The following is a 72,089-nucleotide window of genomic DNA, read 5'->3' as shown; positions in this document are numbered from 1 at the left end:
GATCTCACTTTCCAAACCTTGCGAGTTGAATGTGAACCGTTTCTTATGCAGGCCACTGGTCAGCTATCCATGGCCCGATCCTGATTGGATTTGGATGGTTGGAAGTTTGATAGTATGATAATGGACGGTGCAGATCTACAAGACAGTTTCATGCCACTTCAATCAAAAAGCTAAGGACACAAATGGATATAATCTGAAGTTCTATTTAGTATCGTTCGTTCCCTGATTGATAAATGATTAGCCTGGTGAGGTTTGCTTAGCTCATGTGCATCTCTACACTTGAAAGTTCAGAACATCCATGCATCATGTGGGCCTCACTTTCATGAAGCAGGATGCTAGTGGTGCTGTGGACGTTGAATGCTAGCAGCTGGAGTTTCGTAGGATATTCCATATTTTAGATCGTCCATTGTATTTGTAGACAACTTGGTAAGTTGTCGAGTGGTCATTTTCATGATGGGCCCACCCTACGTCTAGGGTGTCGGCAAAGGTGGACCATAACTCTTACTCTGCAAGTCCTTGGACAGAATATCAGATGTAGATTAACCCACGTTGTAAAAAAAATATTGATTAAAAAAATTTAAAATTATATACATACATAAGAAAAGAATTTCGTTTGAAAAAAACTTGCATTTTTTGAACACCCGTGCACAGGCTCGGTCATGGGCTCAGTGCAAGGCCATGGGCATGTGAGGCAGTGTCGCTGTAGAGGCTCTAGTGGCACACTTTGCACTTCACGCATGTGGTCTGCGTGAGACTAGTGTGGCTTTTATAGAGGCTGAAAACTAGCTGTTGGAGAGAGGTTTAACTGCACATGCAGCATAAAACTAGACCACTGCTAGTTATTCGACAAACATAACGGTCAGAACCTGCCAATAACAACTAATTTTTCACTAACCGTCATAAAACGATCATATTGAGTTATGACCTTAGACCAAAATGGTTAGCACCCCTAGCCTATATAAACAGTGCCTGGGTGGTTCATTGGACCTTAAGCAACAGCACGAACCACTCTCACATATAGCCCAAGAAGAAAAGCAAGATCAAGCTAGACACGTTTAATATGAACCATAGCTAGCAATCCTCGAGATACAGACCAAAGTAGTGGTCTGAACCATAACCAAAATTTCTAATCTTCTTTTTGTTACGGGATATTTTCTTTTATTTATCTGCCAGACAAAATTGTGTATACAAAGTTTCATTCGTGGTTTTTCGTGTTTGTTGAACACAGAATCATACACAAGCTCATTGATTCCTAAAAGTGATTTGCTTGCAACCTATCAGCATTCTTAATTACATTGAGGACAGTGTAATCACACGTACTTCAGCTTGTCCTTAATTTTTTGATTTTTTTAATAATTTTATAGAAATTATAAATCTATAATTAACATTAACAACCAAATGCAAGAGAATCCGTGGAAACCCGTCCAATGGGGTGGCCGGTGTGCCACTATTATATTGGAAGAGGGGAGTAGATTAGGTGCAGCCTCGCCCTCACCCAACATGGTGTGGCTTTTGTCGTGGGGTCCACCTTGATGTATGTTTTGTATATCTACTCTGTCCATCCACTTTTCTGGCTTATTTTAAGGCAGATCCAAATCTTTGGTGGGCCACATCATAGGAAACGGTGGTGATTGACCATTAAAAACTTAGTATGAGTCAAAAAGTTTCGGATTAAGATGATATTTGTTTTTTACCTTCATCCAGATTTTTCTGACCTTTTCAACAAGTTGGTTGGCAAATAAAAAATATAGTGGGTCTTCAACTTTTTAACGATGGGTGCTCAATCACCACTATTTGTTGTGGTATGGTCCACCTGAGATTTGATCCAGCGTGGATATACAATACATACATTAAGATAGACCCATGGTCAGTGTCATAGCATCATTATGATTATGTTGCAGCAGGTTTGTGTGATCTTATCAACAGGTTGATAAACATTATGATGGCCCCTAAGAAGTTTTTTAATGGTGGGCATTCATTCACCACTATTTCTCATGGTATGGTCCACTGAGATTTAGATCTTTATTTTTTATCATGCCCTAATTTAAGCTAGAAAAATGGATGGACAGTGGGGGTGCTTAATAAATAGATCAAGGTGTGCCCCACAGTCACGGCCGCACCTAATTCACTCCCTAGAAAGAGTGGATGGTTTAAAAACATTCAGTATTGGTTCTCTTTAACCATACATATAGTTCACTACAACAATTCAGTCTTTTCGTGACAAGGCAACTCGTCGCTAAAAATTCCAAACTCGTCGCTAAAAACTTTTAGTGACGAGTATTGCTCGTCGCCACGTTTGTTGCAAATACGGCGTCACTAATTCTATTTAGCGACAAAAACGGTAATTTGTCGTTAATAACTCAACTATTTGCGACGACCTAATAACTTGTCATAAAATACAGTTAATTAGTGACGAGTTGACACGTCGCCATTGCATATCGTAAAACGTCGCTAAATATAAGACTTGTTGCAAATAAAGACGTGTTGCGATGAGTCCTCGTCATCGCTAACAAAACTAAATTTGTTGCAAATAATAATTATTTGCGACGAATTAATATATTGCCGCTAAATAAAGCTTATTTGCGACGAGTTTACACATCGTCATTGTATATCGAAAAACGTCGCTAAAAATGAGACTCGTCGCGAATAAAGACATATTGCGTCAAGTCCTCGTTGTCCCTAACAAATCCAAATTTGTCACAAAAAGTTTTTTGCGGCGAGTGTTGCCTGTTGTCAATTTTGTTGCAAATAATAATTATTTGCGACGACTTAATACATCGTCACTAAATAAAGCTTATTTGCGATGAGTTGACATGTCGTCATTGTATATCGTAAAACATCGCTAAATATGAGACTCATCGTGAATAAAGACGTTTTGCGACGAGTCCTCGTCATCGCTAACAAATCCAAATTTTTCATAAAAAGTTTTTTGCAGCGAGTGTGGCTTATCGCCAATTTTGTTGCAAATAATAATTATTTATGACGACTTAATAAATCATCGCTAGATATAACTTATTTGTGACGATTTTATACGTCGTCATTGCATATCGTAACACTACTACTAGAAAAAAAGGGGCAAAGTGTAAGCCCCGTATCCTAGACCGCACCGTTCTTTAGACTTCCGCGGTCTTCCCGGTCGAATTTCGGCAACCTTCGACCCTTAACCGGTATTTGCGTGCGACCCTGATTCTCATGTCATCAACCCGAGTCGACTCAACCCAGGACTTGTACCTTAGCGACCGCGTCATCGCCGCGGTTTCGATGCCGCGACTCGCGGGCCGAGGCGATACCCTGGTTGGGAGATATGGGCCAGCGTTCGGTGCGAGGAAAACGCTACGCGTGCAAATCTCGAGAGAATCTCTACATGGTGTCACATCAATCAATCAACCTATCAATCCCATCATGTCAAGTACACATCACCTTTCACCATTTCCCAAGCAAGCCCCAAAAGTCAAAAAGTTTCTTACAACCCATGCTTTTCTTACAACTTTTGCCACAAAAGTCAAAAAGGAGCCTCTTACACCCATCACCACCACATCCATCACTCCATCACCCATCACTCCGTCTCTCTCTCCCCCTTTACAAGTCTCTCTCTCATTTTCAAACTCTCCCTAAGCAAAAAAAATTCCATACGTATGAACCTCTCCAAGCTTCCCAAGCATCAATAGTAGCCCACTCTCCTACCCCCTTCATCTCTCATCTCAACCATCCAAACCTCATTTCCTCCGTTGGAATCGAAGCCTAGGAGCTAAGGAAGCCAAGAGAGCAAGAAGATCAAGCGGTGGGTGCTTTGATAGGGTAGTTTTTGATGTTTTTAAGATGGGCCAAGTGAGGCCAACCGATCAATGGTTTGGATCTCACTTTGGACCCTAAGATGTGGCCGATGGCCCACTTGGATCATCATGATCATTCCATGATGGGGCCATTCTCCATGGACCCCATCATGATGTTTATTTTCCTTGCATACTTAGAGTCATCTAGACCGTCTAATCTAGTGGAGAAGGGATCTCCACCGTTGGATTTCAATTTTATGGGCCCACATGTAATGGCCCACTTGATTTATGTTGTAGATCATCGAAAGGAGGGCCCATAGTGCCGGGGTCCCTCCATCAAGCGTGTCCCACTCTCTATCTCTCTCTCTCTCCCTCTCTATTTTTTTATATGTGATGATAATGAGGTTGTGTGGCCCACTTGAATGGACCCCACCACAAGGTATGTATTACATCCAAACCATCTACAAGTGAGGCCCACTTTGTGTGTATCGTACCCACACCACCCATAAGTGGTGGCCCACATGAGCAGGCCCACCTTGCACGGCCAAACAGTCCAGCGTCCAGGGACGCTGGACCTTTTGTTGGAAAAACACAAATGTCAGCTTGGTTCTAAGCCAATGGAGGAGGCCCACTCATGTAGGCCCCACCTTGATGCATATATTCAATCCACGCTGTCCATTCCCCTCTCAACTTCATTTTAGGCGTTGAACCAAAAAATGGTGTCAACCCGAGGTCCTGGCGGGCCATACCATATCAAATGGTGGGTCTCACCATTAAAACCTTCCCTAATTATTTATACGCTGAAATATGCCCAATATTGGGCTTGTTTTACTTGTCTTGAGCCGTGGAGGCCATTGGATGGAGTGGATTATCTAGATGATGGACCCCACCTGTGAAAACCGCAAGAAAACAGAAAATCAAAAAAAAAATATCATAGCAGCTGCTGCTGCTGTGTCAGAATGGCAGTAGGCGCTGCCTGCGCACCAGCGCTCGGGGGGACGGGCTGACGTACAGCCACCCACGGCTGTAGCCGTGGGCCCCACCTTGATGTTTAGCTATCATCTAACCCGTTCATAGGGTGGGCCACTCCCTGACATGGGCCCACCCCAAAAATCAGCCTGATCCAAGACTCAGGTGGCCCACATCATAGGAAACAGTGTGAATTAAACTCTACCCTTGAATCTTTTTTTTGGGTCCACAGAAGTTTTGGATCAGGGTGAAATTTGTTTTCACCCTTCATCTAGGTCTACTTGACCTTATCAACGGGTTGGATGGGGTATAAACATTATGGTGGGCCCCACAGGGAGCCCACAGCCTTATGTGTTGTGCTGCCACCGTCTAGGCGGACGGTGGAGCCCACTGTGATATCAGTGCGGTGGAGTCCACTGTGATATTTGTGTGTGCCTGTGCGTGTGTGTGTGGGTGTGTACATGTGTGTGTGTGTATATATATATATACAAAAGATATTATATTATATATAATATGTATGATGTATATATAAATTATATATTATATTATATTATATATAATATGCTGGTGGTGGGAGGCCCATCTCAATTTACTTGTGGCCCATGGTTGAGGCCCACTTTGATATATATGTAAGGCCCATGGGTCGAGGCCCATTTAATGTATTGGGGCCTATGGGTCGAGGCCCATTTGATGTACATTTGAGGCCCCATTGGCGAGGCCCATTTGATACATTCTAAGGCCCATGAGATTAGGCCCATTTGATGCATTCTAAGGCCCACGGGTCATGGTCCATTGCAATGCACATAAGGCCCATTGGTGCGGCCCATTGATGTGGCCTACTTGATAAATATAAGGCCCATATGATATGGCCATTTGATGTATTTAAGGCCCAATGGGATGTACCTAAGGTCCATTGCAATGTACAATCCCAACATGGGTTATATAATGATGTTTATGTCGAGCTATGCCTTGGGAGCAATGGTGGTTTGACGTCCACATTACAAGTATAGTGTTGGTTAAATGTCCGCATTATGACTCACCCTAGGGCTCATTATAGGCCCATACGTGTTATGTGTAGGCCGTCTAGGCCCATCTTCGTTATGAACATCATACATCCCATATAATATGTTTAGTTCCATGATTCATGATCATATGCATCATACGTATGCTTGATATGAGAAATGACTGATCATAGCATATGCCTTCGGGCAGATTGTTTAGGGGCTCCCGGATAGGGGGTGTTGCCCTACATGAGGGCACGATACGCGCAGGACTGCTGCATGACTAGATAGTGTGATTCATGCATTCGCATTGTGTGATATGATACTGTACGCCCTAGCGACATCAGGGCCATAGCCTCCACAGGCGTATCGTGATTGGCAGGATTGGATACCGAAAATACTGTTCTACATGGGGTGCTATAGATATCCCTAGGTGAAAGTCCCTAAACCCTTATGGTACCAAGAGGTTGCTCCAACGTCTAGACCGAGTGGGTGCATGAGCGCCGAGTGCCGATTACCAAACGATTGCGCTTTTCACTGTTTCGTGGTCGGTTGGAAGGGGGTTCCACCTTACCCGCCCGAGAGTAGGGGGCAATGCTGGGCTGAGTCTGACCAACTCGAGTAATGGGTCCGCTATTGATGAGCCGAGCCCGATATTGGCAGGCGGATAATGAGGTCTTTTCCACTCACCTTATTGCGTGCGATGGGGCAGCAATCTGGCTTGGAGTGTACTAGACCCCAGTGATATCCCAGATTTTGAGCTGTATTGATGTGGACTTAGATGAGAATTTGTATGCTTGAGTTGCATTTCGCATTGCATGGCCTTGGTAGGGCCGACATCATTCGTGCTTTGCACTGCATGGCCTTGGTACGGCTATGGTATTCTTGGCTTTCATCAGCATGTGCCGCATTACTCTGATACTGCATAACTGCATTACCACCTTGAGCATACACTTTCACCACCCTTTAAGCTTTCTATAAGCTTATGCACGACCGTTGCATGCAGGTGACGTTGGATCGCAGCAGTGCTGAGACTTGGGCGCGTGGCAGATTATTTTGGAGTTTTTGTTCATCTTCATTATATTTCCCTTTATACTCATTGTACTTGTAAAGTTTTTTATCATAGTGAAAATGTGATGGAGTTTTTGGTTGTTGTTATGAGTTATGCCTTTGGTTATGCTTATTACGAATCAAACTGAAGTTAAAAATCCTCCTCGTAGCATCCCAAGATCGGAACCTGGCGAATGGGCGCTGGGAGCCGAGAATAAGGTTCTACGGAGGCTGTCGGCGCCGGATTCGACGATCGAAAATTTTGTGAGCCCGGTTTCCGAGTTTGGGGCGTGACACAAAGACTACGAATAAAAGTCGTAGCTAAAAGTCTATGGCTATGATTATCGTCCGTAGTAATTGGTAATGTAGCTATAGTGTCAAACCTATGGCTATAGATTTAATCTGTAGCCATAGAACCATTAGCTACGGATAAAATCCGTAGCTATACCATCCGTAACTACAAATCATATAGCTACGGATTATATTTGCAGCTAAAAGTCAAATGAGAGTCGTAGCAATAGGCTGTAGTAAGCTATAGCTACGGTTTCTAGATATAAGCTACGGTTAATAGCCGTAGCCACTGCCTTTAAAAAAATTAATAATAATGGTATTTCTTACCAGTAAATTCCCTAATAAAAATTATAATAATGGTCTCGTATCTGAATTTTAAATCTGCATATCTAAATTTAAAAAATCGAGAGAAACAGGAGTTTAAACCAATCTAAAAAGACTCTAACTTACATTTCTAAAAAGAAAAACAATATAGTTTCTTTCTTCATCTTCTCCTCATATTCATCGTCATTAAGCAAAACAATATAGTTTCTTTCTTCATCTTCTCCTTATATTCATCGTCATTAAGCAAAACAATATAGTTTCTTTCTTCATCTTCTCCTCATATTCATCGTCATTGAGCGCCGCATAATCATCCTGCCATAAAATTAAACCCTTTCATCAACATCTAGCCATCTCACAACAAATCCAACAACTATAAATTTTCAGACGTTACTCAAGATACGTGGAAAAAAGAATCTCATTCTATACAAACTGCAAATTTGGGGCAGATATGAAATGATATGCAGATTATGCTTTTCAACCTTCCCACTCTGAAAATAATATCCACAACACAAATGGAAATAGAACAGACAACTGTATTGGAATCATAAAGTTCAATCACACATACATAAAATGGCAAAAAGAAAAAGAGCAGAGATTGAACTAGAATCATAACCGTATCAATAAAATGGTAAAACAACATGAAAATGATCCGAAGTCCATAAATTCAAGCATGCCCACACGACCAAAAAAGGAGAATAAAAGGAGAGAGAGAGAGAGAGAGAGAGAGAGAGAGAGAGAGAGAGAATTAAGTCAAGAAATTCTATCATGCCTACATCATAAAAGTGGCAAAGAACCGGAAAAGTAAACTAACATTCTAAAATTCAATCCTAACAAATCTAACAAGCATTAAAACAGATGATGGATGACAAATCATTTCCAAGTACTTAGGAAGAGCTTTAATGCACATGCTAGATGAAGTGTGCCTTATGTAGAAATTTCCTCCACACTAACGCATGCACACAAGCACAAAAAAAATTCCTCCACATTAATGCATGCACACAAGCACATCCACCACCCACACACACCCACAAACACCACACCCACTGACGCATGCACACACGTGGCATACACATGTTTGTACCCCCACACACACATGTGCATGTGCATGCACGCATGTACGCAAGAAGAAATAGAAGGTGAAAATACAAGCACTGGTAAATTTTCATAAGCAACTTTCTTATAAACCTAACATTGGACAGAGTGAGCACCTTTTGAGAGCAAATATCAGGTGAGTCTCCTTGTTTAGGGATTTCTTCTTTAGTAAGAGTGCTTCCAATTTGGAACATACCTGAACTTCTGCAAGTGCTTGTTTTAGGGCCTAGAAATTCAAAATTAGATACAAAAATTAGAAAAACCAAAGAAATTTAAGAAAGATAGTCAAAGTCCACGTGAACGAGTACAAATATGCACCTACATATGAATTCTGAAAAGCTATTGCATATCACAGAAAAAAATAAAAAAATAAAAATAAATCCTAATGACAGAAAATCACCATGAAAAAATGAGCATCAAGCTCACCTCTAATGTAGCATGAGTTGTTTCCGCTGGTGTTATTTCTTCACCTTCAGTTGAAGGTACTCTTGGCGTTTTCATTCCTTCAAGCTGTTGCTGCAGAGCTGAGGCTTCAGTATCTATTCAGTGAAAAGTATGAAAGTTTTTCTCTTGCGTGAAATTGCACCTTGGAGTCTACCCACATGGATTGGAAGCTAGGCGGCGTCTGTCATGATGTTTGTGAGGAAGCCATCCCATACATCCATTTTGACACCACATTTAAGTCGTGAGAGAAAAAATAAGACATCCAAAACTCAAGTGGGCGACACTATAGGCACAGTAGGGAGGGAAATGCCTATATTTGAAATATCTAATTTTTAATTTTGAGTAACAACTAATTTTTCGGAGGAGATGAAGGCATCCAAACAGTATACAAAGGAACCAGAATTATTATGGAGCTATCATTCTTTTTTTCAAGTGGCATATGTGTCTACCAACCAGTTCTTAAGCTTGAGTAATAACAGGGTGTTTCTTTAGTTCTTTGGATGTCACATGTAAAATATATATATATATATATATATATATATATATATATATATATATATATATATATATATATTTATAAGACATTCTTATGTGTGACTGTCAAAATAGGAAGAGGGTATGGCTTGTGGAATGCACGTGAAGAGAGAGAGAGAGAGAGAGAGTCCCAAAATAGGAACATTAATGGGCAATACGTATCTACTGTTTATGGTGTTGTGGCCCACTTGCGTTTTAGGCATGCTTCATTTTGGTGTTGTGGCCTACTTGCATTTTAAACATGCTTCGTTTTGACTGATTTCCTCAGACGATCAGGCACAAAGATGGATGGATTGGACATTGCACTAACATTATGGTGGACCCCACATGCTTGGCCTGTATGGTGAGAGTTACACGCGGAGAAGAATCTCAGGCTACACACCAAATCAATTCAAAGAAAAGATTGCCCATGGTTGAAAGACAACACACGAAAAAAAATAAAATAAAAACTAAAGCTTGCATCTAATCATTTGACTAATTACAGAAGTAAAACAGTTGAAACGCCACTGACTGTTTATTAAGGCATTCTTGTAAGCTACTGCAATTAGTCAAGTGAGTCAAGAAAACTCAAGTCATGAGCTTTCCCAAATCCAAGTTCATTAGCACCCATATCTAAGATTGAGCGATCCTTCAGTATGCCATTCTACATTCAAGAACAATTTTCAGGTGACGTGTGAAAAACAGCAAAGAAACATTGCATGAGACACTTTTCAAGACTCGCAAGTAGCTAGAGACGTACACAGTGAACAAATGCTGGTACAAACATGCCTCCATATCCTATGTTCATGATCTAAGAAGATGCTCATGATCTAAGAAGCCTTGCTTCTTTAATAAGAAGAGACAATCTTATGCTTAGCAAAAAGAGAATTAAAAAGAAAAAGAACAGATAATCATTAATTAGAGGTTCATCAGATGTTCAACAACACTTCGTGTCGTCCGATTGTTAATTAGGAAGTTGATCGAGCTTTAAAGACACTTGCATGAATATAGAATCATGTTCTGCACTAAATTCACTTCCTAAAAGGAGTGAACGATTTAAAAACACTCATTATCACTTCTCTTCGAACATACATATGGTATAGTTTAAAGACATTCATCGGATACAGGGTCATGTTCTATTAATCAATCGAAGGAATATATCAGTGTAAGTGTCGATGCCGCTCAATCTGCAGAGCCATGCATATGGTCATCACCTTGTTGTTACATACACCAGACCATGTGGCCTTGTTTAGCGGGCTGATCATGTGTAGATGACTTGGTCCGTGGTGCGGCCGAGATTTTTACGTTGCGCTTATGGCCACACAATCCAGTCGGTCGTGCTGCACTTATGGCCAGACAATTCGGTGGGTGGAGCACGACGCCATGTTGCATGACATGTCACATTATTGCATGGTTGAAATAATGTAGTGATGAGGATTTGGGCACCCACATGTGGGCCCAGATGTCCTGCTTCGTCTTATGTCATGTTTTAACTTTGATGGTACGATTTTCTTGGAATTCAATGCTGCATTTTTTGGATTATCTAAAGAATAATTCTCCCAGCTATTTGATGGCCCACCAAATCAATGGTCCTGATATGTATTTGCTCTGCCTGTGGTGAATAAATGGGTATCTTTTGTTATGGGTCATGATGTATGCATGACATCCGACCCGACAGAAAATAAAATAAAATCAGATCTGTCCATGACCCCACTAGAATGGCCTGATTTTGGTATACCTTCATCCTGTTGGGATGTGTTACTTGAATGGATTGGATTGGTTAGCACTGTGGGCCCCATGTACAGTCAATGGTGGGCCTGAACTCTATTAACTGTTCCCTGGTGTGGCCCACCTGACTCATGGGTTGGCCTGATTTTTGGGCTCAGGGCCCAAGATGGAGGGATCATACGATGGATGGATTGTGTATCATGAACAGATCATGGTGGGGCCCACATGTTCTACACTACGTGTGGCAGAGGGGTACAAGATCCAAAAATGTTACCTTGGATGGGCCACATCTGTAAAATAGCTTGGAATAGATAAAACTAACCTTTGTATTGGACTTTTCTGTGAAGAAAGGGACCTGATATGTTTGACACCGTAAAGTAATTGGGGGTTTCAAAACCTCTCAAAGAGGGGGTTTGAAATCCAAGGTGAAAGCTTAGATTATATTTAAAATCCTTCTCAAAGTTGCATGTGTAAATATGTCTTTATACTATTAATTTATTGGGCACATGGCCACTGATGATATCCCAAAACAATTAAGATATCAATTGCATCACTATAATTATTTTAATTCAATAATTTGTGCCGCCCAAAACTTGTCCATGTAAATCAAAGGTTTAAAATCATTGGTTAGTCACTCAGATGTAATCATATACTGGTGGCCCATATGAGACTTGGAATTTCATCATTTTCGAGCAAAGTATATATTTCAACTAGCTTATTATAACCATGGTGTCAAACTCAAACATTACATACATACACTAATTAGATATATTAAAGTTGATTTAGTAATTAAATTCCAACTCCGGTGAATATTCTATGCATAGCTACTTTTGGATTACAAGGATTCTCAATCAAGGATACTAAACACAACAGGAGGATTTCAAATCCACACTCCTAGACAGGCTCCAATATTTTCTTTCTCCAAGCCATCTATTTCTTCCCTCAAATGTGCCCCAATCTTGTGGTTACAATTGTTGGACAAGTGTAATTTTTATTAATATTAATATTATTATTGTTGTTGTTGTTGGGTCAGGTCGAGTCGAGTTGGTGGTCAACCCTAGCTCAACCCAAAGTTCCTATACCTCAACCTTAACTCAATGTAACCCAATATTAGGTTGAGAATTCTCAACCCAAGCCCAACCCAAATGGATTTGATCGAGTAGGTCAGCTTGGTCTAGTGGATACATGCTAATATTTTCATTATTACAGTAGTTTATTATATTTCAACACATCTTCTTTTTTATACCTATAATTTTATTAATTATAAATGTAGTTATTGATTGTTGAAGAATTTCATTTTTTTCTAAACCAAACAAGTTGAAATACATGACAACTACTTCTCTAAAAGCCATGTTGTGTAGCACGCAATCTATATAGGAGAGAGAAATTTGGCATATCTTGTTAGCTTGAGTTATCAGAAATGACGTAAACCAATGAGACCCGACAGTATTAAAATTTTACGTGCCTTCAACATAGACAATCTGCACTCCGTAATAATTTATAAGTAAATTATATATTGATCAAGCTCAAGTTCAGTTGAGCACCCAAACCTTAACTTGAGCCTGACTCAAGTTTTATCGGATTGATGTCTGTATAGCTGAAGCCCTGAGACCAAACCCAATACATCCTGCTCAAGCCCAACCCAATGTCAGGTCAATGGGGTTGAACCCACCCGACTTTCAGCCCAAATTGGTTCAGATCCCATACACGTGTGCCAGTAGTCCCAAAAGGCAAGTCACTGACCGGTTAACCAAAAGAAAGCATCTAACACCATAGTGTAGCACGCCTCTACGTACTTGTGCGAACTGAGCTTTCTATCAGGTGGGCCAGATTGCTTATACCTTTTGGATGCGGATTGCATCTGGACGGTACTATGGGCCCCACCATAATGTATGTGTTTCATCCATGCCGTCCATCCATTTTTTTCAACTCATTTTAAGTTATGAGTCCAAAAACGAGGCAGATCCAAATCTCAGGTGGACCACACTACAAGGAAAAGGTGGTGATCGAACACATTCCATTAAAAACTCTCTGGGGCCCACAAAAGTGGTGATCGATCACCACTGTTTTCCTGTGGTGTGGTCCACCTGAAATTTGGATCTTCCTTATTTATGGTTTCGTGCCCTTAAATAATTATCCAAATTGGACGGACGGCATGAGTAAAACACATACATCATGGTGGGGCCCACAGAGCACCGTCCAGATGCAATCGACCTTAACTTCTTTGGCATGATTCCTTTGACGAGGCAACATCAAAGGACTATAGTGTGCGTTTCCCACCAACTACTCTAAATGGAAATTATATATTACATTGGTTGAACTGAAATGTGGTTGAGCGAGACTGTGAGTGGGCCACCAGCGTAGATCTACGTACCTATCAGATGGCCCCAGCCACTGCATTCCAGTTATAGGTTCTTTTGAACCGTTCACTTGATGTGTCCCAACTGGACATTTGTATGCTGTTTCCATGATACGTCCAGTTATTTGGATGGTCTGGATTGAATTAAACGCACTCCAAGATACCCACTATCTAGTAAATTGTTGGGAGGAAATATTTAATACTCTGGAAGAGTGTGATAGATGATAAGCAGGCACTTAAACATTACTTAGAAATTGCACAAGTGGCATACAAGTAATTCAAACCAAGCCGTCCAGAAAAAATGTTCCGTAGTATAGATATATCATATCTGACTATTAGATTGGTGGCAATTTATTAGACGGTTGGAAATGAAAACACCACTAATCAGAGGTTAGGATTGTTCCAAAAATCTGATTTTTGAACTTTATAACTTTAAGATTGGTGAGTTGTGAAATTTCATCAGTTAATATATGCCATGTGTACCATTTCTAGGTGCCTGTGTATCAAGTGTCATAGACATCCAGAGTACCGAGGAAATCCCCATGGTTGCTAACGCAGACTGTAGTGACAATAATAGCATAAGTGAAGGATCACGTGAAGAAACATTAATCGCTTCACACCGAATTTTCGGTGCAACCCATTATTATAAACCGTAGGATCAGGTGGTGGCCCACACGTGAAGATCACTTCCTTGTCGTGAATCATTGTTTGGATTCTCAAGTTATGTACGGATTCGTTGTCACCGATTATTAAAAGGGGCTGAGGGAAATGTCCTTTTTTTTTTTTTTGACCGTCCATCTGTATGCCTACCGATTAGAATCAATCAGGCAGTTGAATTTATGCCAAACCATATGTTTTTCACCGTGTTGTTTCCATGGGGGGAAACAGAGAATGGACGGTCCGGATCACCTGACCAAGGAATGTTGAAACAGAGTTTTGGGAGTATATCATGAGGAAAAAGGCCCACCACCTGCTTTTAAGTTTGGTAGGCCAACCAGATTGCTTCTCCGAAGCAGCTATTGGGTTGGTGGGCCCACCCACTAATGTCACACTTTCTAAGTTTGTGCATTTTACAATGTTCTGTCTAAAAATACATAATCATTTGGATACAAGTTGGGTTGGGTGGGGTCCATGGTTTGGGGATTCTAACCGTTGTTATGGTCCACGCACTAAAAAGGCCCAAGATTGGAAGAATCTCAACCCTTCAATAGATGGTCAACCAATAGGGGGTTCAGTGATAGAATGCAGCAACGGTTCAGATTCAACGAAGAAAAAATGGCTAAATATATTTACACAGAGTAATTGCTTTGCTTCCAATAGAAATGCGGTGCATGGGACTGAACGGAAGAGTAATGGACGGCTACTGAACCAGTCAGTAGCCAGACTTGCTACTGAAGTGACTTCACCAAGTTCTGTGGGTCCCACCATGATTTATTTTCTATATCCACACTGTCCATCAATTTGGGGAGACCATTTTATGGCATGAGCGAAATAATGAGACAGATCCAATGCTCAAGTGGACCCCACCACAGAAAACAGTGGGAATTGAAGGCCTACCATTAAAAACTTCTCGGGGGCTACAGAAGCTTTCGATCAATCTGATATTCGTTTCTTCCCTTATTCCATGTCTGTGTTAACTTATGAACAGGTTGGATCCCAAATAAACATCATGATGGGCCCTGGAAAGATTTCAACGGTGGATGTCACAGTACCCACTGTTTTCTGTGATGGGTGAGATTTTGATCTTCCTCATTCTTTGGATCATACCTAAAATTATCTCTCGAAATGGATGGACGGTGTAGATACAACAAATACATCATGGTGGGGCCCACAGAACTTGGTGACGTCACTTCACTCGCGAGTCTACTGGTTCAGTAGTTAATCCGCGTCCAGTAGTAAGTGAGTATGATGGTATTGCTCATCAGTCACACTCTGCTGACGCACAAGATACCATACACTCGCACCAAGGTGGAGTGATCCAAACCGTGATCTGATGGGCCCCATGGTAGATCTTGGACACTTCAAGAATCTTCCAAATTGGAAGATCCTGAGTTTCTAACATCTTCTTTTCTTCATTTTTTTTGTTAGCTTGTTGGTACACCCACTGTCAGTTCACACTTCACCGTTAGCCACCCCCACCTGGGAATCGATACCAAGACCTCGGTGTTGAAACGAGGTATCTTTCACTCAGTCTACCTCTTGAACTATGGATCAGGGTGTGAGTTTCTAACATCTTGAGCAATCGACAATAACGGATTATAACCCAGTGATCAACGGGTTAAGATGGGCATCTCCAATCCACTCCTTCCATCAGATATACGGTTTGGATAAGAGAATGATGAGTGCATGATGTACGGAATCCAATGCCGCTGCAATTTGACCCTGTGGTACATCTGCACCACCGAATCGATTCTTTTAAAAAGAGGAATGCTTTGATACTCTGAGGGAGTGTGACTGATGATACGCAGACAGTTGGAAGTTATTAAGAAATTGCAAGTATGTACTCTAATTATTTCAAAGTAAACCGTCTAAATTACGTATAGCAATTTAAATGTATGATTTAAAAAAATTACTCTTATTTGATTATCTAGAAATTAGATTTCTGTACATTTATTGGACGGTTAAGAATGAAAAACATCTGATACTCTTAATTTAGAAAACAAGTGTCCACGTCACATGCAGCAGGAGTATAAAATAACTTTCTAAATAGGGAGTTATTTGATACTCTATCGGGTAACGACGCTTGATACGCAGGCAGTTGGAAATGGTACAGGTGGCATATTTTAACGTAAAAAAAATAGCTAAAATTGTAGAATCCACTGTTTCTAATTTACAATCTAAAGTTCAGATTGATTGCACATTCCTGGCCTCTGATTTGTGGACACTTGTTATTTGAAATAAGGCCATTGGATTTTTTTTTCATTCTTAACCGTCCAATAAATGTCCATCAATCTAATGGTTACATCAACATATGAGAGTAATATTCTGTTCAGCGTTAATCTAAGATGCTAACCATAATTTGGACGGTTTAGATTGGATTACATATATGCCACGTATGCAATTTCTAAGTAATTTCCAACTGCCTTCGTATCATCATCTATCACGTTCTGTCAGAGTATCAAAGTATTTCTTTCTTAAAAATATCTGTATATTCGACTCTATCTTATTTAAAGTTTCATCCAACGCGCTTACGCACCGCGTGCATCTTAGCTTCCACGTTTCAATCACGAACAACCGCGTTTCTCCCCTCTAAAGCAACTCGCATGAGTAGTTTTCTCAATTCTCAAATAACATTTAGTGGGAGAATAGAGATCCGGTCCGTTCATCGTGATAGGCCCCTCTGTTTATGTAAGGTGACCCAAATACAGGCTGTTTCGTTTATCATGTAGGACACGTGGGATTATTTTTCTTATACATACATTTTTAATGGACGCGTGACATTATCTGATAACTGAACAGAGCAGATCTTTTGAGTTACAGTAGATAGATGATCGGACCCAATGATGGATGGTCTGGATCTAGGACACACGAAGAATATATATTACAAGTAGTTTCTAGAGCTCTACTCTCGCGAGTAGCCATCTCATTCACGCGTCGCACCTCAAGTGATTTTCCCAAACGGGAGCGGATCATGTGTTGCTCAGGTAACACCATAGCGGGTGTTTCACTGAACGTGGGGCCCACCTTGATGTATATATTGTATATCCACGCCGTCCGTCAGTTTTTTCAGCTCATTTTAGGACATATACCAAAAAATCAACCAGATCCAATTCACAAGTGGACCACACCACAGGAAAGATTTGTCATTGATTTCTCACCATTAAAAGCTCCTGACGACCCACCGGAATGTTGATTTGCCATCCAACCTGTTGATAAAGTCACACAGACTTTAATGAAGGGAAAACATAAATATCCGCTTTTTCCAAATTTTCTATGAACCACAGGAAGTTTTTAACTGCCATTGACCACTGTTTTCTGTGGTGTGGTCCATTTGATTTTTGGATCTGATTCATTTTTTGTACCATGACCTAAAAATGAATAAGAAAAACTGATAGACGGCGTAGATATATAACAAATACATCAAGATGGGCCCCACATTGAGGGAAACACCCACGATGGTGTTACCCGAGTAACACCTGATCCGCTCGGTGTCCCAATACGTCACGATTTGTTCGCACTGTAGCCGTTGAATCTAGGTGATCACGTTTCAACGAACCAAACAATTTATATAGTGGGCCTGAACGTGGATGGGAATAAGAATGTCATTTGGAATATTTCAGGACGTGGATTGCGTCCTATCCACCCGTATCTAGCCCCGAACGGGCAGTTCTGTGGGCGGGTCCAATGATGTATCTGTTAATCCACGCCGTTCATCCCATCTATTCAGATCATTTTAAGGTCTATGTACAAAAATAAAGAAGATCGAACGCTCAAGTGGATAAACAGATACATCACGGTGGGCCCACCCACATAACTGCCCGTTCGTAGCTAGAGACGAGCAGGGGTAGGACGCAATCCGCGTCCGATATTTCAACCCTTGGATCACTTTATTGCCGGCCTGCGCATCAAAACCTCGTGTGCCAGAGCATGGAAACCTTTTTCCTGTAGCAAGGGTCGGTACGTCCTTACGGACTCGCGCGAGTGAAATATAGAGAGGGCTCACGGACACGTGCGAGAGATCTAGACCACAGGTAGCCACCATGTGAGAAATAGACTAGTCCAGTTATCCAAGTGGGCCACATTTTCATGGTCAAGGACCAGATTAGTCTACAACACGTTTTTTTTGTTTTTTTTAATATACGCCACCTTGTTGTATTTGCAACATCCACTCCGTCTATCATGTTGTATACTGGATTCTAGCTTATGGGGCAAAAAATTAGCAAGAACACGACTAAGATGGGCCACACCACAGGGAACATTGGGGTATTGAATTCCAACCATAGGTTTGTTTCTGGGGCCACCATGATGTATATCTTTCATCAAAGCCGTTAATTGGGTGTAAATCATCAGGATGAAGTGAAGATACAAAAATTATCCTGATCCAAAACCAGGTGGGCCACACCACATGAACTTTGAAGTTTTGGTAGCACTTTTCCTTTGTTTCCGTCGGATCCTTGCTTACATAGAGGAATGATCTTTTGTATGTACGGTTCAAATAAGGTCTCTCACCTGATGGACGGACTGGATTTGCATATACAGCATGATGGGAAACACAGAGCTCGAGTGTTTTACACGCTGCATAGAACAGGTGTGGTAGACCATTCCGGTCCGATTTCAAAACATGACTCACATACCTACCTGACTGTTGTACCATCCTCCCCTTTAAGCCTGATGGGCCCCACCCACCTCTTGTAGGCGCAGATCTGGCACTCGTATTACACATCCACATCCACACGTGTGCTGCCTCTCCCCCATCTCTAGACCGTCCACATGAATTGCCAGAAGCGCCTGAACTTCACACACGCTTGCAACTACCTCAAGCCACAAAACAAAGAATACTTTATTCCCGCCCCACTCACGGGGAAACGGGTTGGCTACTCCCCCTGACCCCAGCCCCGTGGCTGGTGGTCGGTGCTCTTTGGGCCCCACCATGATGTATGTGTTTCATCCATTCCGTTCATCCATTTTTAAAGATAATTTTATGACTTGATTCCAAAAATTAGAGGTATATAAATCTAAGGTGCACCACACCACATGAAAACAATAGTAATTGGATATCCATCATTAAAATCCTCCTAAGGCCCCTTGTACTGTTTATTTGACATCCAATATGTTGATTAGGTCATACAGGCCCAGATGAAGGGGAAAAACAAAAATCAGCTTGATCCAAAACTTTTATAGCCCCAAAATGTTTTTTAATGGTCGACTCTCATTCAACACTGTTTGCTGTAATGTGGTCCACTTAAGATTGGGATATACCTCATTTTTGGTCTCATATCTTAAAATGATCTGTAAAAATAGATGTACGGCATGGATGAAAAAATACATCATGGCGGGCCCACGGAGCACCGACCATCAGCCATTGGCTGGTGTCAGGGGCAGTAGCCAATCCGTTTACCACTCACGGGCTCTCGAATCTAACCACGTGGCTCAATTACACCCGTTCATCAAGGCGCGTGGTATACGTGTACTTCCCAAAGCAAGTCGAGGACAGATGTGGTCGAAACTTACAACTCGTGAATCGAGGGCCCTTCAGGGGCCGACACGTGTGCAACGACACCCTGCCTCGATATTTTCCATGTTCGTCCAAATCCGTCCCCGTCGAAATGGCCCCTTTTAACGCCCAACCAACGGCTATTTTAGCTGACCAATCTCATCGCGACGCGTATCACCCAGGCATGGTCTATAAAATCTTGCTCCACCCACCACCAAAACCCAAGACAATTCCATTAACTGTTCTTCTCCTACAAGAGAGTTCTGGAGCTTTCTAGAATAAGAAAATTCCCACCTCTGCACGTTACATCTTCTTGGGGAGATTTTTTATTTTCTCGGATTTTTCTTCCTAATTCGCATTTGGGTTTCTCATAATCATCTCAAGAACGATGGGGAGAAGCTTCTTCGGCCTCAACAAGGCGAAGAAACCGTCGAAATACAGGAGCCGGAAATCCTCACTGGACTCCTCCGTCTCCTCCAGCAGCAGCGCCTCGGAATCGCCCGGTTCGCCACCGTCCGCTGTTGCCATCCGGATCCAAGACTCTAATGATCTGCGCCAGGTGTTCGACAAGTACGATGCGAATGGCGATGGCAAGATCTCATCGTCTGAGCTCCAGGCTATGCTCCGGTGTCTGGGAAGCCCAGGGACTGATGAAGAGGTCGAGTCAATGATGCAGGCGGCGGACCTGAACATGGACGGGTACATCAGCTTGGAAGAATTCATATCTGTGAACACAATGGAGACCGATTCGGCAAAGTGTATAGAAGACCTGAGGAATGCTTTTACCGTCTTCGACCGAGACAATAATGGGCTGATCTCTGCAGAAGAGCTCCACGGTGTTCTGCGCATGATGGGGGAGAAAGCGTCATTGTCTGACTGTAAGAGAATGATCAAAGGTGTCGATCGGAATGGCGACGGAGCTGTGAATTTTGAAGAGTTTATGCAGATGATGACAAAATCAGCCTAACTTCTTGTAAATAAGATCTTGACCAAGTTTGGGTAAACCAAACATATGGTTAAATTGATATATGAATGGCAATGTATTCTTTATGGTACATGTGATCTACGTTTCCTCCCTCTCTCTCTCTCTCTCTCTCAATTGAATCATATCCTGTTGAAGATCTAAACAAAATTACTCCAAATTCGATATACCATCTAAGAGGGAGTCTACATCCGGTGTTACTATGGCCCGCTTGTTGAGCTCCCCCAAGATGCAGCAATGCTTGTCTACGGGGTTGATCGCAGCGACATCTTGCGCAAACACACAATTTGAGCCTGGTGAAACCTGCATCCATGATTAAAAATAAAAAAATAAAATGTTTCCTGTAATTCAGAAGCAGAAGAAGAATTTCCAACCACAGATGCACTCAGTTTGCTTAGGGCGTGTTTGGGCGTTGGGATTGGAAGGGATTCGGTGGGATGGGATTCAAAAAACATAATTACCCTGTTGCCATGGGATAAGAATAATTCCATCCTTTGTTGGTAATCCGGTGGTACATTGAATGGATATACTAACCATCATACGAAGTTATTGAGAATAACACACATGTGTTATATCTAGACCGTTCATTTGTTTTGTAACCTCATTTTATAGCATGGGCCTAAAAATGAGGTAGATCCAAAACTTATATAGCCCCATTGAAGTTTTCAACGGTAAGTATTCAATCTCCGTTGCTTTCTATGGTGGGGTCCACTTGAGCTTTAGATTAACCTGATTTTTTGGCCCATGCTTTAAAATAATCTCAAAAAATGGGTGGACGGCGTGGATCTAACCTACACATCATAGTGGGACCTACACAACTTGCTAACATGGAGTGAAATTGGCATGGGACCCAATGCAATTCCATCGACAGCTTTTCCATCCTCCCCCCCCCCCTCCCCGCAAACATAGAGTGGAATTGGCACGGGACCAGATGCAATTCCATCCCACCTAATCTCTTCCAATCCCAGTGCCCAAACACGCCCTTAATGTGTGGGAAATCCATAGACAAGAAGGGCCCGTGGTTTTGGTGGGTACAGACAGGTGATCTGATGAGCCCTATCATGAACAGGGGATGCCTGAAAAAGAGACCTTTGATTGCATGCAAGAAGATGTTAAGGAGATTATAGCAAGGATCCACTAACAATCAACGGGTTGGGATAATCTATTCTCCGATATTTTCCTAGACCCACCATCCCCAATAGATCCCATTGGATCAACGGTTCGTGCCCACCTGAACCACCATGGCACCCACTTAATACAAAATCCAGTGGGGGAACCATATAATTCTTCTTTCTATATTGGGAATGAAACCAAGAGAAATACCCATGGCAAAGGTTGAAGGTGGACCCCTCCACCCTGGCAAAGGTGGACCAACCACTGAGAGACGGAATAAATGACAATTAACTTCGCCACCGTGGACCAATCTTGCAAGTGCAATGCACTTGTAACATGCCTAATGGCTGAGAATTATGGTTGGTACTGGACTGTAATAGTCTTCAACAGTTGCATCAAACACCCAAGCTCTTTGGGGTCCCCTGTTGTATGTGTGAAATCCACCATGTCCATCGGGTGATGAACATTATGTTCACCGTACATTCAAAAGATCAGGCCGATAAAAAAAATTAGATGAGACACAACAAGGAGAACAATGTAAAATTGCGGCTACATGTATTGTGGCCTGCCTTGATCTACTTTCATCCTCGTGAGTCACACATGATGAACAACAGGTTTGATGAAAGATACATCATGGTGGCCCCACATAAAAACCTATGGTTGGTGTCCCATCCGATTGTTACATGTTGTGTGTCCCACCTGAGTAGTGGATCTGCCTGATTATTGGTCCTAGAGCCTATCATTGAGTGTGCCTGATAAATGGAGTAGATTTCATGTATACAACTTGGCAGGCCCCAAAGAGCTTCAATGTTTGTACACACTGCATAAAGAAAGTGTTGTAGATGATTCCAGTTTGTTGGTATCAGATAATCTAGAGGGGAAAAAAGAAAAAAGAAAAAATAAAAAAAAATTGATGCCATGCCATGCCATATTATGCGTACCGCACAACCAGACATCAGCATGGAATTTGGATATTGATCCACATCATCCACATTTGGGGCCATACTGAGATGAGCCACATGAAAACATGACACCTTTCAGAAGATGGATGATGATATCTACGCCAAGCATCCATAGTTTGCAGTTGGGGTGATGTGTAATGATAGCCGAACCATGCATCCCTATGAAAATAAAATTTACTACTTATCTGAGACAAGGACATTGTTGTAGTGTACTCACATCGAAAAGGGTATCTCCGAGCTTCATTTTGACAGCGCCACTCTTGTACACAAGCATTTTCCCCATGAAGCCAGCCGGCAGCTCTTCCAATCTGCAGCCCTTCTCTGGAATGCCCCTTCTCCTAGATGGCTTCGAGCCATCGGCTGCCTCTTTTGTGGATGGCTCCAATCCATCAGTTTTCTCTTTCGTGGATGGCTCTGAGCCATCAGCTGTCTCTTTATCCTTTGCAGAAGCCGACCGCTTGACCAAAGGAAGAGAAGCCGGTAGCTGAAACAAGAGCATTTCTCCATTTTTTTCCTCCTGCCGGCACCCAAAAAATGTTAGAAAGGGCTTGGGCCTCTGCACCTTATATCACTAGCTAATCTTGCACTAGTCAGAAGACTAACCATCAGGCCGAGCTCTTCAGCTGGATTTATACGACTCTCGTCATGATCAGCATTTGCCGAAGCTTCCCCAAACTCTTGTTCATCAAGAATTTCTGTACAAAAGAAGATGGGGTTGTGTGACTTTGTGAGGAATACTCAAATTTCCCATCTAGTACTTGCTCGGCCAAACAAACTGCATGAGCAGGGCCCACCTTCTGGTGATCCCAATTGTTTTTAAGGGGTTGTTTGGCAGCATGTATTTGGATTTTCAAATTCCGGATTTTCAAACCTGGATTTTGCATTCTTTCAGTTGTGTTCAGCAACCTCAATCCTGTGGAATACAGTAATTATGTTTGGCAGCCTTTATTTTGAATTATGGGGGCCTCAAAAGAGAGGAGGAGAGAGCAGTGATGATAGTTGGAGAGGATTGAAATTTCAGGATTTTGCACCCCACGTTTTCTCTTGGATTTTGAAAGGGGCCCTCTTGAGGATTTTCAATCCAAGTTGGATTTGAAATCCAGGATTTTGGGATGCCAAACATGATTTAAATTGAAAGTCCTGGATTCCAATTCCTAACTGCCCAAAATCCATGTTGCCAAACAACCCCTAAGGTTGACCATATGGTGGATGGATGATGCCCCAAAATCTCGCCTGATCGGGCCCATTAAATGTGTATGATTTGCAGTGACCGTCCATTTTCACAGGATGGCCAGGACCATTGGGTAGGGAGACATCACTAGGTGCTCATCCTGCGTACAAGCTTACCTGGATCTCCTGAGTATGGCCTCCTCAGAGGAAGGAGTGAAGGATAGTAACTGTAGTAACGCTGCAGTAGCCAGGAACGTCGGAAAAGTGAGTATTTGTGAGGGAAATCCAGTAACAGTCAGAGCAAGAACAAGCGAGCAAGAGAGGTTGAGCTTACCCAGTGGTCAACATATTCTTTCTCCACTCTTGGGGCAGATGATTCGCCGCCACCATCTGCAGAAACTATATTTAGATCCCCAAGTATAGTGGCTGATGGGAAAAGAGCTAGCTGTGGAGAGTTTGAATTACAAATAGAGAAGAAAAGGTTCCAGTAACAGGACCTTGAGGTCCAGTTCCAACAGCAGTGCTGCTGCTCGTGGCCCTGGGGGCATTGCCAAATGACCTTGCATGAGATCTTGCAGCTGAGGGACCAAATGAAGGAACTTGTTCTACTGCCACTGCAAATCACAAAACCAAAATGCACAGAATCATGGTTCCCATGCCATATATGCTTGAACAGGGTTGTATGTATGACTGACAGTATGGGAATGAACCGGAGAAATCTTTTTTTTTTTTTGAGCAGTCAGATAATTGCTACAAGGTAGAAACCAATGGCAAGCCCACCCAGCTCTGCACATATATGACCGGTGGTCCACTGGGCCTTGTACTGATTTGTTTAAGCTTGCAGGTTGGGCTTGGGCCTGAATCCCAAGCGCAGTAATTAAATGAGCTAGCACCAAGTTCATTAACTTTTTGTTCTGAGTTCTTGTCAGGTCTGAGAAAGCCTACATTTTAGGTCCAGTCAATAAACATGCAGGGCCTGTGCCAGAATTCCATGCCTGATTATAAAGAACATGCTGGCCTGGTTCAAACCCAGCCCCTTTGCAACCCAGACTCCACATACACACAGTAAACTAATTCCAGTCACTGCTATGGACATGCTGAGGTTTCTATTTGGTAGTTTGTATTGAAATTATAAAATTGGTTAGCAATTAGGTGAGGCAATAAAATGATAATATATTGTATCAAGCATATTAGAGCTTTGCTAAGCGCACACGTGTGCAATAAGGCTCATGTACATGCTACATGTGTGCCAGCATGGCATGATGGGTCTAAGATCCAAACCATCCATCAGAAACTAACCACTATATTGATGCCCTATCCCAAGAATTAGGTTGATCCACTGATCAGGTGGGTGCAACAGTTCGCAAAACAAATGTACAGCTCTGAAGAACTTGGCTGAAGTTTTCTAATCTAACAACTTGTTTCCAATATTGGCGCAACATGTTGAGTGCACCAGATTTATTTTTCAGGAAAACATGATAGAGGTCGAACCAACCTGAGGATGATTGGATCTTGCATCTATGTGCCATGCTGGCAAATGCGGCGTGTTAGATTAGCTTCATTTCACACCTGTCCACTTAGCAAAGCTTTGCATATTGTAAATAGATCTTATAGCAACATGCTTTTATATCAATGCCTACTTCCCATACAGTATAGATATCAATCCCTACTTCCCATACAGTATAGATCAACTGCACCATACTATCCATGCCTGTGACACCGTACCCATCTCCATTGAATCAATAGAAGGTTTAAACACTCGAAAACTTAGACTTGAAGGTTTCTCTATATTAGTTGAGTTTCATTCTTTTTTTCTTTTTCTTTTATATTTTGTTTTGACTTAAAAGTAATATTTAATATTCAAAATATAATAAATATATAAATATTGTTGATTCTTGACAAGTTGAGCCAATTTTTATCAAGTTTCATTGAGTTTTTTACCGCATTTTGCCAAGCAGAGTTGAGTTTTTCTTTTCGAGTCCTGACCCAGCCATGACCAAATTGGGTTTTCCTCGAGTCTTGATGAAATCTGATCAAGTCGAGTTTTTTCAAGGATTTAAACTATGCTCCATGCTAGTTGCACAAAGTACTTGCAAACCTGATTTTCTGAGGAATTAAGAGACAAGTCAAGAACCCTAATCAAGAATGTTAGGATGCTGTTGGTCAAAGAATTGAGTAATTTAAGACCAGGGTGTTCCATCTCAATTATGTAAGCTATAGATGGTCACATTGAGACAGGAACAAATAGGAAATACGCCCTGGTTTCATTCCATTAGATGCTTCGATGACATGGCAGCGAGCAACTGATAGAAAGCAAGAAACACGAGCACTCTTCTCCTCATATTCCTTGCTTCAGTTGGTTTCAGTAGTTTGAGCATCAGCATACATAATACATTACACTAGGTAGGGTACGATAATCTATGCGAAGACTGGTAATAAAATGATAACAAAATTCGTTACAACAATCAATCCGATCTTTAGTTGCAGGATCCTTCGAACTAGGCACCACTCCTGCTACATATTGCACTTTCAGACTCACACCTCCCCTCCCACCTCCTACATATGTTACCTTGTTTGCATTTTGAAACAGAACCTTCCTTGCTCCCACATCCGAATATGTTGCCATTTCGCTTCATGCTTCGTGTAACTATAATCCTAAGGCTCTATCCTCAAAACCTAAACATCCTACAAAACCGTTCTGCCACCTTGATTCGAGTCCTTTTTGGTCTTCTTCTCATCCTCCTTTCAGGCCCTTCAACCCTCATCAGTGTTCCCCTCGCCTAATCCTTCTCTGGTCTTCATGACACATAACCGAATCTTCTCAATCCATTCTCAATTTTTTCTCTTATTGGGGCTACTCCTAAACTTCTTGGGATGCATTCCTTCTTAATCCTATGTTTCCTACACGTAATCAAGCCTTCTCAATCCACACCCCATTTTTCCAGTTAACATTGCATCTGCATGTTCCACAGAGGCTCCATTCTAGAGTTTCCACCTTATACACAGGGATATCTGTTCTAATGGGAAAAGAAGAAGAAGAAGAAGAAGAAAAATCAACAAAGCCTACGCTTCAATGGAAATTTAACAATTAAAAGATGTGTGAGCCTGGGATCGGCACGTGCAACATTGGCAACTCAAAAACTTCACCTATTTGATTAAAGGACACTTCATTTCGAGTTTGAAGTGTTAACACATTGGTAAAATAGTCGATTTGCCAGACTCATACTAACCAAGTTTCGCACACAAGTTTCCATGAGTCCAACACTGTACGTAACTAAGAGAAACTCACCAATTCTCTACTATTCTAATTACGAGTACTTTGCCCAAGTAAACATCAAGTGAAGCAGAACAACAGAAAAATCTTATCCAACCAGTAGAGACCTTTTAAAAATGAACAAAGAGGTTTGGCATAATATAACCTGGAAAAGGCTTACATTTCTTATCCACCTTTGGTCCGTTCCTCCCAAAATTTTCCTACGATAGGTCAACAACAGCACGAGTCCAGAACGCATAAGCAATATGAAAAAAAAAAAAAAAAAAAAAACAAATCAAAGTACCCTATCCACAATAAAGAAAAGCACAGCATATACCATCAAGAAAGTATAGGGTCTGCGAACCAGAGAGTCTACAGTATTCTCACATGAATGATTCTATACACATGGGACCATGATATGGTTATCCAGACAATTGAAATGATGGGCCCCCCAATCCCAGCCTTCCCATCTTCAAATTATTTTCTATTGAGTGTACGCTGTTGTTGTATTTGTAGGTAATAATCAAAGGGTTAGGATGTTCTAACCTGGGAGAAATTTGAGGAGTCGTATCCCCCATATACAGCGGGATCCATCATACCAAAGGTTTGGATCACCAATCACGGTTAGCAGACTATTACTATTACCCTACAATTCCTCAAAACCACAAGTACCTTGACACGCTTTAACAACTCCTCATTCACAGCATCGTCATCGTCAGGTGCCTCCCTGCAAATGGCAGAGAAAGTTCATCATCATCATCACCATCATCTAGGTTTTGTCCCAACTAATTGGGATCATCTAACAATCCTGTTCTGCCAATCCGAATTACCATAGAAGTTAACAAATTTTATTAAGAAATTGATGAGAAAGATGAAGAATTACTATTGAGAATGCAGCATAAGAAAAAAAAAAAGGAACTGCAATATAACACAATGATAGTACCTCTTGGGTTCAGGCCTCGGGAGTTTGCGAGGAGGAATTTTCGGCACAAATTTCATCTGCAGCAAACAAACCAGATTGTGGGAAGTCCACAGAGTAGTGGCAATATTCATTTTCATCTAAACCACATGACAAAAAAGCATGAAAATGAACCTTCTTTGGAGCGTCAGATGATTTGTCTGCCATCTGAAACACCCTTCTCAATTTAATGGGTAGAGTTGGAAGCTAAACCTACAATCAAAGGAATGGTCAGTTAACCATGAAAAACCCGTATGCGCACCTATGGAGATGCATCTAAAACAATCATTGGGCAGAATTGACCAACTCACCAAAAACCAATCTGACTGGTTTTCAGCAAGTGGGATTTTTTGCACCTATTTCGACGAGTGTGAAATCAAATGGGGTTTACAGGTAGAGCTGTGCACAAACCGAGTTAGCTAACTCGCTCAACTCGACTCGAAAAAGCTCAATTCGACTCGGTTCAAAACTGCGTTCGAGCGGAGTTGAGCTGATTTTTGGAGCTCGAAAAATTTTCAAGCCAAGTTCGAGCTTGTCCGAGCTCGAATCGACTTGGATCGAACCTCAACTCGAATCGAACTCGGATCGAACCAGTTCGGTGACTCAGTTATTTTGATATTGACGTTGCTCACCAAGTGTTTGATGAAATGACTCAACGAAGTGTTGTTTCGGGTGCATACATTCTCCGTGGGATCGGCTGGTGGCGAGGAAGGTATGGATACGAAACAAATCACTAACAAAAAAACAAAACTTTACATGATAAAACTAACTTTGTATTTTGATTTTGATGCTGCCTATCGAGTGTTTGATGAAACATCTGTAAACTGCTGCTGTTGTTTTGCATACTGTGAGAAATCAAAGGTGCACTCCATGTGTTTGAGAAAATGTCGCACAGGCTAGAACTCATCTCAAACTGGCCCGGGCTGCTGACCAAACCAAGTCGAGCTGGCCAGTCAGGCTCGAGGACCGAGCCGAGCCGAGTTCAAGCTGGGGTCAGCTACTGGCCAAGCCGAGTCGACCTGTGCCAAGCTCGATTCGGTTCGGCTCGTGTACAGCTCTATTTACAGGAGTGCATCCAGAACACACGATACAGACTGGAGCTTGGCCTGAAACAGTGTTTAGCGTCAAACACCCCTTTTAATGGTGTGTCCAACTGGGCCCTTGATGCATCCATTGATCCACATAAAACATGGCATAGATCAAGTTAGCTTAAAATAGATTTTCATTTCTCATATGCTACATAGAGACCTTAAACACCTGAGAAGATATAACCTGATCATTTATCAAGTCAGCATCAGATTTCAAAAAAAAAAAAAAAACTACATTAACTTGATTTTTCAGATCAAAGTAAATTATTAGCTACTTCGCAAATCATACCTGTACCTTAAGACGCTCTTCCTATCAAAATCTGCTCCCCATAAATAGCTGCCCTGACTTCACAGATTATAAGTGGCCTTGCAACTAATACTAAACCTCAAACAATTTATCGAATTGTACTCCGAAAGACAACGATTGTCAAACTCATAACCATACAGGCCTTTAACGTACTTGCTGCTCCACCATTCAATGACCTCTGTACATGTATTTTTTCCCCTTTGCGTGCTTGCATGTGGGAGTAAAGTGAGGGGAGGCTGTTTATGTTTTTCATTTGCTTGCATCTTTCATGCAAGCTGCCATTCCTATGTTAGTAAAGACGCTAAGAGGCCGTTTGGATGCCTGTAACTTCTGTAAAATCTAAGAAAGTTACAGGTGACTTTCTAACAGTTTGTGTTTGGGGGAGAAATGTTACAGGTAACAAAGTCTCAATCTGTAACGTTCTATCAAGTAAGATTGCAAGAAATGTAACAGAGGAATTAGGTGTTTTTCAAGTCACAGGTTACTTTCTTACAGGCAACGGCTATCCATTGCGAAGTTGGGAGACGGAGGTGGAAACGCAGCTGGCATTGAAAGTGCACCTACCTGCTCTGACCCAACGTCTCCTTCTCTCTCTCTCTCTCTCTCTCTCTCTCTCTCTCTCTCTCTCTGCGTCTCCTTCTCCCTCTCTCAGCGTCTCCTTCTCTCTCTCTCTCTGCCCCGGCAAGGTAAGCCCTAAACCTTATTTCTTTTTCTTTTTTCTTTTTTCCTTTTTTTTTTCTCTTTTGCGTGCGGAACGGGCGCAGTTTGGGGAAACGGATTGGCTACTCCCCCGCCACCAGCCAATGGCTGATGGTCGCTGCTCTGTGGGTCCCACCATGATGTATCTGTTTCATCCATGCCGTCCATATATTTTTATAGATCATTCTATCGTATGATACCAAAAATGAGGTATATCCAAATCTCAAAAGGACCACATTACAGGAAACAGTGTTGAATGAACTTCGACCATTATTAACTTTCTGGGGGTCATAAAAGGTTTGGATCAAGCTGATATTTGGGTTTTTTTTTTTTTTTCCCCTTCATCTGGGTCTGTATGACCTAATCAACAGATTGGATGTCAAATAAACAGTGAAGTGGGCCTTAGGAGGATTTTAATGGTGGATATCCCATTGCTATTGTTTTCCTATGGTGTAGTCCACTTGAGATTTATATCCATCTTACTTTTAAGATCAAGCCCCTAAAATGATATGTAAAAATGGATGAACGGAATGGATGAAACACATACATCATGGTGGGCCCACAGAGCACCGACCACAGCCACCGGGCTGGTGGGCAGCCAATCCGTTCTCGCTGTTTGGCCCCTAACTGCGGGGCCCACCGTGATGTACTGTCTTTACATCAACACCGTCCATCCGTATTGAAAGCTCATTTTAGCGCATGATCCAAAAAATAAAGCTGATCCAAATCTCAAGTGGGCCACGCCATAAGAAACAATCTTAATTAAATCCCTACCATTAAAAACTTCATGGGGTCCACTAGAATATTTATTTGCCATCCCACTTATAAATAGGGTAACAAAGACCTGGACGAAGAGACCACACAGATATCATATCGATACAAAAACTTTTATGGCCCACGGAAAGTTTTTAATGACCATTTAATATTGATTCTTATACTGCTGTCTACCTTGAATTTAAATATTCTTATTTTTTGGATCATCATGTCTTAAAATGAGCTTTGAGGATGAAATGACATTGATGTGAGGAAGATACATGACAATGGACTTCAGAGTATGGGATCCCACCCGCCTCCTTGGATCAACTCTAATTTAGCTAGTGATATTAGCCAATAGCTAGGCCGCTACAGGTTGGTGTTTGTGGTTCCCGCCATGTTGCATGTGTTTTATTTATGTTGTCCATCAATTTTTTTCATATCATTTCAGGACTTGATCCCAAAATGAGGATACTGAGGCAGATCTCAATCTTTGGTGGACCACACCATAGGATAACAGTAGTGATCAAATGTTCATGATTAAAAACCTCTTAGTGCCCATTATAATGTTTATTTGATGTCCTACCTGATGATTAGGTCATAAAGACTTGGATGAAGGGAAAAACAAATATTAGTTTAATTTTAAACTTATAGCCTCCAATAAGTTTTTAAGTTACATATAAGTGGGCTCACTTTTATATGTTTTTTAATATGCGGGCCTATTTTGAGGACTCATTTAATGATTAGTTTAGCTTAAAAATCGGTCAAACTATTAATCTAAATGGACTTAATAAAATTATATATTTTTATCCAAACATTTCTATGTGTCAATTTAATTTTTAAACAATTTCGTACTCCAGATTCAGGTTGGTGTAAATAGACATCATCTTACCTATAATTAACTTACAAGTTATCTAAACACATAAATTAAGTTATACCTGTAAGTAAGTTACAGCTTACACCCAAATAGGATTACCTATAATTTTATTTCACCTGTAAGTAGGTTACATGTAACTTTAAAAACTTACTGGCATACAAACGCACTCTAAGTGACTTATAGGCCAACATTCTAATTTTTCAAAAAGAATGGAAGAAGGGGAAACACACTTTTGTGCTTCCTTGAACTATGACCAATTGAGGGTACGTCCCACCAGATGGACAGTGCAAAGAGAGACATACATGGGTTTGAAGAATGAGAATTCAACAATTTCAAAATAAGGAGAAGGGTTTTTTTTGCAGGAAGAAGCGGGGATTTCTGACTCATTTTCCCGACTTCATTTGGATCTAATCTTCCCTACCAGAAGGAGTCGAAATATTAAGGATTTGATCTTCCTCCAAATAAATCTAAAGCCTTTCGTTCAAAGTTACCGCATTGGAAAGTTAGGTGGGGCCCACCAGAAAGCTAGAAAATCTGCACCATATCCTTTAAACTCTGTGGAGCCCACCATGATTTATGTATTTTATCCACCATGTCCATTCATTTTACTAGATAATTTTGGGGCTTTAGTACAAAAATGAAACACATCCAAAGCTCAAGTGCACAGTTGAATTGAACGTCTACCTATTGTACAAAATTTCTTAAAAGTAATAAAAGTTTTAGATTAAGTTGATATTTGTGTTTTCCCTTCATTCATGTCTACCTGATCTTATGAACAAGTTAGGTGACAAATAAACTGTGGACCCTAGGAATGTTTCAATGGTGAAAATCAATATTCCCATTGTTTCATGTGGTGTGGTCCACTAGAGCTTCGAATATGCTACAATTTTGGAATCAACCCTTAAAATGAGCTAGAAAAATAAATGGACAGCATGGATAAACCACATTCATTCATAGTGCACCCAACAAAGTTTGCTTTGTACAGTAAGAGTATTATGAGTAACTCAAGACACAATTTGATTTATGTAGATCCGAAATTCGAAACAATGTATAAGGCAACACCCACTCTCTAAACAGTTTTTCTATGTGACTAACTTAAGTTTTAGATATAGCTAAATTTGAGTCATGCATTTTATATAATTACCATGATGGTCCCTAAAATAAATCAAGAGTGAATGATCTCCTCTAACTGTTTTGAGGGTAAACGTCCCACTCAAACTGTTTCCATTTGAATGACCCATCCTAAATCATGAATATGGTTGATTTTTATGCATTATAGTAAAAATAGAATTATTCATTTGGTGATTGAGGTGAATTTCACTAAAACATTACAGTGAGACCTACTTTAAGCAGCCACATGTTAAGACAATAGCCAAGGTTTCATGTAAACCAACGTGTGTGTGTGTGTGTGTGTACACATATATGGGAAATGGTACCATGAGGTCGACCTCATGGGAACTTCCCATGGAGTTAAACTGTGTGGGCCCACCATGTGTGTTAAACATCTATCCCATCAGTCAGATGCACCATTCCATGGTGGGCCACAGGCTTAAAAATCAATTCAATCTATGAGTTGGGTGGGCCACACCACATATAAAAGTTAAGAGGGGTTACTCTCCCATTAAATCATTCATAATAATTTATTTGGCCCACCATAATGTGGTTCATAAATCTAAACCATCCATTGTGTGTATCCCACTTGCGCATGAGGGGTCAAACCAAGTTTCAACCACATCCAAAACTCAATTGGGCCCCACTAAGTACTTTTATAACTTTTAGGCATATATTCACATGGTTTTAGATGGTATGGCCCACTCATCCGTTGGGCTTTAGGAGTTGCACCCAACGCGAAAAGAGCTTAGAATAATTAAGAGAACAGCTTGGTGAAGCCAAATAGGACACTTACTATTTTTGGCCGAAAACCTTGCGCACTACTAGACATCATGACTGTCTATAAATAGTAAGTTTACTATGTATAGTAAGTTGCGAATTCTAAGAGTTTTAGTTGTAGTTTGCTTCGGATTTCTCTCTCATTGCTTGGTATTCTTATTTAAAGGGTTGTGAACTCATTTGATTTATTTATCAAATTACGAATTTATTAGAATTTATTTCTATTCTTCTTGCTTTCTTTCCTCGTGGATTCGAGAAGTCTCTGTGAGGAGTCCAGAGAAGCTATGTGGATTCAGAGTTGTTATCCTTGAAGAAGACGGTGATCAACCTCATCACGAGGAAGACGGTGATCAACCTCATCACATTCATCCCTGCGTCACTTTTGTAGGATGTTTCACATATGAGTGTGGATCTTATGGGTAGTTGGTATGAAAGACTGGCAGGGTAACAACTTTTGGTGGTTTTTATCCTACTTATGTCATCTTCACCCCTATTTAGAAGCCAAGGAGAAGATTAAAAGAGATTATGATTACTTCTGCATGTTCCCCACAATCTAGGACACGGTTGTGGTTGCCTTTTGCAAAACCTATGCTGTTAGGTGTCATGGAGGCTATATTGCTGGTCAAATGTCACTATCTCACTGATGATACATCTTGCTACGACATGCACTATGTTGCCGGCTCTAAAATGTTACAACACGTGTGGAAATATTTGATTTTCATCTCTTTTTATTCCTTTACGAACACATTTTCCTCCAGCCAAGTCAACCTGGTAAATAAATAAATTTTAAAAAAAAAAAAGAGAGAGAGAGAGAGAGAGAGGCAGAGGGGCCTCATGAATTTATCTAAAAATCAAGAAAAATAGGACAATGATCTGACACCAGTCTATGATAATGGGAATGGAAACTACGAGCACCGCTAGGGTCTTTGTGGTTTGAGATAATACTTACATTTTTACACATGATATGGGGACACCCTTGGTGTACTTTTTAACCATTAGATTGACCTTAGGTGCTTTAGAAGATGGACCAAAGACTGATTTCATGCTTAAGAGATTGTTTCAACACCTTATTAGAGATATGGCAAACAAGGACTTTTGATGCTTGAAACTTGACTAGCTTGTTTTTGAGTGGTGTGATCTTTGGTGAAATGTTGAACCATTGAGCAATACTAGAGTTAGAAACTATCTATCATAGTTGTTGAGGTCGGATATGATATTGCAGGAGTACCTGCATGTGGTGTTTCTAGTATTGGTATCGACGCATATATCCCACCCTTGGGATAAGAAAACATATTGGGTATTGCATATGGGAAATATCACATGTATAACATAATGTATGGTTGTTTCTTGGAATATTAGTAAATATTAGGAAATTGGTCGATTTTTTTCATGAAACTTCTGAGGATGTTAAACAAGACATTAATACACACTTAGAACTCAAAAGATCACAAAAAACAAGCATACATGATAAGTGTATTTGTATAAGATCCTAAACCATGCACTGTTTGACAAAAGTGATGCAGCTATATTAAAAATTCAAAATTAGTTCAAATAATTTAAATCATAAAAGCCATATATGAAAACATAACCAATACATTCAAAAGCCAAATTACAATGTATAGTGCATTAAATATTTTTTAAAATTATCTTTTATAATTTAAAAATAGTAATTTATTTTTAAAATAAATAAATGAGTGTGTTTAATGTTAAAATAAGCAAAAACTTATAAATGCATAAATAACATCTGTCAATCTTTAAAAAAAAAAAAAAAAACTATTTATTTGTCAATATTTTTATTTATTTTTTTTCAAAAATTCTACAAAGTTCTTAAATCTGTATATTAGCCTCTAAGCACTCTCACATGATTTTTTTTTACATTCTAAGTGCAAGTTAAATGGGTACAACAAAAATGCCTAAAAACAATCCATGTTCAAAAATGATATTTTAAAACATAGATGGGATTGTTCGGTCAAATTGGTTTGGACAGGAAATGTCAACTAAAATGATCTTGGATTCTCAATACCTGCTTTGGGATTTGGCCTGGCTGGGTTGCACAACTTTTACAATCGTATTGGCGAACCATCCAACCTTAATATGAGATGATTGATAAGCAGGAACTTAATAGTTGTAAACATGACGAGTATTAATTTAAACTACACCATCCCAATTACTGATTATTGTGTAGGTAGATCATTATCAGAAATTAAGGTTCAGTGAACATAACAAATGACTAATGGGCTATTGTTTTCTGAAATTGGACAAGTGACATTTTCATTTCTATCGTCCATTTAAGTGTCCACAAATCATCCAATTAGGAACTTAAATTGGTGCAATTTCTTTTTATAAGACATCTAAATTTAAGCACATGATTTGGATACTTTAATTTATTTGTGTGCCGCTTGTATATTTCTTAGCACTTATGTATCAACCATCAAACTCTGTTAAGGCATGGAATTTTCGTCTTTAGAACTGTTTTGCCTATGTTGCAACTCAAGATCACCAGCTCATGTCACCAAATTGGGACCTGCATGTAGATGTTATATAATCAAGGTAACTGTCCATATTCTAAGAGATACTTTGACATGATAAGAAACATGGGATGAAAGATCGTTAGGGCGGTATATATTAATAACTGAATGTGGTTCATCAAAGAACTTTACTACACTGATATTCAACTTAATAATTATAAATGGTCATGATTATCCTCCCAAAGCGATTCTTAGTTATTAGGTCATCCAAATAGTACCAACTGGATGGAAAATTCAGATTAACTTACATTTTTTCACATTATGGGTCTGAGTGGGGCAATACAAAGCAAAATGTACTCATCTATATATATATATATAAGAGGTTTGTCAGTTGCATATGTGTTTGCTTGCCTCCAAGTGTAGAGGTTTGTAAGTAATATCCTGTGAATACAGGGTCAATCCCACAGGGAGATGATTTATGAGAATGAGAAAATCAAATACAAAACTAAGTAATGGAAACTAAATAGATAAAATGATTTTGAAAGTTTTGGAGGTATGAAATTCAATTGAATTAAAACAACACCAAAACTTCAAAGTTTCACACATAGGTTAATGATCACTAAATTATGATGACTTGATAACACAATTAGGATCCGAGCACTATGGTTGGCCTAATCGAAAAATAAAATAGTTTAAATATTTTTAATAAATGAAATAAAAGATTAGAGAATCATGAATTAGCATTATTAACATATATTCTTAAGCGCCAGTGATTTTAAGCATTCAATATTCATGAGATAATGAATCAAATAATGTAGCAGGTTAAGAATATCTCTCATTTAAGAAATCTAATTGATTCAGGTTAAGCCTATCCATCAATATGGATCTCATATGATGGAAACATATGGATCTTACTTGAGGATCGAAAACCTAAACCTAGATAATTGATAACATGCATACACCATTCATCCCATCATAAAAAATAATCAATCATCATAATTTATAAAATCATTAAACCAATATGCTTCCCTTCTAGCTTGGGCTAAAGAGAACTAGAAAAATATAAGTAAATTGCAAAATTAAAAAGCAACAAGAAAGCAAGAAAGTAAATTAATAAATATCCAAAAAGAACTTGTAAAGATCTAAAAACCCTAGAAAAAACTTTAGATCTTGCCCTTTAATACTCTGAATGATGCTCAGGAATGCCCTATTTATAAGTAGGGAACTCCCTCCTTCAAACTAACTTGAAAAATTCGGATATCGCATCAAATTTTCTCACTCTGCGTAGGCTCTACGTGAACCCTTCAATGACATCGAACTGTTTGCGATGTCATCTAAGACTGGCTTCGATGTCATCGAACTAGTTTCGATGTTATTGAAGACTGTATCCAATTTGTCCAATAACCAAACTCGATTTTTCTGTAATTCTTTGATGTCATCGAAACTCCTTTGATGTCATCGAAATTAGTTCGATGTCATCTAAGCTCAAATCTTGCGAATTTCTGCACTAATTTTTGCACTTCCTTCCTTTTTTACTTTATTTTCTTAACTCTTGGGATCTTGAAATCTTCAATCTTGGCTCCAAACGTCCATTCTTTACCTTAGTGATTCTTGAGCATCAAATCCATGCTGTTAACATTCTTTTCAATTTAAGCTCTTAAACTCACCTTGCAACACAAACATGTATAAAATATATCATTAAGCATTATCATGTTCATAAAGCTAAGATATAAATGGGGGAAAATATGCAATATTTGAGTCTCAACACACCCCCAACCAACATTTTGTTACTCCCGAGCAAAATAAGCAAAGAAAAATAAAAATAAGAATAAAAACTAATTCTAAAAATAAAAATTAAAACGAAGACAAAAATTCTAACTACACCACTTTCGCAGGTAATTTCGATTGCATTTACCATATACAAGCCTTTAAACCCCTAGGTTCCCCTAGTGGACGAATTATAGTCATGTGAGGGTTTCCAGAAATGTTAGCCACAAACATTGAAAATATGAAAAATAGTTCAAAACTCAGAAATTTTTACAATTATGCCTCCATTCATCATATGAATTTCAAAATAAAGCAACACTTATCTTAAATCTGAAGTTAGTTAGAATCTCAAATTCTTAATCCATTGCATCTTTGAGTTTAAAGATCTAATCAAAATTTAAAATAGTTATGATCCAATATACTTAGGTGCTCAGTGACACTATTCTAACTTTGAGAAATATGTATGTTCCATATCCTAACTCCTTTCAATCATCCCAAGAATATGAAATCTCTAGTTATCTCATTTCCTTCATGCCCTTTCTTCTTTGATCATTATATCCTCATTATTATATACCACCCTTAGATGAAGATTCTCACTGGCTTTGCTTTATAACCTAAGGTATCGTAATTGTAACGGTAACAACACTAGACACTTAGGTATCCTTACTCCGGATTACTAACACGATTGTTATGGTCAAATTTTTTATTTTTATTTTTATATTCTCTGTTTTAAGAATATATCAATGGAACTAGTTCATTCAACCTTGTTTGAATCAAATTTTTTTATTCTAGTTCACATATCATATTCCTCACTTAGTTAGGTAGGGTGTATTGTGAATTCAGTACATCAAATTACAACTCACTCTAAACTAGTGATTAGATGATCGAACTCAAGTCTATAATTTTCAATTATCAGAATTCTAACTACTATCAACCTAGACTAAGTATTAACTTTACTTTTGAAATTCGTATAATATCATGTTCACATTCTTGTTATTAAAAAAAAAATTATTTTGAAATTTTTGAAATTTTTTTCCATAAACTAATTTTTTTTTTCAAAAGTAGACTCTATTATTCCTAAAATATAAACTCACATGGATGACTATCCACACCCCCCAACTTAAAATCTATATTGTCCCTAATGTAATGATACATGTAATGTAGAAAATATGAGAACAATTAAAAAAAAAAAAAGATGAATAGTACCTGCTAGGTGACACTAAAAAAAAATTGAATATTATACAAATCTTACACAAATGCTTTGTCAAACTAAGAGCATCAATCTGAATATTTTAGCTTATGAAGAGGGACGGACTCCTCTCCCAAATAAAAGTTTTCCATATAAAGCTTCAATCTTTCACCATTAACTATAATGCCCCGATTTATTTGGAACCAGAGTGTATGACTCGTTCTCCAAAAACCCAAGTGTTAGCTTACAAAATTCAGTATAAATTTGAATCGTTTATCATCAATCAAAGTTAACAGCAACGAAGCTAAAATAAACCATGCATTGAATAAAAACATTTTGATCTTCACAAAATTTCAAATGTAGCACTTTAACATCCCAGAAAAATCCGTACAAAGACCCGAGCACCACCTTAGGCAGAAATTACTAAGGACCAAATCCTCTGGGAATTAGACGAAATTAACTAAGTGTTAAACTAGATTCGCGCTGAAATTAGCTTGAACCACTTTAAATATAAACTGCAAGACCCAAAACTTGTAGAATCATTAATGCTATATTACCTGAAATCTAGGATCAATCTTTAAACCCGGTTGCTCTCGGGAGCATGCCGAAACTCCGTATCGGACCTAGATCGCACGTCGAAAATCCGATTACCACGAAACTATACAGTTATGACCACCTTATTGGGCTTGGCTATCATCTCAAAAATTAAGTCCAAATAGCATTCCGAATGCACAACTTGAGCCCAGAGTGAAGTATGTAAGAAACGTGAATATCTTTAGAAAATGAACTAAACCTTAAGTGAATTGAGTCGTTCACTTGCAAGTTAAATCTAAGGATTCAGACTGTTGGAATCTGACCCAATTACACCCTCGAATCAGTAAAAATTTTCAACACATGTCAGTGTACTTATAGCCCTGATCGGATACCGTGACCGTTGAACTGAAACTGGTCCTTCGCCGTCGATCTGTTAATCTGATCAGACCGAAAACTTAGCCTGTCCTAGATCCAATGTCAGGGAGCTTAAGTCCGAGCGTATGCAGAAAAGGGGCCCCTAGATGCGCTCCGTTGAGCTGAAACATATGGGTTTTGGCTATAACCTAAGTATACCAGGCCCTAGGGCCATTGAGCTCACGTTTGAGCCTATATAAGGGCCTTAAACCCTCTCTCTCTCTCATTCCATACGAATTTAGAAAACCCTAGGAGTGAGAAGAGAGAAAAGAGAAGGAAAGAGAGTGAGTGAGAGAGAGAGTCGGCGTTTCTTCCTGGGATTCAATCCCATTACTCCACGTGCTTATCCACCATTCCTGTATCGCTAATCAGGCGATTCCGATCCCGTTCTTAGGTAAGAAATCCTAACCCTAATCTGTCTTAGGGATTCAAATAGAGTAGATGGTGAAATAGCTAACCTATTTCATCTTATAGGTTGCCGATGTACCGTAGATAAAGGCGTAGTGTTCAAACTGAGCTCCGTACGGGTTTACTGGCGAAAGGTGCAGACTATAAACATTTAGGTTATGGTTTTCAAGGCTTTCAATGTCAGTTAATGATTTATGACTGACTTGATCGCTATCACATGCTTAGATACGATGTTTCCCGCGCTTTACACATATATATGAACTATGTTGAATATAGTGTATTCCATGTGTTTGTTGATATGATTAAATGAATATGGAATTTGGATTCGTGCTGGCCATGATTATTCGTCGTGAATATATGATTGTCATACATGTGACAACTCCTTGGTGAAAGGATTTGCCCTAACACCTGTTATAACCAACGTACGTCACATAGGTTGAAGTGTGTAGTCTAAGTGCTTGCAAAAATGTCTGAATGAATATGGAATTTGGATATGTGCTCGCCATGATTATTAACTATACATATATGCTTGTTGTATATGTGGCAAATTCTTTGAAAGAGGGCTTGCTAGGATATATGTTATAACTAGTCTAATACATGTATGTTGAAATGTGTAGTCTAAGTGTTAGATAAAATGCCTGAATGAGGAAATGCTTGTTGGAATGTATCTAATGAGGGTGTTGAGATAGGATTCTCAATCCCCTTCTCTATAATTATAGTTCCCTTTATGTAACCTATCTTACTACTACATGCTGTACGGATGAAATGCCTATGTAAGATAACAAGTGTATTATGTGTTTGTTGAAATGTTCAACTAAGATTTATATTTAGATTTGGTTGTCCCACGCTGTCATTGATTATCACTTGTGAATGCTATCGTTTGAAGTGTGATTGGGCTATGATGTAGTCCAAGCAATCGGTAATGATTCTCGAGTAGTTGCTGAGGTCATTTCGCCACACAAGACACATTTGATGAATCCAAAGCGTACGATGATTGTCGACAGTGGTACCATGTCGATTAATTCGGCATAAACTCGTACCAATCGAACTTGTCTAATAAACTGATTGGCCTATTGTGTGTTTACCATGTATGGACGCTACTACTTGAATCTAAGGTACCACTTACCAATGTAAAGCCCGTTAAACCTTGGTATCACGATCCGCTAAGAGTCATGAGCCGGACATGGTGGTATGGGACACCGTGGTCGAGCTGTCGGCTTACGCTGGGGCAACGAGCCTTCCCGTAGTGACTAGTGAGCAACCCAAACTCGTGAGCCGAATATGGTGGTATGGGACACTGTATTCGAGCTATCGGCCTCCATTGGCGCAGCCTGGCTGTGGTCCCCAGTCGGGTCGGTGACGAGCCTTCGAAAATAAACTGCCAGTTGGTAGGGCGTTAGTGGAGTGACCTCGAGTATGAAATAGGCCTACCCCGGCATAGCCTCACTGTGGTCCCTAGTCGGGTTGGTGACGAACCTTCGAAAATAAACTGTCAGTTGGTAGGGCGTTGGTGGTAGTGACCTGAACTTGCCTATCGTATGTGACTACTAGGATTGACGACCCTAGATGGATCAATGTTTGGGTATATGATATAAAGAGAGGTGCCTTAGCTTCCCAATCATGCTGTATGAAAAGGCCTAACTAAGAACTCGATAATCATGATCATACATACATTACATGTGCTTTGGCGAGGAAGTGCACAGAGGAAGGGGTGCATGCCGCGATCATAAGATGTTGTCACAAGAGGGAGTGTAGGCGAGGGCATGCATCATTATCACATACCATCCTTGCATTAATAAGAGTACTTATGACCTGATTGTTGTGTTGCTTTATCATTATTGCTTGACCGAATTGATAACATGTTAACCTTTGCTTTATAGCTCCACTGAGTTGATCACTCACTCCCACATTACGGAACGGTGTTTTAAACACCAACCAGATCCCATTTTAGTTTTAGATGATGGCGATGCTTACGAAGCGGAGCCAGACTTTTATGATGATAAGGAGGGTTTCTCCTATATGCAGCTATCAGGCGAGTCTATGTCGACCATGTTCTGATCGACGGGGTTACAGGGATGCTGATTAGACGTCATTACACTTGTTATTTTGTACTTTTAGAATACCCATGTATATTCATTTTGCTCATTTTTGGAGTATACATGTACATTTCTAACCTGGTTACATGTTCACACTCTGGAAACTTACAACAGTTTATATATTTTATATATCTATCACAGTCTTCCACTTGCGTAATTTAACTGTCTCTGGAGTATGATATGCTGATTTGGTATAATCCCATTCATGCTTGATGCACTAATAAGGACAACATTTAATCATCATTACCTATGTTGCATAAGTGATGCGTTGAAACTCGGGAGCTCAGCTTCTGCTCGACCCCCGATTTTCAGGGCGTTACAAGCGCCCATACAATACTTATACAACCCTCAAATAACAAAGTTCATAAATTAAAAGACAGGAGTCTATCATCTAATGGTGGATCTCAATATGGCCGCAGGGACCCCGTCTAGCTCCTCAGCTACCCAATCTACGCTTGTAACTCAATGAACAACATCAACTCATGAAATTTATGAGTTATTTAGATAGATAAGCCTCTCTTACCCCAAAATCATATATTGTACGTCAAACAACTTATTCTGGTTTGTAAAGTGGACCTAAAAACACATCAAACGGACTCAGGGGGCCAAACGATGCAAATCGGGGTGACCCGAGGTGGGTCCCGCACATTTCCAGCACCCCAGGGGGGGATGACATCGCCCCCTGGGTGATCCATCGCCCCGGGGTCCAGTGACCGACAATGGCATCGCCGGATCGGCGAGGCCTCGCTGTCCAGCGGGTCGGGCGGCCCGTTTTCTGCGATTTTTCTACACGGTTCATCCGATTTCAGAAAATCATATCTCCCTCGTTATAACTCCAATTTAAGTGATTTAAAAGCCAGATTAAAGATTTATAAGTCTAGTATCATATAAAAATAAGTGAAAATATATTAAAAATTTTAATTTAGTTAAAAATAGGTCGTTGTAACAACTATCTGAAAATCATTAGTTTGGATAGCTGTTGCTTCTAAAATTTTTAGAATTTTTCTACAATATGAAATCAAATGAAATTTGATGGAGATGAAGTAAACTTGATGATGAACTACTAAAAAAATAATTAAAATAATATACTAACTAAAAGTGGCAGAAAAGGGTATAGAACTACCCTAGGACCTTGGGAATGAGAATTATATAAAATCTGACAGTTAGGAAACCCAATAAATTAATAACGTGAACCCTAGGACATCTCTAGCTGGGATGGGCATATGTGAAGTGCTCAAGCATAGTTAAATTCAAGTTCAAGCAACTCAATTTCAACCAAACAACTTTTGACCCTAAGCAATAAAATAATTTCCTATATTAGAAATGGTATGAAATCAACTAGTGTATGAGCGCAAACATTGGATTACAACTATTGGATTACCGCTACTCTTAAATTAAGACTAGGTTGCTGGTTATACTAAGGAATGTAAAAGACTGATTATGCTAAGATAATTGAATAATAGACTTAGTTAGTCGGCTTGATTAGGTTGGAGTGAGACCTCGTTCTTTCGTTGAATCCCCTTAATACTTATAGGCTCCTTTAGTAACTCTTTGGAAGCTTGCTTTGATTTGAAACTAGTCACACTCCAAGAACAACTCATCAAATTGAACATTGGGTCAAATCAACACACCCCTCCAAGCTCTTTATACCCCTAAAAGTCTCATTTTTCTCTCTCAAATTTCCCCCTCCATTCTCATATCATCTTCTTCTTCTTCACTACATATCCATCTCCACCATCTTCCTTAAAAACCCACCTTCTATAACTCCTCATATTCCCTATTTCCTACTCATTTGAGCACAACCTTACACCTTTGTGTCTCATAGCTCTTAAGCCTCACAATCCACTCTATTTCCAAACTTTTCCAGCTTTCATGGCTCTTTTGAGCTAGTAGCTGCCATCTTTTCCCTTTCCACATTCCCTGGGTGTTACAACTTCCTATACAGTGCGGAGCAGGAAGACAAGTTGTGCCTGCCTACATTCGTCCTCTTACAAATAGTACAGCCCGCACACGCTGTTATGTTGGAGTAATTAGTGTTCTACATAAAGGCATCGATAGGCTTAGTCTTATGTTGGAGTAGTTGGTGTGCAACTTGTACTTGTTTAGCTCACATGCATCTTCTGTCATGATCCATGGAAGATTCAATCTCATGTATTATGACAATGTTGATCAAATGAAACGCATGTCGTTCCTTTTGGCGTGGGATATGTATGTCTGGAAATGTGGTTCATATTATCTGAATCTTACGCGTGTTGCACCCTATGTTGTGTATAGGGGATGTTGCCTCAACCACTCGAAATATGACACGTTTCGCACTTAGGGATTGTCTGATGGGGCACCTTCCCTAAGCAATAGCCACACAGACCCTAGCTTGGGCTTGGACTTTGAGATGATGCCGGATTCACAATCGGCCACTGGCCCCACTAATGGGCCAACACCTCATGCACCACCAGTTTTCAAACAGAACCGTTCGTCTACATCGACGTCACACATACCTCAGTCGGCTCCTCCTCCTGATAGGTTGGAGCAGATGATGCTCTTGATGCAATAGCAACAACAATTCTTCGCCACCATAGCAGGGGCCCTTGCCTAGAATATAAGTGTGGGTCCGCCTGCATTACCTATGCACCCTGATGGGAACATGAATACCAGCGGACTTTTTGAATGCTTTCAGTGTTTCCGTCCTTCCACTTTGACGGGCACTCATAGACTCGAGGTGGCTGATTACTGACTAGATCGCATTTCTAAGATGTTGAAGCCGCTACACTGCACTGAGGCAGAACAAGTTGAGCTAGCCACCTATATGTTCGAGAATGAGGCTAGTTTATGGTAGGACAGCATCCCACGAACAGTTCCCACAGGACACGTGTGGACCTGGGATGCATTTGAGACACACTTCCATGGGAAGTGCTTTCCCCTCACATACCGTAATGAAAAGGAAGGTGAGTTTCTTCACCTCCGATAGTGAGGGATGACCGTATCAGAATATGAAAATAAATTTATGGAGCTAGCCAGATACGCTCCTTTGATACGGGCAGATGAACTGATGAAAATGCATTGTTTTTCAGATGGTCCGCGGCCTGAAATTCGCGTTAAGATGTGTTACGCTAGCATTTCCAATTATGCTGAACTAGTCAACATATCTCTACAAGCATAACAAGATGGAGACAGAGATTCTCATACACGTATACCAATGGGCCCGAGGCCTCAGCTCGAATTGCAGCACCGACAAGTCCTAGGTAAGAGATCACCTGTAGACTCACCTCCCAGGCTCGTGGCTCCGCCGACCTAGCAAATGTGAATAAAACGTTAGTGTACATATTGCAACAAAGGGGGACACACTGACCCCTTCTGTTTTACCAAGATGAAAGACAACGGTGTCACGCCACCTCAGAAGATCGACCGTCAGCCACCACGTGGTATAACGACTCCACCTCTACGATCTGTACCACCAGTGCAACCATATTACCGACCGCCTATACCTCGGAATTGGCCACCTCAACGACCTGTGGCAGCGCAACCAAATCATCCTCAACAAGCCCGTGTGCATGCACTTGCAGCTAAAACACCTGAGTCAGCAACCACAACGCCTTTGGCCTTTAAAGTCACTACTCACATTCAAGATACACCTGTATTCCTATTGGTAGACACTGGGTCTATTAAACCAATTCATATGAAAGAATAGGCCTAACAATGGATTACTATAAAAATTATAAAAATAATATGGTAACTAGAGGTGATAAATATGTTATAAATAATAGAAGGTTTGAAACGGAAAAATTTCTACAACTTCGAATTACCAATAGACTGGTCATATCTTTTCATATTAAAGTTTAATATTTTGTGTCTATTTAGGAATTAATTGTAATCATACTAGGAATCATCCTGTGATTAAATTTAAATTATACATATATATATTTTAATTATTTTTGTGCAATTAAATTAGGGCCCTCGAGTAGGATTGAGTTTCATAGTTTAATACTCCGTAAGCTTATGTTAGTAGCAGACTATAGTAAAATATTATAAGTTTCTTATTCCCTTGTAGATTCAAGGTTCATACCGCGTCGAAGAAATGTCCATCTCCTTTCCTGTCCTGCGGCCTTCTGTCGCTAACATTCTAAACTTCTAAAATATTTTAAAACTCTCGACTCTTCCTTCCCTTCCAAAGTTAATGAAACTGAAATGCAACATGCCCATAACCCCCTGACCGTATGATCAAAATGGTGACATACAAATATAATTTTAGGAGATTGAGAACCCTTCTAGTATAGTCTTTTGACTATGAGCACTATGGAAGAACTTATTATCCACCAAGTTAAACATAGGTTGAACAAGAACTCTCGTTGAACAAGACCCAAAGGACAACCTTATAAACATTAGGCTTAAGCTTCCTAATGAATTATAATACTCCTTAAATACTTGGGATGATTAGATTTCAAAATTTCAAAACCATATCCCTACGAGGCATTTGCGGGTTAACTCAATTCTCAATCCTGAGTGATTACCAAAGGACTTGCTGCTTTGACCAAGCAGAAGACTAGGAGCTATCAGGATTAGGAAGGGATACAGTGTGTTGTCTGCTCTGGTCAGGCGGACAATCGACGTATCAGGTTTGAGCCTACCACAACTGACTTTTCGTATTAGCCCAATCATAAAGAGTAGATTATACCACACTTAGGTAAACGTTATCATCAAATGCTTAGCACAATAATAATGATTTGGACATTTATTTTCAAATCTTAAAGGTAGAAACTTTTAAGGGGGGTAGATCAATATGAGCTAGGCTGATGTAGTTATTATATACCCTAACATGTATATAAACCTGAAACCAACAAGACTAAGCAAAATGAAATAATAAGACCTTTACTTAATACCCTTAGGCAATTTCGGAGATGAAATTGTTCTTTAAGGGGGGTAGATTGTAACGTCCCGGAAAAATCCGTACAAAGACCCGAGCACCACCTCAGGCAGAAATCACTAAGGACCAAATCCTATGGAAATTAGATGAAATTAACTAAGTGTTAAACTAGATTCGCTGTGAAATTAGCTTGGATCACTTTAAATATGAACTGCAAGACCCAAAACTTGTAGAATCATTAACGCTATATTACCATGAAATCTAGGATCAATTTCTAAACCCGGTTGCTCTCAGGAGCACGCCGAAACTCTGTAACGGACCTGTACCGCACGTCGAAAGTCCGATTACCGCAAAACTATACGGTTATGACCGCCTTATTGGGCTTGACTATCATCTCAAAAATCAAGTCCAAATAGCATTCCAAAATGCACAACTTGAGCCCAAACCGAAGTATGTGAGAAACGTGAATATCTTTAGAAAATAAATTAAACCTTAAGTGAATTGAGTCGTTCACTTGTAGGTCAAATATAAGGATTCAGACCGTTGGAATCTAACCCAATTACACCCTCGGATCAGAAAAAATTTCCAACACATGTCAGTGTATTTGTGGCCCTGATAGGATACCGGTGACCGTTGAACTGAAACTGGTCCTCCGCGGTCGATCTGTTAATCCGATCGGACCGAAAACTTGGCCTGGCTTAGATCCAATGTCAGGGAGCTTAAGTCCGACCGTATGCAGAAAAGGGGCCCCTAGATGAGCTCTGTTGAGCCGAAACAGATGAGTTTTGGCTATAACCTAAGTATACCATGGCTCTGGGGCCATTGAGCTCACGTTTGAGCCTATATAAGGGCCTTAAACCCTCTCTCTCTCATTCCATACGAATTTGAAAAACCCTAGGAGAGAAAAGAGAGAAAAGAGAAGGAAAGAGAGAAAGAGTCGGTGTTTCTTCCTGGGATTCAATCCCATTACTCCACGTGCTTATCCACCATTCCTGTATCGCTAATCAGGCGATTCCGATCCCGTTCTTAGGTAAGAAATCCTAACCCTAATCTGTCTTAGGGATTCAAATAGAGTAGATGGTGAAATAGCTAACTTATTTCATCTTATAAGTTGTCGTTGTGCCGTAGACAAAGACGTAGTGTTCAAACTGAGCTCCGTACGGGTTTACCGGTGAAAGGTGCGGACTATAAACGTTTAGGTTATGGTTTTCAAGGCTTTCAATGTCAGTTAATGATTTATGACTGACTTAATTGCTATCACATGCTTAGATACGATGTTTCCCGCGCTTTACACATATATATGAACTATGTTGAATATAGTGTATTCCATGTGTTTGTTGATATGATTAAATGAGTATGGAATTTGGATTCGTGCTGGCCATGATTATTCGTCGTGAATATATGGTTGTCATACGTGTGATAACTCCTTGGTGAAAGGATTTGCCCTAACACCTGTTATAACCAACATACGTCACACAGGTTGAAGTGTGTAGTCTAAGTGCTTGTAAAAATGTCTGAATGAATATGGAATTTGGATCTGTGCTTGCCATGATTATTAACTATGAATATATACTTGTTGTATATGTGGCAACTCCTTTGAAAGAGGGCTTGCCAGGATATATGTTATAACTAGTCTAATACATGTATGTTGAAATGTGTAGTCTAAGTGTTTGATAAAATGCCTGAATGAGGAAATGCTTGTTGGAATGTATCTAATGAGGGTGTTGAGAAATGATTCTTAATCCCCTTCTCTATAATTACAGTTCCCTTTATGTAACATATCTTACTACTATATGTTGTACGGATGAAATGCCTATATGTAAGATAACATGTGTATTATGTGTTTGTTGAAATGCTCAACTAAGATTTATATTTAGATTTGGTTGTCACATGCTGTCATTGATTATCACTTATGAATGCTATTGTTTGAAGTGTGATTGGGGCTACGATGTAGTCCAGGCAATCGGTAATGATTCTCGAGTAGTGGCTGAGGTCATTTCGCCACACAAGACACGTTTGATGAATGCGATGCGTACGATGATTATTGATAGTGGTACCATGTCGATTTATCCAGCGTACACTCGTACCAGTTGAACTTGTCTAATAAACTGATTGGCCTATTGTGTGTTTACCATGTATGGACGCTACTGCTTGAATCTAAGGTACCACTTACCAATGTAAATCCCGTTAAACCTTGGTATCACAATCCGCTAAGAGTCATGAGCCGAACATGGTGGTATGGGACACCGTGGTCGAGCTGTAGGCCTACACTGGGGCGATGAGCCTCCCTGTAGTGACTAGTGAGTAACCCAAACTCGTGAGCCGAATACAGTGGTATGAGACACTGTATTCGAGCTGTCGGCCTCCATTGGCGCAGCCTGGCTGTGGTCCCCAGTCGGGTCGGTGATGAGCCTTCGAAAATAGACTGCCAGTTGGTAGGGCGTTAGTGGAGTGACCTCGAGTATGAAATAGGCCTACCCCGGCGCAGCCTAGCTGTGGTCCCCAGTTGGGCTGGTGACGAGCCTTCAAAAATAGACTTTCAGTTGCTAAGGCGTTGGTGGTAGTGACCTGAACTTGCCTATCGTATGTGACTACTAGGATTGACGACCCTAGATGGATCAATATTTGGGTATATGATATAAAGGGAGGTGTCTTAACTTCTCAATCTTGCTGTATGAAAAGGCCTAAGTAAGAACTCGATAATCACGATCATACATGCATTGCATGTGCTTTGGCGAGGAAGTGCACAGAGGAAGGGATGCATGCCGCGATCGTAAGATGTTGTCGCAAGAGGGAGTATAGGCGAGGGCATGCATCATTATCACATACCATCCTTGCATTAATAAGAGTACTTATGACCTGATCGTTATGTTGCTTTATCATTACTGCTTGACCGAATTGATAACATGTTAACCTTTGCTTTATAGCTCCACTGAGTTGATCACTCACTCCCACGTTACGGGACGGTGTTTTAAACACCAACCAAACCCTATTTTAGTTTCAGATGATGGCGATGGTTACGAAGCGGAGCCAGACTTTTATGATGATGAGGAAGGTTTCTCATATATGCAGCTATCAGGTGAGTCTATGTAGACCATGTTTTAATCGACGGGGTTACAGGGGTGCTAATTATACGCCATTACACTTGTTATTTTGCACTTTTGGAACTCCCATGTATATTCGTTTTGTTCATTTTTAGAGTATACATGTATATATCTTACCTGGTTATATGTTCACACTCTGAAAACTTACAGCAGTTTATATATTTTATATATCTATTACAGTCTTCCGCTTGCGTAATTTAACTGTCTCTGGAGTATGATATGCTGATTTGGTATAATCTCATTTATGCTTAATGCACTAATATGGACAACATTCAATCATCATTACCTATGTTGCATAAGTGATGCGTTAGAACTCGGGAGCTCAGCTTCTACTCGACCCCCGATTTTCAAGACGTTACAAGCGCCCATACAGTACTTATACAACCATCAAATAACAAAGTTCATAAATTAAAAGACAGGAGTCTATCATATAACGGTGGAGCTCAATATGGCCGCAGGGACCCCGTCTAGCTCCTCAGCTACCCGATCTACGCTTGTAACCCAATGAACAGCATCAACTCGCTCTACACCTGCATCAACTATTACGGTTTGATAACGTCAATGGCTATCGCAATGAGGAGCACCCTCTAAGATTTGCGCACTCACCATTCATACTCAATATAGTTCGAAGTCATGAAATCAGATATATTAAACAGGACATCTCATAATCATACTCATATACTCAAAAATTAAGCCAATCAATGGAATCTCATCACAAGCAAAATATAATGGCAATCGCAATATAAGGGAATATGTTTTGATAATCAAACAATCAAACATACGACTTTTCTATTGCACTCAAAATCGCATTGTACATTAACTCTGTAAGATGACTAGAAAATCAACAAGCGAACTTCAGCTCCACCCAGAAATCATGGTACAAGTGAAATCCGTAAGGTGAATAGAAAATCAACCTTTAACCTCTACTTCACCCAGAAATCATGTCGTACGTGAACTCTACAAGATGGTAACCGAACTTCACCTCTACCTGAAAATCATGGTACGACTGAACTCCATAAGATGAAGAGAGAACCAACATATGAACTCTGGCGTCATTCAAAAATCGTATGAACTCCGCAAGATGGCTAGAAAATCAATAAGTGAAGTTCAGCTCCACCCGAAAATCATAACGAACTCCGTATAATGACCCAAAACTCAACAAAATATGTAAATATAATCAACAAGCCATAGAATGGTGTCAATATTCCATTAAAGCCACGAAGGGCAAATAAACGATTCAAGCCACGTAGGGCAAACATGTGAGCCAAGCCATGTAAGGCAACATGCGGTCCAAGCCATATAAGGCAGAGGTGCGATCTAAGCTGCGTAAGTCAAATATGGACCGCAAGGTAGTAAGATCACGACAAGTTCCATTCAATCCATCAATGATCGCAAACGACACTCATACAATTAACTAACATGTATACAACTAAAGAAAGCATATTATCATCAACCATTTATGATTACCAAAATTAGAGTGACATGTTCATTAATTAACCCAGGAATCAAGTGCGCAGCAAATTAGCATATTCATATAATAAGATAAATATTTCATTGAGAGGAATCAAGGCATCATATATGTCTAGATTAATGAACTTAAGTGTGAAGCTCAAAGGGTGAGTCCTCACCTTAAAGAGTAGATTTATTTCTTGCTTGGTTGGAGATCACTAAAGGACTCAAAATACTCGATGAACCAAAAATCCAAATCAACTTGGATTTAGCCTGGCTCGAAATGACCTATCCTTCTCGCAAAAATGATCTTAACCTGGATTAACTCACTTGGGCTCGGTGAGTTTCAATCGAGTTGACTCATTTGCCAACAAACCCAAACTCCCTCTCTATCTCTCTTGTTTTTCTTCCTCCTTCTCTTTCTTCTCTTGTTCTTCTTGCTCTCTCTCTACCTCTCTTCCAGTTGGAATTCCAGACAGGCCTAGACTAGGCCCAAACTCAACCTGACTCGGCTGGACTCAGTTTCAGCCGAGTCGACTCAACCTCATCTTCCTTCTTCCTCTCTTTCTTTCTCTCCTCTCTCTCTCTCTCTCTCTCTCTCTCTCTCTCTCTCTCTCTTCTTCTTCTTCTTCTTCTTCTTCTTCTTCTTCTTCTTCTTTTTCCCTTCTCTCTCTCTCCTTTTTTTTTAAATGCTGGAATGTCCAGCAACGTCTGGACCAAGGCCCAAACCCAACTCAACTCGCTGGACTCGGTTCCAGCTGAGTCGACTCGATTTCGACTAGGCAGCAGCCCCAACAACAACTTCCCTCTCTCTCTCTCCTACCCAGATGGTGTGGTTGGACTCGGTCCAGCAACTCAGTCAAGCCGGAACCCAGGCCGAACTCGACTGACTCAGCAGCGAGTCAAGGTGCAGCACGGGTGCTCCTCTCTCTCACCCTCGTTCTTCTCTTCTTCTTCTCTTCACGATTTTCCTTCCTTCTTTTTCTTCTCTCTCTTTTTTTTTTTTTTATACAATTTAGCAACTCTGGACTAGGCCAGGAGCAGACCCTATCTAAGCTTTGTTGGCTTGGCCCGAGCTCAAGCTGGTGCGGCAATGGTCGGCAGCAACAGCGACACACTTTCTCTCCTTCACCCTTTCTCTCTTCTCTCTTTCTCAGTTTTCCACCTTCCTTTCTTCCTTTGGAGGGATCCAGACCGAGTCAGGACTCCGCTCAGGCACCCAAAACTCGGTGCGAGTTATGACAACAACGGAGAAGATCTCGAGCTCTCGGGGAAGAAGCTTCGGCTTCAATGGCAGATTGCCATCTGACAGGGCTTTCTTCAATCCGAGCCTTGGGAATGGTAAGAATCGGTCCAAGGAGGCTAGTAGGAGGGAGATTTGGAAGCTCCCAGTCGGTTTTGGTGGTGGGTTTGAGCTTTGGAAGGAAACAGCTTAAGTTTTGCTGGTGCGGCTATAAGGGATAGGGCAGCTAACCTATTGCTGTATATGCCCTGTCTTCGAAGCCCTAAACTCTCTCTAAGCCATCGGATGGAGGATGGATGGCCTGAATTCGTTCCATGGCAGAGAGAAACTATTGGCGCAACAAGACCGGCGTTGGTTTTCCACTGACAATCCTAATCCACGTGAACGGAAGTGGGTGGCTGAGATGAATCTATATGGAGGGCTAGGATTCGACAATTTCTCCTCACGCGGATCGCCAGCGTGGAGAGAAAACTGGGCTTTTCGTTTTTGGAAAGAGAAGGAGCACAAACAGCCTTCTTTTACTGGCGTTTGTGATCGCGTGGATGGGATCTAACAGTTGAAACTATCGGGAGTTAGTAGGACCATTGTCCTGGAATTTATGAATGGTTTGCATCAGATAAGTGTCCGCTGATAGCGGGCCACTGATCTATGTACGGTCACGGCTGTTTCAAACAGCGTGGGCGGGAAGCAAGGAGAGAAATCTCCTTTTTTTTTTTTTTTTTTTGGAAATATCGGGTCAGTTCCGATTTGACTGGGCTTCCAGCCTAGTGCACGGCGGGTGCACGCAGAGCTTGTGCACGCACCACACCAAAGTGGGATCCACGATGGTTTTTTGATCTAATCCCTTCCGTTCATCTATTTTTTCGGCCCAAAATAGTGCTCAATCCAGAGTATGAGGCATATCCAAGTCTTAGGTGGGCCATATCATCTGAATCATGGCCATTAAGTACTAGTTATCATTGATTCGGGGTAGAATATGGTCCACACCCGTGATCAGAACCGTTCATCTAGCTATTGAGTCACCCAGAGACACTTTCTATTTTAAATTATATAATAGAAATATATATACATGTTTGTTTACTATAATACATTAATAGTTATTAATAAGTATTTATTTACAATCATTAATATTTATAATGTATTTTTGTGATTAGATATGCATATATAGTATAATAAAACTAATATTAAGTGATATATATATTTTATATATATAGTATAATATGATAATATATAGTCAAAATTATAAAATGTAAGTGTTAATTAATATACTTCAATTATATAATAATGTGTTTGTATACAATTTATTTTATATATAGTTTAAATAATATAAAATAAATAATATACATAATTTGAATAATTTAAGTAACATATGTATTATTACAAATGATTATAAAAATCATTTTGTATTAATACACACACACACACACACATTTAAAATGAGTTATTATGGATCAACTTAAGATAGGCCACCCATTTGACTAGTTCAGGTGGGCCTCATCTGGTGGTCGGTCAGATCATGTTTGTCCTCTAACATTCCCAGACTAATCTGGATATACTTAGACCGATGCTCCTAAAGGCCAATGAATTCACAGTTGCCTCACAGAAAGTGGTTTGTCTAATGAATGGTGGGTTTTAATGATTCGGCTTTTGATATTGGCAACGAACATTTGATTTACCTATTAGGGTGATTGAACCCTAAAATAGACCTCTCTTGTGATGTAATACTCCATTTTGGAATACGACGGATGAATGACTTGATATACGAGTGAAGTTTACCCTTAATAGGCGAGGGTAATTGGTTCGTTAAATCAGGTTTGTGATCCTAAATTAGGTCCTCATGGTAACACCCGAGTACTGAAAAGTACGGGGTGTTACAATCTACCCCCCTTAAAGAGAATTTCGTCCTCGAAATTCAATACTTCTACCTTAAATGGGACAAAGACAATCTATTTTACCATGTTTCTTACCATTTACTACCTTCCCTATGAAGTATGTTTGTATGCATAGGTGTTCAGGATTGTCTACTAGAATTAGGGTTGTTACAATCTACCCCCCTTAAAGAAGAATTTCGCCCCGAAATTCAATTCTCTTTATGAATACAATTGAGAATGACTTTTTACTATCTAAGATAAAAGAATATTTACGTTTTCATTATTTGGGCAAACACGGGAGGACGGTTATAGTAGGTTTGAATCCAATACGTTAAACTTCTACCTGGGCGGCAGCGAGTCTACTAGTATCCTTCTAAATCCTAGTGAATATCAACCTTCTGCTTGATCAAGGCATTGAGATCATTGTAATCATTTTGATTCAGAATTTATGTCAAACCGCATATACTTCGCTTCAATATGGTTCGGTCGATTCGTGTTCTTGATTATTCTAGTCTTTTTAGATATGTTATTTAATTTCCTACTTCCCAAAAATAAGCCTAAATGATCCATTATGCTTCAACATTGCAATTTAGCTATCTGGGGTGCTATTCTACAATTTATAATTTAACTATTTCTAATTGTTTCAGTCACATTACTACGCATTCTCAAAAATTTATAATCCTTACGAACTACCTTATAACTACTAAGGCAGATTTATAAAGATCGTACCTTGATGGCTGAAGTCGTTGTACGGGAGGGAGGATTCTCTCATCTCGTCGTTTCTTAAAACACTGCTTTAGGAAATGACCTAGCCTTCCACAATAGTTGCAAGGCTTATCCTGACCCGAAGAATGAGTTGGGTGAGACATTAATTATATCCTCTTCTCAGTTATGGGAGATGCAAATGGCGTCATCTCGGCTTTGCTTGCAGAACCTCGAATAAGAGTATGTGTTTTGGCCCTATGCTCGAAGTCCTTCTCTACTCACATGACTTTGTCCACGATATCAGCGAAGTCAGTAAACTTAAAGGTGCACAATCTCGACTGGATTTCAGGTCGGAGACCTTCCTTGAGCTTTTGTAATTTATATTCCTCGTCCTCAATAGCCTTTGGTACATATCGTGACAATTCGTCGAAGCGCGCTTCATATTGCAATATTGTTGTATTCCCTTGTTCCAATTTGAGAAACTCAGATATTTTCTCGTGACGATAGCACGGAGGAAAGTATTTTCGTTGAACCTCTTCTTAAACTCATTCCAGGTCCACTCATAATCAGATGTAACTCTTCTTAGCATGCTTTCCCACCATATATCAGCCTCGCCTTCTAGAACATAAGTGGTGAGAATAACCTTCTGGGCGTCCGAACAACCTAGTGGTTTCATCATCTTGGCTATTCTAATCAGCCAATGTTCTACTAAAACTGGATCTGGTGCTCCTGAGAAGGACGGTGGCCTCAGCCTCTGAAACCTTTCAAACAGGCCTGCCCCACTAACTTCTTCAGTCTTTGAGGCAAATGCATCCATATTATGTTGGAGAGCTTCCAACAGTGTGGCAATCAAAGCTTATTATTGTTGTACGATGGTAGTTAGCTGACTAATAACATCGCCAGGTAGGGCTTCATGCTGCGCATTTGGTGGGGGTGTTCCAATAAGACCCACATATGGTTGAGATGGGATAGTTCCTGAAGCTGACTCTCTTTCAGGACTACTCGGCCTAACTGGAGGTACGGGAGGGTGCTCAGGACCCTCTTCCCTAACAACCTCGTTTGTTTGCGAAGTTAACAAATGAACAGCCTGCGGTCTCGGGTGACGGGATGGGGCCATAACCCTGTTAAAAGAAAGGATTCATCATGGTTATGCCCTCATAAGTTTAAACAAGTCTTAACCTAAGATCGCAAGACAATTTGTATGAATCATATAACTGGAACATAGTTCAAATCGATGGGTGTTCGACAACACCCTATCCTTTGCAATTAGGTGCAACAAGACTCCAAAGATCCTAAGATGACCATCTAAGCATCTGTATACCCATGTCTTCTAGTCTTCGTCCTTAAGGTAAGGTCCTACGATAAGCTTATACGTATATTTGTGTCCTGAGATGGATTACAGAGAGTCTAAACTTATGAGTTCTTGAATTTAACTAAACTTTCCACAACATCTAAAATTTGTTTCTAAGTTCAATGATTATCCTAGGAATTCTCATGGGAGCCTAAAATTTATACATGAGGATTTGGGTTTAAAATAAGTTAAACTTACCTAAAATTTCAAAGCTAGTCTCAACAAGCCTAGCCTAGGGTTGAAATTTCGCCTAAAATTCTAAGTACTCACTATTAATTTCGCCTAGGGTTGAAATTTCACCTAGCTTCGGCTTCAATGACAGATTGCCATCTGACAGGGCTTTCTTCAATCCAAGCCTTGGGAATGGTAAGAATCGGTCCAAGGAGGCTAGTAGGAGGGAGATTTCGAAGCTCCCAGTCAATTTTGGTGGTGGGTTCGAGCTTTGGAAGGAAACGGCTTAAGTTTCGTTGGTGCGGCTACAAGGGATAGGGCAACGAACCTATTGTTGTATATGCCTTGTCTTCGAAGACCTAAACTCTCTCTAAGCCATCGGATGGAGGATGGATGGCCTGGATTCGTTCCATGGCAGGGAGAAACTGTTGGCGCAACAAAACCGACGTTGGTTTTCCACTGACAATCCTAATCCGCGTGAACGGAAGTGGGTGGCTGAGATGAATTTATATGAAGGGATAAGATTCAACAATTTCTCCTCATGCGGATCACTAGCGTGGAGAGAAAACCGGGCTTTCCATTTTTGGAAAGAGAAGAAGCACAAACAGCCTTCTTTCATTGGTGTTTGTGATTGTATGGGTGGGATCCAACGGTTGAAACTATTGGTAGTTGGTAGGACCATTGTCCTAGAATTTATGAATGGTTTGGATCAGCTAAGTGTTCGCTGATGGTGGGCCACAGATCCATGTACGGGAATGGTTGTTTCAAATAGCGTGGGCGGGAAGCAAGGAGAGAGATCTCCTTTTTTTGGGGAAATATCGGGTCAGATCCAATTTGACTGGGCTTCCAGCCCAATACACGGCGAGTGCACGCATAGGTTGTGCACACGCCACACCAAAGTGGGGTCGATGATGGTTTGTGACCTAATCCCTTCCGTTCATCTGTTTTATCGGCCCAAAATAGGGCCCAATCCAGAGTATGAGGCAGATCCAAGTCTTAGGTGGGCCATATCATCTGAATCATGGCCATTAAGTGCTAGTTATCATTGATTCAGGGTAGAATATGGTCCACACCCGTGATCAGAACCGTTCATCTAGCTAGTGAGCCACCCAGGGCCACTTTCTATTTTAAATTATATTATAGAAATATATATACATATTTGTTTACTATAATACATTGATAGTTATAGATAAGTATTTATTTACAATCATTAATATTTATAATGTATTTTTGTTATTAAGTGATATATATTTTATATATATAGTATAATATGATAATATATAGTCAAAATTATAAAATGTAAGTGTTAATTAATATACTTCAATTATATATTAATGTGTTGATATACAATTTATTTTATATATAGTTTAAATAGTATAAAATAAAAAATATACATAATTTGAATAATTTAAGTAACATATGTATTATTACAAATGATTATAAAAATTATTTTGTATTAATACACACACACACACACATTTAAAATGAGTTATTATGGATCAACTTAAGATAGGCCACCCATCTGAGTAGTTCAGGTGGGCCTCATCTGGTGGTCGGTCAGATCATGTTTGTCCTCTAACATTCCCAAACTAACTGGATATACTTAGACCGATGCTCATAAAGTCTAATGAATTCATAGTTGCCTCACAGAAAGTGGTCTATCTAATGAATGGCGGGTTTTGATGATTCGACTTTTGATATTAACAATGAACATTTGATTTACCTATCAAGGTGATTAAACCCTAAAATAGACCTCTCTTGTGATGTGATGCTCCATTTTGGAATATGACAGATGGATGACTTGATATATGGGTGAAGTTTACCCTTAACAGGCGAGGGTAATTGATTTGCTAAATCGGGTTTGTGATCCTAAATTAGGTCCTCATGGTAACACCCAGGTACTGAAAAGTACGGGGTGTTATATTAACCTTATACACATTATCATTACATGGATTCTCAATTTCAACAGCCCCATGAGTATAAACATTCTTCACAATGGAGAGGCTTGTCTATCTTGATCTTAATTTTTCCGAAAAGAACTGGAGACAGGAATTGTACAATAAAACCTTTTGCTAATGTTGAAAATTCTTCCTCGGGATGTTTTTGTCATGGAAAGCTTTAGTCATCTCTTTGTAGATTTTAGCGTTTTCATAGAAGTCTCTCATCAGCTCTTCTAATTCATTTAACACTAATTTCTTTTATCCACTTGCTTGGTCTATGTCAAAGTTTAACTTCTTTATTATCCAATATGCTCTATGTTCCAATTCCACAGGCAAGTGGCAAGCCATCACATACACCAATCTGTAGGGAGACATTCCAATCAAGGTCTTATAAGTAGTCTTATAAGCCCATAAAGCGTTGAATAATGTAAGGGACCAATCCTGTCTATCTAGCCTTATAGTTCTCTCCAAAATGTGTTTGATTTTTCGATTATAAATCTTAGTTTGCCCACTCATTTGTTAGTGGTATGGGGTGCTCACTTTATGCTTGATGTTATATTTCTTCATCAAAGCCTTAAATGTCCTATTACAAAAGTGAGACCCGCCATCACTAATGATGGCCTTTAGAGTTCCAAATCTTTAAAAAATATTTTCCTTGAGGAATCATATGACAACTTTGTTGTCATTGGTCCTACTTGGAACTACCTCAATCCACTTAGAAATATAGTCCACACCAACCAATATATAAAGAAATCCAAAAGAAGATGGAAATGGGCCCATGAAATCAATACCCTAACAATAAAAAATCTTCAATGATAAAATAGGGGATAAAGGCATCATATTGCGCCGGGACACTCTTCCCAATCTTTGACAACCATCACGAGCAACGCAAAAAGTGTGGGTGTCTTTAAACATGGTGGGCCAATAAAACCCACACTGTATAATTTTTATAGTGGTTTCCTTAGCAAAATCATGGCCAACACATGCTTCCATGTGGTAAAAGGAAATAACACTCTGAACTTCATTCTTTGGGATACAATGTCTAAAAATCTAATCAGTCTCATATTTATATAAATACGGGTCATCCCAGAAGAAGTTCCTAACATCAGTTTTTAAATGCTTCCTATCTTGTGACTTCTAACGATATGACATTTTTCCCGTCACAAGATAGTTTACTATATTCGCATACCAAGGCAATTTTGAGATCGCAAATAATTGTTTATTAGGAAAAGTGTCCTGGATATGCATCTCCTCAGTGGAATTATCTAACACTAATTTGGAAAGGTGATCGGCTACTACGTTTTCTACTCATTTCTCATCTTTTATCTCTAAGTAAAATTCTTAGAGTAGGAGGATTCATCTCAAAAGTCTCGGCTTTGCATTCTTCTTAGATAGCAAATATTTCAAAGCCGAGTGGTCCATGAAAATGACCACTTTATATCCTAGCAAGTATGATCGAAACTTATCCAAAGTAAAAACTACTGCAAACAACTCCTTTTTAGTTGTTGATTAATTCATTTGGATCGAGTTTAGAGTTCTACTCGCATATTGAATAACATATGGCCGTTTATTTTTCCTTTGGCCCAAAACAGCCCCTATGGCATAATCACTTGCATTGCACATTAGTTCAAAAGGAAATGTCCAATTTGGTGGATGCATGATAGGTGCAGTGGTAAGGGATGATTTAATTTTATTAAAGACACTTGCACACTCATCTGTCCACTTAAATGAGACATCCTTTTAAAGAAGATTAGTCAAGGGTCTAGTAATGACACTAAAGTCCTTAATGAATCTTTTATACAAACCGGCATGCCCTATAAGTGATTTAATATCTCTAACAGTTTGGGGAATAGGTAAATTAGCAATAATGTCCAGTTTTGAGCAATCTACCTTGATTCCATTTTTGGAGATAACATGGACCAAAACAATTTCCTTTTAAACCATGAAATAAAACTTCTCCCAATTTAAGATAATGTGTTTTTCTTCACACTTAGATAAGATAAGAGATAAATTATTGAGACGTTCCTCAAAACTACTCCTAAATATAGAGAAGTCATCTATGAAAACCTTAAGAAAATTCCCAACCATATTTGAAAAAATACTTAACAGATACCGTTGGAAAGTTACCGAGGCGTTGCATAATTCAAATGGCATCCGTTTAAAAGTAAACGTGCCAAATGGACAAGTGAATGTAGTTTTATCTTGGTCTTCTAGGGCTATCTCTATTTGGTTATATCCGAAATATCCATCAAGGAAGCTATAGAATGAGTGACCTGCTATCCTCTTTAGAACTTAATCAATGAATGGAGAGTGAAATGGTCATTCTTTGTGACTGTATTCAATTTTCTATAGTCAATGCGAACACGCCAATCTATGGTAACACGTGTTGGTATGAGTTCATTATTAAAATTTTGCACGATAGTTATTTCGGATTTCTTTGAAATTACTTGGGTTGGACTCACCCAAATACTATCGGATATTGAGTAGATGATTCCTCACATCTAACAATTTAATCACCTCATTTTTTACAACTTCCATCATGTTTGGATTGAGATGCCTTTGAAGTTGTCTAATTGGTTTGGCGTCCTCATTGAGGTGGATCTAATGAGTGCATATGGAAGGGTTTATACCCTTAATGTCAGAAATTGTCCAGCACAAGGCTCATTTGTGGTCCCTTAGAACATTTAACAATTTAATCTCTTGATCCTTGTCTAAAAATGAAGAGATCACCATAGGATAAGTTTCATTTTCACCCAAGTATACATACTTAAGCTCATTTGGTAGTAGTTTTAGATTAAGCTTTGGAGCATTGGTTGGTAATGGTAGAGGTCACAAGTCCTCAATAGACAAGATTTGAGTGCGCGGTCTCCATAGGTATATACCAATGTCCTGGGTAGTAATGCTCTCATTATCATCACAAATTTTAGCAAACACTTTTTCTAAATCAGAATTTTTCAAGTCCCCAGAGACTTTAATCAATTCCTTAGATAAGCTAGGTTCCAATTCCTCTTCTTCTATCAAGCAGTCCATAAAATTTAGCTCATAGATCTCATTATTGTCTATGAGATGCTTACGTAGATTGAAAATATTGAGCTCTAAGGTCATGTTACCAAAAGACAACTTCATCATTCCATTCCTACAATTAATGATTGCATTTAAAGTTGTTAGGAATGGGCGGCCTAAAATAATGGGAACTTAAGCGTTAGCATTTACACATGGTTCAGTGTCTAGTACAATAAAATCCATAGGGAAGTAGAATTGCTCCACTTGGACTAACATGTCCTCTAAGATTCCCTGGGTACCTTAATAGAGTGGTCAATGAGTTGGAGTATAATCGTGGTTGGTTTAAGCTCGCCTAACCTTATTTGTTGGTAAACTGAATAAGGTACTAAGTTGACACTTGCACCCAAATCTAGCAAAGCATGCTTAATTCAGAAATTTCCAATAACACAAGGAATAGTGGGACTTCTCGGGTCTTTGTATGTGGGTATGACCCTTTTCTGAATGATAGCGCTCACTTTCTCAGTAAGGAAGGCCTTCTAATGCACATTTAATTTTCTCTTTACAGTGCACAAGTCCTTGAGATATTTAGCATATGATGAAATTTGTCTAATGACATCAAGCAAAGGAATATTGACAGTAACCTTTTGGAATATATCTAACACCTCTTGATATTTTATGGGAACGGTCGAGTTTCGAAGTCTAGATGGGAACGGAACTGGAGGCTCATGTGACTTAGTTTCTTTATCCTTTTGTTGTTACGACTTTTGAACCATAGCCGGTTCATCATTCTCTTGAGATGGTGGCTTATCCTTCGATATTTCTACTAGTTGCATTATCTTGTTATCGACCTCTTTTCCACTTCTCAAGGTAATGATAATCTTAGCTTGTTCATGATGTACCTCACTTGGATTTGAGTCTCCGATGAAATGTATATTTCTAGGGTTTGGCACAGGTTGAGAAGGAAGGGTGCTTTTTCCCTAGCATTTAGTTGAGTCTCAATTCTAACCATGGCCGTCTTTAATTCTTAATTTGATTAGATTAGAGACTGATTCATTTGAACTTGAGAGTTCATGAATGCGGTCAATGCATCCTCCATAGATGATCTCTTTGGTGGGGGCACATATGGTGCATTGTTAGGTGCCCCAAAGAAGTTATTTTGTGGAAGGCCTTGAGGTGCATTGGGCGCATTAATTTGTGGTCCACTCCTCCAACTAAGATTAGGATGGTTACGATAATTTGGATTGTACGTGTTTCTCATTGGTTGCACAACTGGCCTTTGGTAGTTATTTATAGCATTTGCGCGCCTATGCTCATACATGATATCTTGTACAACTAGGATTGTTGGACAATCCTTTGTGTCATGGTTGGCACCTCCACAAATGCTACAAAAATTACCTAAGAAGGTGTTTTCTTTAATCGCATCAACCTTCCTAATTTCCAAGGCTTCGACCTTTCTAGCCAATACAACGAATTTTGTATTAAGATCGTTTTCCTCTCTTAGGACGTACATCCTCACTTTCTCTCTAGGAATGGGTCTAGTTTGGTCCGGTTTAGCAGAGACATCCTATGTTTGAGTATTCTCTACTAACATGTCTAGAAAATCACAAGCCTCTTTATGATCTTTGTTAAGAAAGGTTCCATTACACATCATCTCTATGAACTGACGGGTATCTATGGTTGGTGAGCCCCTTTCGGAACGCATCAATCAAGTGTCATGGTTCATAACCATGATGTGGGCAAGTGAGTAGAAGATCTTTGAAGCACTCCCAAGCTTGGGAAAACAGTTCATTCCCCTTTTGGGAGAACGACATGATTTTCTATTTCGGTGCATTTGTTTTGTGCTTGGGAAAGATGTTTTTCAAAAACTCTCTACTTAAGGCTTGTCATATAGTAATGGTATGAGGTCTTAGAGAGTTGAGTCATGTTTTGGCTTGATCCTTTAGAGAAAATGAGAATAACTTAAGTTTGAGTGCATCTCTATTGTCATTGTTTACTTGTAATGTTGCAATCACTTTCTTAAAGTCCTTAAGATGCAAGTAAGGGCTTTCAGAATCCAAGCCATGAAATTTAGGAATCAATTGAATCACACCTAGTTTAAAATCAATGTTCCCTGTGTGAGTAGGGAACACAATGCAAGATGGTAAAGTTGATCTCTCAGGGTGTAGATGTTCACTTAAAGTCCATAGTTGGTTTAACACATTCCTATGAACTTCATTCTCATCCTCAAGAGGAGGATTGCGTTGATTTTCTTTGTTTTGGATTATAGTTGGATCTGACAGATTTGGATTTGCATTATATATTGGGTCTGCCATGGAATCCAAGTGGTGTTGACTGCCTTTCCTAAATGAATGATCAAGGCCTGGGACTAGTCCACCTTCGGAGGAGAGTCGATTGTTTTGATCTCTACTCCAACGGGACATAAACCATCCACACCACACAACAAAAACCACAACTTCAAATTGCAAGTATGATACTTAAAGTAAAAATAAAAACTTATCCAACAACCCAGGCGACAGAGCCGACCATAGGGGTTCAAACCACATCGCAAAATAAATCAACAACCAAGGCAATAAAGCCGACCATAAGGGTTCAAACCACAATGCAAAATAAAATAAAACTAATGCAGAAATTAAACGATACTAATCTAGAAAATAGATTCAGCGGATGATCTTTGTGATCAAACAACAACTGTAGGACAACCATAGTACTTGGGTGATAAAATCCCAAGTAGGAGTAACCTTGTGTCACAGTTACTGCTTGAAAGACCCAATTGAATTTACTTTCAAAGTAAAACAAATATTCTATAAAACAATTAGGAAAAAATTCTACAGAAATTTTGGAGGTTTTAGAAAAGAACATACCTTAGTTATCTTATACAGATCTGATCTCCCGTCGTCTCTCCAGCAATGGCGCCAAAAACTTGTTTGCTTGCCTCTAAGTACAGAGGTTCGTAAGTAATATCCTGTGAATACTGGGTCGATCTCACAGGAAGATGATTTATGAGAATGAGAAAATCAAATGCAAAACTAAGTAATTGAAACTAAACATATGAAATGATTTTGAAAGTTTTGAAGGTATGGAATTCAATTGAATTAAAACAACACCTAAGCTTCAAAGTTCCACACATAGATTAATGATCAATAAATTATAATGACTTGATAACACAATTAAGATCCTAGCACTATGGTTGACCTGATCGAAAAATAAAATAGCTTAAATTTTTTTAATAAATGATATAAAAGATTAGATAATCATGGATTAGCACCATTAACATATATTCTTAAGCGCCAGTGATTTTAAGCATTCAATAAACATGAGATAATGAATCAAATAATGTATCAAGTTGAGAATATCTTCCGTCTAAGAAATCTAATTGATCCAGGTTAAGCCTATCCATCAATATGGATCTCACATGATGGAAACATATGGATCTTACTTAAGGATCAAAAACTTAAACCTAGATAATTGATAACATGTATACACCATTCATCTCATCATTAAAAATAATAAATCATTATAATTTATAAAATCATTAAACCAATGTGCTTCCCTTCTATCTTGGGCTAGAGGGAACTAGAAAAACATAAGTAAATTACAAAATAAAAAAGCAACAAGAAAGCAAGAAAATAAATTAATAAATATCTAAAAAGAACTTGTAAAGATCTAAAAATCCTAGAAAAAACTCTAAATCTTGCCCTTGAATGCTCTGAATGATGCTTAGGAATGCCCTATTTATAAGTGGGGAACTCCCTCCTTCAAACCGACTTGAAAAATTCAGATACTACCTCAAATTTTCTCACTCCGTATAAGCTCCGCGTAAACCCTTCGATGACATCGAACTGCTTTCAATGTCATCTAAGACTGGCTTCGATGTCATCGAAGACTGTATCCAATTTGTCCAATAACCAAACTCAATTTTCCTGTAATTCTTTGATGTCATCGAAACTCCTTCGATGTTATTGAAGACTGGCTTCGATGTCATCTAAGCTCAGATCCTGCGAATTTCTGCACTAATTTTTGCACTTTCTTCATTTTCCACTTGGTTTTCTTGACTCTTGGGGTCTTGAAATCTTCAATCTTTGTCTTCAAATGTCCATTCTTTGCCTTAGGGATTCTTGAGCATCAAATTCATGCTTTTAACATTCTTTTCAATATAAGCTTTTAAACTCACCTTGCAACACAAATATGTATAAAATATACCATTAAGTATTATCATGTTCATAAAACTAAGATATAAATGGGGAAAAATATGTAATATTTGAGTCTCAACAATATGTCGATGGACATGTAATTACACGCAGGAACACGTGCCACTATATAAAACTTTTACCAGATCTCAGCCCTTCATTTAGTTGAAAATTTGTTTACATCTTCTTCCTAGAATTTCTCATGTGGGCCTTAATGTCAATGGTTGCCCATCTATTCGTTTTGTATGTATGCTTCTTCTAGGATGTGAAATAGCTTAATTTTTTGACTACAGAACCAAAATACTGTACCCTATCTAACTGAAAGCTTAATTCTTACACACTTGTCCACATGCACACATGTTCATATGTGTAAATAGGCGGGGTTTGCAAAAGTGTATAGAATTCACAAATACAAATGATACTTAGAAGAGTGTAATGGTTGGTGAGCATGAAGTAACGACATATGACTAACTGAAAATGAACTGTCCAAACTATGGTCCCCAACTTAGATTGATCATTGGACATCTATTGAACAGCTTAGATGGAAAAGGGCAACCTGCCTTATTTATGGAGAAAAATGTATCCCTGAATCAGAGGCTAGTATTGTTCAACCAGTTTGATTTTGTAACAGTAACCTATTTATGACTGGTTACACAATTTGAACGGTTTACTTTGCTATGTATACTACATACATAGTTTCAGAGTACTCATGTATAAACCATCACCCTCTGCCAGAGTATCAAATCAATCAGTCATTCTCTTCTTCCAGCTTAAGTATTGCTGCTCAACTTTCCTCCTTTTGTTCTTTCTTCTTTTCTCCATACGTCAGCAAAATGGGCTGAAGCAATTCAACCGGCGGTTAGAGCGCTTTAGACCAGACTGCCCAATTGCTACCCAGGTTTTAAAACACACCCTCTATAACATTGAGCTATGGGTTCAAACTCCGAACCCATTACACACACACACACACACACACATAGCCGAATGTTCAGCCACACACGAGCTCGCACGGAACTCGTGCAAACTTTTTGAGAACTTGTCATACGTGATGTGAATCCAAAATTTGAACGGTCCACATGATGCAGCACCCCATGAAACCCCAGGGCCCAACTTTTACTTTGGTGGGCCATGAAAAAAGAAAATAGTTTCCTCCTTTGATTTGCATCTTTCTTTGCTATGGCCCACCAGAGTTTTAGATCAAGGTAAAAATTAGTCCCTTGGGTGTCTTGGGATTTCGCAACACATGGACCATTAGACACATGTGAAAAAGTGCGCACATGTAGGAGTATAGGTGAGCATATATATATATATATATATATATATATATATATATATATATATATATATATATATATATATATATATATATATATATTGTGTGTGTTATGGGTAAAATGAAGGCAAACAAATGTATGAGACAGATGAGCCGAGCAGCCAAACTCGATGACTATGGATTGCTTGAGGGCCAGAAAATCATCCAACCATTGGTGCCGACCAATGACTTTGGATGTCGGCTTTGTTCGCCGACCTCAAGAGATGACCTCAACTTCAGGTATCTTGTAGGTTGGCCTCGGGTACCAACCCCGGCCTCAGATACTGACCTCAACATTGGGTACCAACCTTGACCTTGGATATCGACATCGACCTCAGATACCGACCTCGACCTCAGGTACCAACCTTGACCTCAGATACCGACCTCGGCCTTGGGTACCAACCTTAACCTCGACCTCGATCATAGACCTCGACCTCGGAAGTCGGCCTTGGATATCAACCACTAACACGAAATAGAAATATACTTACAATATATTGAGATCAGATCTCTCCAGAATCCTCACCAAAGATTTCGAAAAGATAAGAGCGACGCACCAAGAAGGAGATCCCTTCTATAATATTCTCCTACCAAGTAGAGAAGTTACCATCTACGTAACTAGCACCAAACAACTATAAATAAGGACACCACCTGTGAAAGGTACACACAACTATCATGATTCTACTATGCCTACTGTGAGTTCATATCATGACTTAGGCATCGGAGGGTCCTTGGCCTTAACTGACGCCCCCAATGTCTTCTCTTGTTTTTCACTAAATCATAGGTACTCTAGCTCGCAGGAGGTGAGGTAGGATCGACTATTTTTCTGCATCAACAGTGTATATACACACACATACATATACATATACATCAGATACACACACACACACACACACACACACACAACACCATGAGCGTTGTGGGGCTCACGTGGTGTAAAAGTTTGGGGTGCGTTGTGGGGCCCACTGAGGTGTATGTGTTTAGGGCGCGCTGTGAGGCCCATCATAGTGTATGTGTTTTAAAAGAGAAAAAGTATAAAAGAAATCTTAAAAGTGTGATGTGGAAGTACACAATCAATAGTTTAACTATTCTGCCAAATGTAGAAAACACAATGGACACCTTCTCAATATATTCAAGGACCAAAGCCATCTAAAACCTCACTCATTCCTTCTTCCATTTCAAACCCTAAACCCTTCTCTCTCTTGAAACCCTAACCCTAATTCTACACACTCTCTCTGGAACCCTGATCTTAATCCTACTTTCTCTCTCTGAAATCCTAATCCTAACTCTACTTTCTCTCTTGCACTTGGGAAGCAATGGACTCCAGGGTTTTTGCTCTCGCACTTGGAAGCAACGGAATCCAGGTTTCTGCTCTCGTACTTGGAAGCAACTTACTCCAAGTTTTTGCTCCTCTATCTCTCTGATCGTTTCTGTATGGATGACATGTGATAGTATATATTTTGTTGTTCATGGGTGGCATTTGGTGGTTTGTGTGAAAAAGAGCGATTTCTCTCGATACTCTGGAGTTGGATATTCCTCCAATGCCTGTCCAACTACATAAGGTAGGGCTATTTTTTGTGTTAAAAACTAGAATGTATTCTCAATTGCCTAATAAAGATGATTAGAGCAAAGTAAAACTAGTTCACAAGTTTCTCAAGATTTTTTATAACTACATGAAGATTTGTTTTTGAAAATAACTATCACACAACAAATATGTTCCATCTATTTGGAAGATCAAGGAAGCCTTAAGAAAAAGTAACAGTGAGGGTTTAGATTTTATACAACTGATGACACTTGATATACAAATGAAAGCAGTGGGACAGATGTCATTTGTTAATATCCTTAGCAATTATTCTTGACCCTCAATGTAAGATGAGCTATATTAATTTCATTTTTATAAAGATTTATTCTGATCAAATAGCGATAATCGAAACCTCCAAGGTTCATGATGCAATCGAAGAATTGTATCCTTCTAATGTTATTACTTTACACACAACCATATCAGGTGATAAAGAAGTAGAGCTCCTTATGTTTTTAAAATCAATGACAATATGCTCGATAATGAATACATGTATTTCTTAGCATAAGAAGATACAAATAAATAGACGAAGGAATCAGAACTAAATTTATATATCAAAGAGTCGATCGTAAGGTGTGAGGACTCAAACTTCGATGTTTTGAAGTGGTGGAATATGAGAGATAATGAAGAAAATACCTTCCACTATCGGCGATGACACGAGAAATATTATTAATTTCAATTTCAATAGTGACATCATAATTTCTTTTAGCATGGGGAGTAGGATCGTGAACAAGTATCGAAACCCTTTTTTACCAAAAACATTTGAAGCATTAATTTGTATACAAGATTACTTATATCCGATTTGTGGAGGTAATAATTTTAATATTGAGGAGGAAGATGGGGAGGAGAATGAGTCTTAAAATGAGATTACACATGCAACAACAACAAAGTGAAATAGGTTATGTTAAAAATTATTGTTAATTTATTGAAACTTGAAACTAATGTAATGTGTTAGCCCACACAATGAACAATCCACATCAAAGGTTCAACCCACATTACGAATAATGGATATGAGGGGGGCCAAACAATTTTGAGGGTAAATACTTGTGATGTTGGAAACCAAAGATGCTTTTCTACATACTTATTTGCTGAAAAAATAGAAATCAAGATAAGCTACTTATGACATATGTTGTTTATCTAAAGTAACTTACAATCCATACGTCCCTAAAAATCTGCCAAGCAAGACTAAATTCCAGCTCAATGAGATTCCAAGTCATGAATGGGGCTTTTGAATCGTAAGTTACCTTAGATAAGCTATGTATGCCACAAGTAGTTTATCTTGATTTCTCTTTATTCAAGAGATAAGCATGTTTGGTGAACAAAAACATACTTATCATTGATTGGGATTTTCTCCTCATTTCTAGGTTCGATGAAATCGAACCAGTTTCGATATCATCGATAATTGTCGAATTTTTCACCACTGGTCGCTAGACAGTTTTTTGTCCTATTTCGATATCATCAAAGGACTTTAGATGATATCGAAGGTTGTCATCAAGAGACCTTCGATGACATCGATAATTATAGGAAATTTTCACCCCTGATCGCTGGACAGTTTTGGTCTTGTTTCGATATCATCGAAGGACCTTAGATGATATTGAAGGCTGTCATCGAGAGACCGTCGATATCATCGAAGAGTTACGCAGATGTGATTGTAAAAACGCATATTCTGCGAAATTTGTTTCTTATTTTGATTATACCTCTTTCTATTCTTATATAAAAGGGTGTATGCGGGATTGAGGTGTATTTAAGGGTATTCTAAGGTTTCCTAAAGGTTTTTTAGGAGGGCTTAGGATTATCAAAGGTGTGTAAGAGAGAAAGAGAGAGAAAGAGAGAGAGAGGAAGCTTGTGAAAGGGAGGCTATGCTCGTAGAGGTGATCTACCATATCTCAGCACTTCCACATCCTCGTAATCGGTGAGATCTCTCTATTTTCTTTGTTTCTCTTATTGTTTATCCACTCCTGTGTGAGTGAAGAAGGTTGTAACATTCTACTTCATAGTGGATTGTTGATCTGGATAAGGTCCCGTGGTTTTTACCTTTTTGAGGGTTTTCCACGTAAAATTCTCGTGTTGTGTGGTTTATGCTTTGATTTATTTTGTTGCATTATTATTCCATGATTCTGGTTTGATTTAGGAGGCTAGATTCTAAGGTTTTGTGCAAGGCCCCCAACAAAGTGGTATGAAAGCTAAGTTCATTGAATGGGTAGGATCGGTTTTGAATTATGGAAGGTGGCTCATCAAGGATGATCAGCCTCAATGGTTCTAACTGGACCATATGGAAGGCTAAGATGGAGGACTTACTTTATTGCAAGGACCTATATTCTCCAATTTTAGGCATATCAGCAAAATTCAAGGATATGTCTGATGATGATTGGAAGAAGATGGATCGAAAGGCGATGGGGTTTATTAGACAATGGTTGGACGATTCTGTCTTTCACCATGTGTCTACCGAAACCTCAACCGCTAGCCTATGGCTGAAATTGAAAGGGCTATATGAGAGGAAGACAGCAAGTAATAAAATCTTTCTGATAAGACGATTTGTGAATCTCAAGTTCAAATATGGTGGTTCTATGGCCGAGCACATGAATGAGGTCAGCAATATAGTGAACCAGCTCTCCGCTATGAAGATAGTCCTGGATGGTGAATTGCAGGCTTTGCTATTGCTCAGTTCATTGCCTGACAGTTGAGAGACATTG

General features: G+C 39.6%; 2 protein-coding genes and 2 long non-coding RNA genes across 4 annotated transcripts; 1 reads left to right on the top strand and 3 right to left on the bottom strand.

The window, feature by feature from the left end:
• Positions 1–18,561: 18,561 nt before the first annotated feature.
• LOC131230382 (uncharacterized) lies at positions 18,562–19,790 on the bottom strand. Its single transcript, XR_009164004.1, has 2 exons — positions 19,606–19,790; positions 18,562–19,058 (listed from the first exon to the last, which is right to left on the bottom strand). It is a non-coding gene; the product is annotated as an uncharacterized LOC131230382 (long non-coding RNA).
• A 106-nt stretch (positions 19,791–19,896) lies between these two features.
• LOC131230381 (polcalcin Cup a 4-like) lies at positions 19,897–20,753 on the top strand. The gene has a single exon (XM_058226270.1). It carries the CDS (start codon positions 20,087–20,089, stop codon positions 20,663–20,665), a length of 579 nt encoding a protein of 192 aa, XP_058082253.1. The 5' UTR covers positions 19,897–20,086; the 3' UTR covers positions 20,666–20,753.
• LOC131230440 (DNA-directed RNA polymerase III subunit rpc4-like) lies at positions 20,699–28,011 on the bottom strand. Its single transcript, XM_058226368.1, has 9 exons — positions 27,983–28,011; positions 27,851–27,905; positions 27,360–27,399; positions 24,423–24,539; positions 24,260–24,315; positions 24,103–24,163; positions 23,359–23,450; positions 22,973–23,272; positions 20,699–20,983 (listed from the first exon to the last, which is right to left on the bottom strand). Exons 1-9 carry the CDS (start codon positions 28,009–28,011, stop codon positions 20,831–20,833), a joined length of 903 nt encoding a protein of 300 aa, XP_058082351.1. The 3' UTR covers positions 20,699–20,830.
• A 109-nt stretch (positions 28,012–28,120) lies between these two features.
• Positions 28,121–29,647, bottom strand: LOC131231450 (uncharacterized). The gene is made up of 3 exons (XR_009164356.1): positions 29,514–29,647; positions 28,272–28,349; positions 28,121–28,177 (listed from the first exon to the last, which is right to left on the bottom strand). It is a non-coding gene; the product is annotated as an uncharacterized LOC131231450 (long non-coding RNA).
• Between the last annotated feature and the right edge of the window lie 42,442 nt (positions 29,648–72,089).

The sequence above is a fragment of the Magnolia sinica genome, chromosome 17 (genome assembly GCF_029962835.1).
Source record: "Magnolia sinica isolate HGM2019 chromosome 17, MsV1, whole genome shotgun sequence".
In the NCBI taxonomy this organism is placed as follows: Eukaryota; Viridiplantae; Streptophyta; class Magnoliopsida; order Magnoliales; family Magnoliaceae; genus Magnolia; species Magnolia sinica.
This window is presented reverse-complemented; position numbering and strand designations above follow the sequence as displayed.

Coding starts and splice junctions, on each gene's coding strand:
- LOC131230440 (XM_058226368.1), bottom strand. CDS start 28,011: ATGGTAATTCGGATTGGCAGAACAGGATT. Junction 27,906..27,982: donor CGGATTGGCAGAACAGGATT/GTTAGATGATCC, acceptor TGCCATTTGCAG/GGAGGCACCTGACGATGACG. Junction 27,400..27,850: donor AGTTGTTAAAGCGTGTCAAG/GTACTTGTGGTT, acceptor GACCTATCGTAG/GAAAATTTTGGGAGGAACGG.
- LOC131230381 (XM_058226270.1), top strand. CDS start 20,087: ATGGGGAGAAGCTTCTTCGGCCTCAACAAGGCGAAGAAACCGTCGAAA.